We start from the raw sequence: 62,005 nt of genomic DNA, 5'->3' as shown, positions 1-62,005 counted from the left end.
ATCCGCAGCAAAGATAAGTGAGTATCTGGGTATCTTCATTTAAAGATTTTCACGCCAAAGGCGATGGAACACAGTTGAAACAATTTAAGAGGAAGTGGAGGGTATTTTTCGACAAAATTCGTCGAATTATGTTGAGGATGACATTTATCGAAGAAAAATTTCTCAGGTAATTGCCCAAAAAAATGTGTTTCTTCACAAAAATCTCTAAATCACGTGAAGGGCATTAGAAAATCGTTGGTTTTTTTACTGTTAAGGCAATTGTTTTAACGCTAGAGTACAAGACTACTGACACTTGAAAGTACGAAGCTCAATTCCGCCGTTTGCCTTAAGAGTCATACTTAACCAGTCTATGAGGTAGTCATTTTTCAAAAATTATTTTCGATCAGAGAATGTGTAGTGAAATACAGTTTGCAAAGCCCGGCTAAAAAGTGAGATTGTTTAGAATTTGCTGCTATCGTAATCATTTTACCAATTACACTTGTTCACTTTCCATTTTATGCCAAAATTCAACTGTTGCGTAAGTACCACTGAAGGCAGATGAGAAGATGTTCCACTTATTCCGTTTGGCTTTAAGCGGTTTCATTGACATCCATTAAGTTAATTGGAAGTGGGTATCCTCAAAAGTAAAGATTAAACTACATTTCGAATGAAATATAGATAAATCTTTCATTTTGTTGGCTCCGAAACAGTCCGACAAGTTCACGGCAAATCTTAGTGGAGACCAAATCCGGGTTTTTATCCACCTGCTATCCTTTGCTCGGCTTGTTTACCTACTAAGATAATTTGGTATTCTTGTTCTAATTCGTCGGCTCTGACGAAGGGCTAAAGCTCGAAACGTCAGCGTTGAAACTCTTAACGGTGGCCAAATTTACGTTATCAACTCAGTTGATAATATCATATTACGTTTTTATATTCTTCCACCGACGCAGCACCACAATTTCCTTAGAAACCTACTCCCTTTATTACTAACCAACTGTTAGTAGTAGCCAATCGGCACCATATTAGCTGCTTTATAAACATGCTTTCACTCACTTTGGATCCTTTTTCCTCCCATTTCCATTATCACAACATGCGATTATCATTTCGAGTACAAGTAGATTATCTAGAAAAAACTGTGTTAAAACCGTTTGCAGTATTGCGTAGGCCAAATGTCGCTAGATAGGAACTCGAAGTTCTAGACTGAACCTATCAAGTAAGTTTTCTCCTTTCCTCAAGAGAAGGAAATTTCGGTCCAAACAAACCTAAAGGAAATAGCTAATTCTTTAAGACAGGATGAGACATGATTCCAGAAGTTAGACGATATTTTGCAAGAAACAAGCAAATGCTCAATGGATTTCGCCGCCTGCTAACAGAGGAGGCATTTTTTATTGGAACTCTCTAGTCTTTGAATCCATCGAGGAACGAAATGGTAGATAGTATTACCATATAATCTAACCTAACAATCCCACAAACTCAACTACTTTATTAAATAACAAGTAATATTGTTAACAAGGAGCGACTCGTAAAGGCTGAGTACAGTATTTATTCTCGATAAACTTATTTAAGCCCGCTACAGTCTATATCTTAGCTACCACTAACCCAAACTCACAGTTCTCTCCGTCTCTTGATATTAACAATCATCCACTGTTGCTGTCTCTCACGGTATAGGTTTCTAAACAGTCGATCACTCCCTACAGCAACAACTACTACTTATACTACTACCACTAAGTCCTTATATACATTCACAAAGTGTTCTGGAACATTCCAGAAGCTTACAAAAGAACTTTTTTAGTAGTGTTAAGTAATACCTGCGTGGCTTGATGAAATGTTCTTGAAAGTTCTATGGTACGCATGTCAGCAAAACTACGCAGTCTGGAGATTTCTAGAAGCTTTTATTTCTAACAAAATTACTCGTAACAATAGTAAACTTTGTCCCATTCCAAATTTGCATAAGGGTATTTATCTGTTAGTATCCCTTTTGCACTTGGTGAAATTTGCTTCTTACCCAGAAAATGTCATAGATTTGTTTGGAAGAGCTGTCGAGAGTTGGAACCAAGTTTCCGCTGCCCATTTCAATTTTGGGGGTGTTTATAATATCATCAGAGGGTGGATAATGCTATCCAACAGATAAAATTGTTATCCAGCAGATACATGTAGGTGTTTACAAAAAGGTGGTGGACTATCCACTGGAAAGAGATTAGTCCAGTGGATAGTATTATCCGCCTGATCAACCGAGACCACAAAAGAAGAATGCATTGATTCTGATTGATGCAAAAGCATTGCTTTGGCTGTCTATGGGTTGGACTTCCTCTCACTTCCTTCTCTGCTATTTGCATGTCCAATATTTGGTATGCCAGTCCATCATCAAGCAACACTGGAAAGAACAGTCGAAACTGGAGGAAGCTAATATAGCTGGTCGGGAGTGACATTTACTATTTCTTTTTGTTGATTTTCTGATGAATCATCTCCCTGAGGTTTGAAAAGATTTTGTTTTGTCTTGGATTGTTCCTCATAATTAAACATAGCCAATGCTCACCTGTTAAACAAGAAGTAAAAGGGTTACAAGTCAGTGAATGGCTGGAATCAAGAAAAATACCAACTGATGCTATGGACACAAAACAACCTACAGGCACATTCACTCACTTTTCATCTGCACTGTAAATCTGCTTCTCTTTTCTCAAACGTACAGCTTCCATGTGACGATGCCTAAAAGAAGAGACAAATAATAAGTCATTCAACTTTGTCCAAGTAACTGATGATATAATTTTAAAACCCAGTTAGATAGGCAACAGAGTAACAAGCTTCCATGTTTTTTGTCTTGTTTTGTTTTGTTTTTTTCACAGTTACAATGGAATTAAACACTGTTCGTTCTGAGTTGTATTCCCTAGAAAGATCCACCAGCGTAAGTCTCCCATAAGCTTCATCTTTATACACTGTGTTGTTGAAACTACATCCGGTGTGAGGAAAGTAAGTAGGAAAGGTGTTGCCAAAACCATTGTTTGATCGTTAACTCGTACATATATATGTATGTGCTGTTTGTTATGTAAACTTTTGGTGTTTCTTGTTTCAAATTTTTCAGTAATCCGTAACACCAAGCAAGTAGTTTGACTGAACTCAAGACATAGGAAGAACTGGTTTACTGCAATATTCATTCTCAATAAATTTAAGGCCTAACAGGAACTTATCAAGTAACAGCAGAAGCTGACCAGCAAATTGACCAGTCTGAAAAGGATAATTTGAAAGAAACTATTGCAAACAAATCAGCAGCAATTTAAAGAAGACAATAAACTTTCATGTACAGAGAGAAAACACAAATAGTTAGCAGTGACATGATTAGCAAAAACCCATGCACAATGCCATTGTTCCAGAGTTCCTTTGGATAAAGTGGAGTGTGTTACTTTTAGCACCACTTCTTTGGTCCAAATTGTAACAAGATTTTTGAGATAACTTTTGCACATAAGGCTTTAAAATACTCTTACTGAATGATTTAGATATGCTGTCACACCTGCTTCCACTTATCACATAACCAGAAGATTCAAATGTAGCAATCTCATCATTTGTGTGCTTGATGTCACCACAGCAAGGGATTTGCTTGCTTTCCTTCACACATTGTGCCATTGCTTCACCCTCACCAGGTAGCAGAGCTCCTCCAAAGCTTTTGAAAAAGGACAGAAATCAGTCAACACAAATGAACAGAAGATAATTGTCATGGTAACTCAGATGCCTCATATTCATTTTGGTCTGTGTGCAATTGTGGAATGAACACATGTCAATATAGTAATGTTCTGTAGGTTTGATTGAAGACCCTCTCAGGACTGCAAAAATAGGTAGATGGTAACTGGAGGAGGGTTGGGGATCTAGTGTCCCAACTTGAACAGTAATGTTTGAGAGTCAAATTTTTGGACATTAGTTTTTAATCTTGGACACTAGTGTACAAATATGGGCAGTAACTTCTGGCTTTGGACACTAGTGTTTGATTTTAAACACTGGTGTTCCATTTGAAACTCTAGCGTTTGAGGTTTCTTAAACTGGCCCATTATGATACAAGTACTCACCAGTGGAAACAAACGCAAATTGGCTGCCTTCTGAAAACTTTTTGAACATTTGTCTCTCTGGGGTCCGCTATTCTTGCTGATTGCATAACAGCAAACAAGTTACTGAGTAAAGGGGGTAAGATGTGAAAAAAATGGTGGTGCTACATTGATGGGAGAGTATAACAAGGTAATTTAGCATTATCAACTGAGTTGGTAATGTAAATTGGCCACCGTAAAGAGTTTGAAAGCTGACTTTTCGAGTGTTAGTCCTTGTTCTGTCCGTCCCTATTAATCAGTTACTGAATAAACTGGTCCAGTCTCATATCACATCATAATCTACCAGTACTTTCAGTTTAATTACCACAAATGAAAATAAAATTGTTTTGTACAGGACAAGATTCATAAGTTCATGATATCAGTTGCACTATCTGTGATTGTGATGATATTTGTACTTACTCTGCAATGTCTTGATTTCCTGTGTCTTGCTTCAGTGAAAGAGGCCCAGTGACACCATTGCCTCCCTCTTTATCTTTGTCTATAATGAAAAGAAGACAAATTAATTGAATTTTCCTTAACCCTTTACACCCTATCATCAGTATGTATATTCTCCAAACTGTCTCCAAACTGTTCCCTATTCTTTATAAGATGCTGACAAGGAGAATTTGTTTAACAATCTTTGGTTGGTGATCATTTCCTTTTTTCTTGTGACCTCGATGTTTGATTCAGGGGTGACATTATGTAAGGTACAGTACAGCTCAGAGGTGCTTGGTCCAAAATGCATGTGAAAAGCGCATTTCAAAAAGCGCACAAAGGCGTGCAACTTTTCAAAATGCACTAAAAAAAACATGTGCAAAAAAAGCTCATTAGTATGTACAACAGTCAAAAGGTCTAGTTTTGCAATACAAACACATGTAGCTCAAGACTCTACAGTCAATAGTGAATGTACTGTATAGGGTGACACAAGTGATTTAATCCTCTCCACCCTAGCCCCAGTATGAGTATCCTCCATATTGTTCTCTATACATTTCCTCAGGTGCTGACAAGGAGATTGTGTTCAACAATCAAGAGCTTCTTTAGTTGGTGATCATTTACTCTGGTGACCTTAATGTTGGATTCAGGGGTGATATTGTAGGAGAAATTAGATGCTAGTCACTCTTAAGTGTCAGGGGTTAATATTATTTGATCCAGTTCTTAGCATGTGATGAAGGGCTTGTGCATACCATTGCAATGTATTAGGGTGAGTGAATCTTCTCTCTTCACAGTGCTAACCTTTTCTTTTTATGGCAAGTTTTTCTTGATTTCTTTTTAGTAGATTTCTTGTGTTTCTTTTTTTTCTCCTCCTCGTTGCTGTCTTCTTCACTTTCACTTTCACCTACACAGTAATATTTCCAAAATGTTAACAATTCTTCATAAACATGCACACCAGCCTACAGAAATAATTATTATTGTATGTGCAGCATCCAGCAATCAAAGAGCATGCCTTATGAGGTCCACAATGGCTTTATTCATCATTTATTAGTGAATAGACTTAACCCTTTAACTCCCAAAAGTGATTAGCATGTAACTTCTCCCTAAAATATCCAAACATTAACCTGCACACAGGCAATAAGAATACTCAAACTAATCAGGTGGAAGTTGTCATCTTCATCCAACACCAAATTTTGGTAACTAATTTACAAGGAGATGTGTTGCAGCTGGAGGAGAGAATTAACAATCAGATCTTGGGACTTAAAGGGTTAAGGGCGTCCACTAGCCAGGTTGTGGGTAAATCTGCTAATAGCTCAAATTGACAGCACTGGATGTTATGTGTTGCCCCTTAACTTAAAATCTTTCAATCTAATTCAGTAAATGTTATTTCAGCCTTTACACCCTAACATCAGTATACACATTCTCCATACTCTCTCTCTATACATTTCCTAAGGTGCTAACAAGGAGAGTTTGTCTAACAATCAAGAGGTTCTTTAGTTGTTGATCATTTTCGTTATTCTTTTTACCTCAATGTCTAATTCAGGGGTGATAATCTATGGAGAAATTGTATGCTGGTCACTCTTAGGAGCCAAAGGGTTACACTGCAATTGTGAAAGGGAATCATAGAAAAAAAAAAGCTTACAAAAATTATCTCTGGTTCTTTTTACATATTCTTTTTCATCCTGTCTGCAGCTTAAGAGCCATCTTTGAAAGCTCATCATCAGAACTATTAAAATACAAAAACTACTTCATTCTAGAAAACCCAAAAATTACATGGTTTGATAGACATTTAGTGCCCTCCTTCAATTAAAACTCTTCTTTGTAATATATTTTTTTCCAGTCAACTGTCCTATTGGCTTATTCCAATAAATCTGCCTCTAAAAAAAGGTTTTCTCTTGTTTCAGAATACAGAGAGTTTCATCTATTTATTGCAGCAAAGATTCACACAGAAACTGTTTTGTGTACAACTCTTGCAGCAATCACTTAAAATATCTTCTCTGGTTGTTGACAAGCAAATTGTTAGTAATGCTTCTGGGGTTCAGTAAATTACTGGCCATCACTTTCTGGCCAGATTAAGCTACATAACATTCTAAATGTACAAAGAATGGGGACATTGTAATTTGGACAAGCCTATTTGAAATCATGGTAGCTTAGCACTCTCAATAACAAATAACATGTAAAGCTTTGAAGTACAAGAGATAATTATTGATTAATTGTCTTAAGGTGATTCCTCAATTTTGTACTGTGCATCCCATACTGTGCATAAAAATCACATAATCAGGGGAATCAGTGCATGCGCATTCGAGAACACAGTATTGTTTTTCAATCCATGGACTGGGTAAAGAGGTATGATGGTCTTTAGTTCTTAAAAGAGCACAGTGACTTATTTTATTGCATCGTTTTGGTGTGCAATTTATCCCCTTGAAATTGGGGAAATTAAAACTTCTTTGAATGGGAGAAAAGTTAAAGCTAGAAGCATGTACAAAGCATGTAACTTGAGGATGCAAACTATGACCTTAAAAGGAACAACTTGAGAAATGACTTGCCTTACATTTGCGTGGTTTTCCCACAAAGCATCTGTCAGTTATTCCATTTGCTCAAATCTTCCCCTCCATCAAGTTATTTTTAAGTGTTACTTTAAAAACCCTTGAATCCACAAGGAACATGTTAATATGCAATTGGTACACATGTACTCCACAGACTGAGTGTTTATGAGGCATTTTGGTGATGCACTGTTGTATAAAGATATAAAAAATTTACTTCATCTTGTTATTCATCTAGTCATGAGAACAGTACAAAACTGAATACCAGACCATGGAAATCCATGTTCTGATGCTCTATCACTGAGAATCAGAAAGTTCTATCTATAGTAAACTACAGTTCTCAGTAGCTCAGTAAAACAGAAGAATAAGTGTTGTCCCTTATGAGGAATTGAATCCCTGCCTTCTGGATTCATTGCCACAGAACTACAGAGAAGTATGCAATTCTCTGTAACTGAGAGGAGCATGGAATCCAAAGGTGTGCCATAATATTTCACATCAATATTGGGACTTGGGTTTCATGCTTATGACATAAGAGAAAGATATATACTTCCTTACTTCATTACAGTGCTTAAAATTTACCATCTTCCTTAAAACATACCTTACTCAGACTGACTGATGAAACGTATTCTTGTGACATACGAGAATACAGAGATATGCAACCCACTTATCCATGAAGCTCTCCGGTGTTGGTTTCCTTTTTCTCCTGTGATGCCTATAGTCGCAGAATAATAGATTTGAATATGGTACAACTTCCTATGCGTCAGCTAACAGACCTGACAAATTTAAGATTCATTTCTCGCCATGTCGCATCTTACTTCTTCTGGTGTTTTAAAAGTATTTAATGCGTTAAATTGATTTGATTGCCAATATAACCATATATGTTGGTGGGATAGAATGAAAGAAGGAGAAGATTTTGGCAAGATTTTAAGCAAATATGAGTCAATTCAAAGCGAATTTTCCTTACGAAATTTTGATGTGTAAGCATTATTCAATCAGGGCATTGCGTTCGCTAAGTATCATATTCGGTTGAATATAAACTTCACAATCAGCTTTAGTTTAATGCAAATAGCACTCAATTAAGTATATCGCCCTTAATCTAAGTTAAATGATTACGTTTTATCAATTCAGTTTAAGTAAAGTTATTACTTACATGTTTGAATAATAGCGCTCTCTGCTTCGGGCACTCTCTCTACTTTGAGTTCGACTTCTTGATTTTGAGCGAGATCTAGAACGTGTATAGTGATTGTTTTGGTGGGTATATGGACTACGGTGTCGATTTAAGACAAAAGTCTCTCCATATCTTGACACTGTTATCTTTAAAACTTGCAAAATCCGCAAAGTGACCAGGATAGCGCTAGAAAAATGGCAACGAGGTTGTAGTTCCAGGGCCCACGCGGTCGGCGTTTTGGCGTCATGTAGTAACTCTCTCGAAACGTACTTTATCATTTCACAACACAATTTGGAAGAAATGACGGTTTATCTTCCTATGTGAAGATATTTAGCATATCACTATCAAAATCATGGGGCTAAGTTCTGTTGCGTGATACAAATCTTTTTTGCAATCTTGTGAGTCACTATCCATGATACTGTACATAACGTAGGAGGCAAGACAACATGGCGATTCATGTTGTGTAGTTGGCCAAGAGCGAACGAAGAACGTGATTTAACGCTTATACGATCTGATTTGAGGCAGCGGAGTCGTTATTAAATTTGATTTAAAACATTTTAGTCGTAAATATGTCTTAATTCATGGTCTTAACCATGGAAGATCTCTGTAATCATATCAACCGCGCAGGAAAATGTGGTTGTTTATCAACATCATCAACTTATGCTCAGTCTCTCTCTGAAATGGACTTTGAGAGAGGAATATGGCAAGCTGCGCCGGATGGTGATGTAAACAGTGTTGGGAAATTTTTGGACAAATTTCTGGTAAATCGTATCCTTAAAGCGCCGATCAATTCTAAGCTTCAATGTCCTTCCCCTCTCCTCCTCCCTATTCGGGGAAACCCACGAGCATCCAATTGTCGTCAGTGTACAGAGATGAGTAGATTCCACGCCATAATAATAATATTAAAAAATTATCATGTTATTTTCGGTCGTTGGTTATTGACAAATCCCAACCCCACTTCCATAGAGGATGTCTCATGAATGTAGCTCTCACAATGTTACCTATTTGCCAGTCCCCTGCGACTGCACCTGCCTAATCTAGTTGTGAAATAAAAGTTTAGAAATGATCCCCACAGGTGAGCTGCAATGAAAGAAATTGCAGGAAAAAGGTTGAAGAAACTGCCACCTACGTACCTTGCTCTACTTGGCTGTTTCTACCAACTCAGCAAGGAAGCAAAGTGTCAGAAGCAAAGCAAATTTTGGAGTGTTCTTCATTTCCATGAAAGAAGGTTTGAGAAACATGGGTCACTTATACTGTTTAAAACTTTCTGGTTGTTCTGGGTGTCTTTTGTAAAGGAAATCACAACAATATTTTTTGTTCACTCAAACCAAAGTCATTGTACCTTGAAAACAGATAAGAGTTTGGCAAAGAATTATTAATGTGATTTATGGGTTATTTAGCTATGTCTGTTTTCTCTCAGAGGTCTCTCAGTTGCTCCCGGAACAAGGAGCAGATGTGAATGCCCAGACAAAGTCAGGCAAAGTTTCATCACTACACAGAGCAGCATACTCTGGTCACATGTCAGTGGTGAACCTGCTTATCAAATATGGTGCTGATCCAAGACTTTGTGACCTTTGCACAAGGTGACAATGAAATTGTTGTGGTTTGATTTAATTTAAAAGTGAGTTTCAACATTTAGGTGCAATTGCTCAAGTATGCTGGGCAGTCAAAGAGGATGTGATGTAATCCTTGGCTAAAGAGAGCGAGTCAATCTCCAAAATTTCCTGAGTACTCAAACTAAAAAAAAATTGTAACATAGCAAAGAATATTCAGACTCCCATAGGAAGTTGCCTGCTGGCTCAGGTTGGAGAGCACTAGACTTCCCTGCAGAGGGTTGAGGGTTTGAGCCCCAGACCGAACCAACACTCAGGGTCTTAATAAAAACAGCTGGGGAGAAAGTGCTGCCTTTGCTCTGACAACTGAAAATGGTTGGATGTTCCAGTCTTCTTGGATAAGGACAGTAGAGTACATTTTCTATCAACTTAAGTTAGCAGGGGATGTAAAAGAATGCATGCACTTCACACAGAGAGTAGCAAACACATCTTCTCCCAGTGTTGTGGTCTGACCTTGTGTCGAAATATTCCTATATTGAGGGCACCAGCAAAAATTTCCCTCCAATGTAAACTACTCAATGCAGTCTGGCTGTATTCCCCTGCAAAGTGTTTTAAAACATATTTGAGCACTTATGATGGAGAATGCACTATAAAAATGCATCATCATCATCAGCATCATTCCTATCAGGCCTCAATTCCATAATACAGCCTCTTAATCATCAAAAGCATGCTTAACATCTTCTTACTCTACCTCCTCAAACAGCAAAGGACCCACACTCCCAGGTGCATTCCTTGGGACATGCACTCCCTCTTAATGTCTTCAAGATAGCATAGAGACATTGGCAACTAACAACATTTAAAAGGGGAGAAGGGTGAAGGAATATCTAAACGTTTTTAGGGAGAAGTGTCCCAACTTCTTATGTTTGGGAGTGTAGGTTGTACTTTGGAGTCAACTTTATAGCCACTAAAAGTAACTAAACTTGCCTTGCTCTCCATACAGGGTCTCTTAAAGATTCGTGATAAGTAGGACTCCACTTTCTATCCAATTAAACAAAATAGCTGGTTAGAGAATCAAATGCTTAATAAATAAGCTTACAGTACTATGTCTTCCTTTTTCTTAAATTTCAGGCTGTTGAGAAGTTGCAAAAAGAAGTTGTAAGATTGTTTGTTGAGTTGGATTCCAGTCTTGTAAAAGTGAAAGATAAAAATGGAAGATTACCTTCTGACCTGGCATCCTCCAAAGAACTTGCCATGTTAAATATGCTTTAGCTACAAGAAACAAACTTATACTGGTACCCAACTTGTTCTTAACTAGGTGTGGTCCATTCTCAAGATTTGGAACTGCTTTTTCATGTTGGTTTTCAATAAGTTTCTTTCCATTTTTTAGGATAATAGACTACAGGTAGTCCCTGCTTTTCAGCAAAGTCATTTGTGCAGTTAAGAAACCAAATTTCCTGATGCATGGCACAGAGCTCTGGGAGTGACATGCACAAAAGTAAAGACGTTTCTAATTCATCTCGAACAAGGATTCAATGGCGGGACTATTTCTGGTGTAATTACCTTCTATTCCTGATATCATCAAATCCAACCTGGCATTTCTGTATTCATCTTCGTCGATGTACACAGTCAATCTCACTTCACCACCTGTCAGCTGCTCTATTTCCTCAGTAACAAGAAACATCCTTTTTCACTGAAAAATTTTTTTAGGGTTTTAGTTTTAATTTAGTTTAGGGTTAGTTGGTTCGATGGATTTCGATTGACTGATCCCTTTCACTTCAAATAATGTGAAAGTGTCAATTACCCCGATTAGTAGCCAAAAAAAAACAAGCCAATCAAGCTCTTCATCTCAAAAGGACACACCTCCATGAAAACGCAGCTGAGAATGGAAAAAAGAAAGAATCTTACGGCCAGCACTGGACTTATTTGCTAAATCTAAAGTGATTGAGGTCGCTGGTGATGGTTTTTTATCTCTTCAACTGACGTTTATCTCTCCGAACTTTGCCGTTTTAACAATTTTACCGAGTCAGTAGAATTGATGGATTTCAACTAATTGATCCATTTCAGTGGAAACGTTGCGATCAGCATCTCAACAATCGATCAAACAGTTTATTATTAACAAAAGAGATGTTTTAAGTTTACAAAACTGGTTTCCACATTACTCATGTTATCTTCAGTACGTTGCAAATGCTCGTGTGACAATTTGAATTAAACTTACAAAATTTAACAATTGGTTCATACGTCAGCGTGCGTCCATCGAGATATGAAGCACGCGGGAAGTTTGGAGAGCACGAAAGATGCGTATTTGCTCGAGGCGTAGCCGAGAGCAACTCTAGCTTCTTGAGTGCTCTCCAAACCTCCCAAGTGCTTCATATCTCGATGAACGCACAGCTGACGTATGAACCAATTGTTTTATAACATTTTCAACCCGATGGAAAATTTTTTCTCTCGAGGGATTTGTTTGCTGACAATGACAATGAGCGTGCACGATAGGAATATGAAGCACGTTCGCGCAATTGAATTTGATTACACAAATTTACTAGCTATGTTATAAACGTATTTGGTATGGGCGGCCGTCACCACCAAAAATACAAGGATGTCAAATAGATCAGCAAATACAAAGATGGTGTAAGGATCAGCTGCAGGATAGCATAGCGAATAAAGGAATGGCATGGCCAAATTATAGACAAATGAATAAAGGGGTAAGTTTCTAAAGAAACTGTGGTGCTGCGTCGGTGGGAGAGTATAGCAGGTAATTTAGTGTTAACAACTGGGTTGAAAACGTAAATTAGCCACCGTAAAGGGTAAAAAAGCTGACGTTTCGAGCGTTAGCCCTTCGTCAGAGCTCGAAACGTCAGCTTTTTTACCCTTTACGGTGGCTAATTTACGTTTTCAACCCAGTTGTTAACACTAAATTACAAATTATAGACAGTCTAGTTTTCCTTCGTGAAACAGAACACCCTAAACATTTTTTTTTTTTTGTATTTTATTAATTTTTATTAATTCAAAGTTACATACATTTTTGATAAACAAACATAATTCACATAAACAGACAGACACGGTACATCATATATCTACATACACAACCCACAGTTCCTCTTAGCTCTCCTCGGCTTTAAATGCAATATCAGCAGTGAAAAAAGAGGAGAAACTTACCGAATTGGTTCTGCTTTACGGCAAAGCGAAGTGAAGACTCTTCCATACACTACGCCATGTAATGGTTTCGTGTCAGTCTTCACGATTACGTTATGCCCCCAGCAGATCGCTGTTCCATTTGCGGTTTGTATTTTTGGTGGTTTCGGCGAGATGCCTTGGCGGCCGTCACCACCAAAAATACAAGGATGTCGTATAGATCAGCAAATACAAAGATGGCTTAAGGATCAGCTGCAGGATAGCATAGCTAATAAAGGAATGGCATGGCCTTCACGTCACGCCACGACGATTCGCCACAACATCGAAATATTTCAAGTAATACTAAGCAATTTAATGTTCAGATAGAGCGTCTGATGTTTTGCAAAGCTATTCGACCTAACGCTACACTATTTGTGTCAACGCTGTACCATTCTACATTACGCTGAGCTATTTCACGCAACGCTACACAATTTGAGTGTACGCTGTACCATTCGACATTATGCTAAGCCACTTCACGCAACGCTACGCTGTTTGTATGTACGCTGTACCATTCGACATTACGCTAAGCCATTTCACGCAACGCTACACTGTTTGTATGTACGCTGTGCCATTCGACATTACGCTGAGCCATTTCACACAACGCTACACTGTATTTATGTAAGCTGTACCATTCGACATTACGCTGAGCCATTTCCCGCAGCGCTACACCATATGTGTGTACGCTGTACCATTCTACATTACGCTGAGCCATTTGACGCAACGCTACACCGTTTGTGCGTACGCTGTGCTACTCGACGTTACCCTGAGCCGTTTAACGCAACGCTACACCGTTTGAGTACTGCATTGCAAATGAGTGCTAAGCTATTCGTAATTGAGCTAGTTCATTTCACAATCTCATGTTCCAACTCAACATGGGCTACTAGACCGTTTCTCATTTGGCTAAACTATTCATGTTTAGGGTGTTCTGTTTCACGAAGGAAAACTAGACTGTCTATAATTTGGCCATGCCATTCCTTTATTCGCTATGCTATCCTGCAGCTGATCCTTACACCATCTTTGTATTTGCTGATCTATTTGACATCCTTGTATTTTTGGTGGTGACGGCCGCCCATATATTTGCATGTGACGACGCGACGGCGATAGTTCATATGTTAATCTATACAGTGTCAACGGGCAAGTAAATGTGAACAAGTACAAATTGATCAAAGAAAAAGAAAAAATCAAAAACAAAAGAAATTTAAAACAATGTTTTCAAGATTCGAAACAAATGCAAAGAATTAGACCCTGCCTTAAGTTGTAACCAAACCCGTTGAAGATTGTGTGACTACCGAATCAATTTACAAAATTTATCTTGAAGGCAGCAGCGAAATTCGGTTCAATTCTGTTGACGAGCAAAGCGCGTCTTGATTCTTGATGATCACTTGTTTTCGCTAAGGTAATCTCGTTCCAACCTACCAACAGCGATGTCTGTTGTCGAGTACCTTCGACTATTGGATCAGTGTAGCAAGGAAATCGTTTGGCAATCTGAACGTGAATGGTTAAAACGTATTTACGGCCGTTTTATTCCTGATGGCTCGGCAGACGATATCACAGACGTTAATACGTTACTTAACAAGCTGGAGGAGAAGAATCTTTTAGGGATTGATCGTCTTAAAGTACTGAAAGAACTACTGAAGGGGATAAGAAAGTGGGATCTTCTTCGAATATTGGAGCGATTCGAAATGAAGAGAAAGGAGTACAGACAGTTACTGGAGCAGATAAGTCATGCACTCGAAGAGTCCAATGAACTGCAACGACTCATTTTAATCTGCAGACGAAAAAATCTGGTCGCTCATGAAAGAGAAGAACACATCAAAAATGTCAATGCATTATTGGCAGAGTTAGAGCAACAGCACGAGTTGGGGATAGAAGACCTTGGTATCCTGAAAACCATAGCAACCGAGATGGAGAAACCAGATTTGTGCAGACTAGTGGAGGAGTTTGAGAAGAAGAGAGAACAGGAAGAAGATGCTGAGAGGGAGAGGATAAAGTGGGAGGACAACAAGCGAAGAGCAGGAGGTAAGGAACAGCTTCCAATTGAATTACTTACTCTCGAATTAGTTTTTGAGCTCTTCGACCAAATGTTGGTCCTTAAAATCGAACACGAACACGAAAGTCGATCGAATTTTAGGATCTTGAGCGTTACGTTCCTTGTTAGACTTCAGGTTAAAGTCTGTTCAACCGATTGTCCTGAGAGTGTTGAGAGCTGTAAAATAAGTAACATGCTAGACTTTATTGTAAATACGAGTAAGAAGTCACTTTCACTTGCCCAGATGGAAACCAAGTTAAGTCGCTAGTAATGCCTATGTTGCTATTTGCGAGGCGAGTGTTTTCCTGCTCGATATTCCTGACATTTTACAAAGGTTATTTGCTTTGTTTTAAGTTCACAGAGTGTGTAGACGTGCGAACATTTTTTATTTAGTTATTTTTTATTTTATCGCAATTAGCACTTTCTTGAGGAAATCGATAGGGTGCTGGTTAGACATGTTTAAGCAATATGGCGGGAGAAGAAACTTTATTTCGTTCCCAGGGCCTCCTCTTTGTTCTTTGAGAAAACGGCGAGACGCTGGCAAGAGAGGGTTGCTCCAGATAGCAGGAAATTTTGACACCTTCTGTGCCTATAAATACAAAAATTTACTGGTCAACGCGGCATGAGACTCCGACGAGTAAAAAATGCTTGAAATTTGTCCTCCACTACGTTTTACTGATACTGTACCACTTTAGAATTAAAATGTTCTGTTAATCATACTCATAGGACATATCAACATTTAACATTAACATCCACCTTCCGAAAAACCGAAGGGGATAAGGTATGAATTTCTGGCGTTTAATGAACCTGCATGGTTGATTTACCATACTTGAATTGTTATTTATTAGAATTTACTTGAAAATTGCGAGGGTTTGCGTTGAAACTTCTGAAAAATGTTACGATTTAAAGCAAAATCTCTATTGAACAACACTTGGGATATATTAATTCTTTGAATACCAGTTATTTTCTCACAGAATTGTCCCCTCGCCGCGAAGCCTCACTCGATTTCAGAAAGATCGCTTTGTTATTTCTCAGCCGTAATTCGCATTACGTTTGAGAACGAAATATCGTTAACTCCAAAGCTAATTTCGTTACTTGGAAGGTGTTAATTCTCATCGTTTTAGGAAAAAGTATTGTTTAGCGTATGTACATTTCGTTTTGAGCGCCAAAAGGTATATCTCAATCGGGATGGAACAGAAAAACAATGTTGAAAGGGTTGAAACCTCGCGGTTAAACTCGACGGGAATTTGCAGCATGAATTTGCAAGTGAAACTGCACATGTCATGATATACATAGTACAGCCGTGAGTACGTAAGGATCTTTTTGCTTGGTTGCTATGTAAGAATTAGGTAAGACTTGTGCCCGTGGAATATTATAATTGTTTATTCAATGATTGATTTATTTCTCATTCCAGCTGGAGCCGCTCTTGTTCTTTCTGGAATAGTTGGGAGAAGATTAATAGGAGGTAGGACAGTATTAATTAATCTTGTTGAGAAGCAGAGCCTCATCATGTGGAACCTTAAACCCGAGACAATAAAACCCGCTCACACAGAGCAAGACCTGTAGAATACCTTACGTTTATGGTCCATCCACTTCTCTTTATTCACGAGCCTCTTTGTCGTCTCTCTCAGTAACGTATAACTTTCGAAAATAGCAATCCACTCTAATCTAGTCTTAGCTAGGCTCTCAGTTACTGGAGATAACAAAGAAGCGGGAAAGCGAATTACGCGAGAAGTCTGTGAAGGAGTGCTCTCCTTAGCCAACTCTCCCAAAACTTTTGTTTCTTTGCCTAGCTCCGCTTTTTCGGTCGACTCCACAAGCGGCTGATGTAAACCCTGTGATTTCTACATTTTTTACAGCTGTTACACCTCACTGTACTTTCCACAATCTTGTTGGTGGTACCGTGGTCGTCACTACATGGATGGTCCTTCGCAGGAGTCGCAACATGGAAGAATTTTCCAATGCTTTGAGACAAGCTGTTCTTCCATTGGGAAATTTCTTGCGTGCAATTGGTGAAGGATCGATCCGATTTACGATTCAAGCAGAAGATATTTTCGCTCTTGACGCACTATGGCAAAGTTATCAGGATGAAACACTACAGACAAATTTACAAGAGTTTCTTGTTACTGAGGAAATAGAGCAGCTGACAGGTGGTGAAGTGAGATTGACTGTGCACATCGACGACGATGAATACAGAAATGCCAGGTTGGATTTGATGATATCAGGAATAGAAGGTAATTACACCAGAAATAGTCCCGCCATTGTGCATGACTCCTTGTTCGAGATGAATTAGAAACGTCTCTTGTTGTATCTTATAACGGTACGAATCACGGCATCTAGAAGATATGATTTGAAAATTAAAGTTGTTGCATTACGATCTATCTAATATTTTTCCTCCTATACGATTTATTGAAACACGTCACGAGACTGTAAATGAACCAGCTCATACATAACCATCCAGTTCTATACTCTCGCTGATGTTTCTTGATTTAATCTTACCTTTCGTGAGATAACAGTATTCGATTGAAATTGCATCCAGTTTTGGCACGAATGAAGAGGCAAATTTGCGCGTTGACAAAGGACAAATATACGGTTACATCTTTAGCCAAGTGGGGTTGGGGGAAGTTACCAGCTTTAAGGATAACTGTGTTTTCATTGAGTTTTTTCCGCCCTTCTCCAAAACATCATGCACTACGCGTTATCATTATTGTGTACGAGTTGATTATATCTACATGAACTAGAATTCCTTTGTTCTTTTGGAGGAGAATCGATTTTAATACTTCTAAATTATTTGATAGGCGCTCTTTGTTCGCAAACGTACTTCCTTATCGCTAACATAAATTGTTTTAAGTCCAGATATTTGGGTTTGCAAAAAGATCCATGGTGCAGAAATTAAAATCGTATACTTGTTATATTTCATCTTTTTCAGCCTGATCTGTCGCGTGGGTTTAAAGAATACCTGTGAATCGCAACATCACTTTTTGTGTTTCTTTGGTCGACCGACAGATCGAGCTGGGAAAGAGTAGTTGCTTATAATCGATCAAAATGTCCAACGGGTTGTTCTTTCTCTTTACGTAGCAACAGCCTCTCGATTTATTATCCAAATGACAACCGCAATTCCTCCGCGAAAAGAGCACTGTGATATAAAAATCGTTGACTTCAAACGAGTGGATATTTCTGTTTCTAAAACTCATTCGAAAAGTAACTTTAAGTTGTGCTCAAAAATGCAATTTTCAGACAACTTAAGAGCAAATGTGGCCAAAATCGAACTTTTTCAAAATATAAAGGCAACAGCCAAAAAATCAATTCGGCTCATATGCTCAAGTTAGGTAGGCCTTAGAGAGAAACAAACTTCCTTTGGTTGAATATCTCTTTGTTTTCGGGAAAATCGATAATAACTGAGTTCCGCAAAAATCCCGCCTATGAAGCTCAAAATTTCAGGCGAATCTCGGAGCGTCGCGGGAAGAAGAGGTATAAATATAAATCTGTGGGACGTCGGCTAGTTAAAATATTTCAGTGAAATACAGCTTTTTTATACACTTTGCTCTAATGCACATCTGCAGTAATGAGCTATGCCCTTTGCAGATCTTTCGCTTTATCCACCTTAAACAATAATTAAAAAAATACCATGATTCATTTAATCTTGATACTTTTAACTATGATCAGGATTAGATGATTGTTTGCTCCTGTTTCGCATATTTAAAACTTGACCTAAGTTCCCGAAGCCACATGTTTTACAGTCCAATGTACTATTTTTTGAAGAGTTGTCGATTTCAGCAGACCTCATTTTATCCGACGTAAAAGTTTAATTAAATCGCGCTGAATCATTTCCCAAAAAAATCCTTTGAAGATCGAAAAGAACTGCACTTTGCCTTCCAAAAGCCAGATTTTCAGCTAATTATTTTGTGTGGCACATAGGTACATAACGGGTTACTTTTAACCTATTTTTTTGTAGTCAGAAGTTGGTTGGATAAATTCAATTCCCTTGTGTAAATAAATCGTCAAGGATTGCTCAAATTGCCGACAAAATATATTTTGATGCTGTTTTTTAAGATTTGGTACTTTTTATCGGTCCAGATAGTTTTTCAATTTGTGACGCAACGCTCCGAGATTCGCCTGAAATGTTGAGCTTCAAAAGCGGCATTTTGGTGGAATTCAGTTATTATCAATTTTCTCGAAAATAAACGATATTCAACTAAAAGAAGTATGCCGTGACTTATTTCCCATTGAGACTTACTAAACTTTGAAATATGGGCGAAATTAATTTTTCAGCTATGGCCACCAAATGTTTGACCATTGGTGACATTCGTTCTAAAGTTTCACTTACCTTTTGGGTTATTTGTCACTCGGATATATATGATTTATTTCCGAGAGCTTGATGATCATCCAAGTGAGGAAGAATGCTCAATGTCTCAATTCTCTTTTGCAAATAATGTGGAACCCACCGCTTCATTCAACATTATATTGCTTTTTTTGACTATAAATTTTAGAGATGAAACTTGAAGAGGAAAGAGGATTAAAAGAACGGGCAAGTTCTGATTCAGACCTTCTGAAAGAACGAAACATGACCACAGCCAATACAAGAGATCCTTTTCCAGAGAGGGAGTTTTTACCATTTGACAGAAAACTGCGAGTAGAAGAATATTTGGAAAATCTTCAAGAGACCTTCAGCGAAATCACACTACCGAGTGATAGCGGAGCTGGGACTTTGAGTAGTGCGACTTCTGAATATGGATTTGACAAAGGTGAAAGTGATTGTTAGTCTCACTGAACGATAATTCTTAACAGAATAGGTATGAGTTGCTGAGAAATATAGCTCGATTCTCGCTGACTTCTTATCATTGAATGTCTTTCCCTCTCGGCTACGCGAGTCAACTGTAATGTAACCATAAATGTTGATGTCAGAAACCTTACTTTCGTGTTAATAGTCTTGTCGGTTACTTGGGAAAACGCCAGAATCGTTGCAGAACTGGCCTTTTTACTTTGATGATAGTTGGGTGTAAAGACTGTCTCGAGAAAATGTAGCTCAGGTATGAAAGTACATCCTCCAATACTCACTCGAACACGAAGGACAAAAGACGCATGTGGCGCATGAGGAATCGAGTCTCAGATATTTGAATTCCGGGGCTCAGATCCACCACTGAGACTCTTCGTTGAGTTTGGCCATGAAGTGGTTGGAAACTTAGATTTCTTATATTTCTTTATCGATTTCTTTGCTGAGTTCAAAACTTATCATCTTCTTATTCTGTTCATAAATCCTCAGGAGACAGACTTGAAAAGCTCGACCAGGTTGAAGGGTTAATCAAAGATGTCAGTGAGAATTGGGACAGCCTTCAGGAAGCATACAGAAATGCATACCCGTACGAAGGTTATATGATCAATTGATTATTTTCAACGAATTAATCATACTTTTAATTAGTTGATAAGATGATTGACTTTTAAAGCTGTTACTATCACGGACAATACAAGTTTTCTTTTGAAAAAAATACACACGAACAAAGGGCTATCTAGATGAGGGTTTAATACTGGTTTAATATTCTTGTGCAATAGAAATTTAGTGCCTCTTCTTTCTGTTGGATTTCGCCTGGTGGTCATGTGTGGCTGTGGTTTAAAGTTAGTTCATAAAAACTGCGAGGCTTGTACAGGTTCTAATCGATAATGGTAGTGAGTTCCAAAAGACAGGAGCAGTATGAGTGAGGCACGATCCCCAAGCGTAAAGAAGTTGACTCTTGGAACGAACAAAAGACGAATAGAAGAGCATAATTAGCAGCTGATGACAATAGATCTTTAATATAGGGTGGACTACGACTGTTTCACGAATTGGAGACCATTCTGTTTGATATGAATTTGAGACTCAGAAATATTACATCCTCAATTTTTTCCAGGACGTAAATATCGTAGCATAGGGAAAGAATTGGAAAAGATCAGAATGACTCTAGGAACCTTGAGACAGATGGAAAAAGAGTGGATGATTGCAGGTCAGTCTCATAAAAATCGAATGGTTGACTCTAAAACCGTCACCATTAGTTAATTTAGGGATGGTACTTTATTATGACAGAGTGGCTATTGGTTATACTATGTACTCATCGATTCATTGGGCGAAACTGACCGAGAGCTAAATATTTACCCTTTCAGCTTGATCAAACTTAAACAGTAAGCATTTTATCATATGACCACCAAGTGTTGAAAATTTCAAAACTTTCGTTTTTCTCTAGGAACCTTGAGAGAGATAGAAAAAGAGTGGATGATTGCAGGTCAGTCTCATAAAAGTCGAATGGTTGAATCTAGAACCGTCACCATTAGTTAATTTAGGGATGGTACTTTATTATGACAGAGTGGCTATTGGTTATACTATGTACTCATCGATTCATTGGGCGAAACTGACCGAGAACCAAATATTTACCCTTTCAGCTTGATCAAACTTAAACAGTAAGCATTTTATCATATGACCACCAAGTGTTGAAAATTTCAAAACTTTCGTTTTAACTTAAAAAGGACGTACTTGGGTTCAAAAGAAGGGCGAACTGGACGACTGATATCAAGATTTCACTGTAAATACTTTTTTCCGGTGAGTCAGAGCAAGAAACTCATAATTCACTGAGAAGCGCAACTCATTTCCTCATTTATTTTACTTCAAGTTGAAGTTCACAATTTTAAATCGCGTTTTTGGAAAATACAAAATAGCCGTGTGAGTAGCGGGCCGGACGGTTTTTCCGGACCGGCTTTGATTATGATTTTCTTTGGGATTGCGCGCATGACGCCGTCATGTGATAATTCTACGTGTTACGTAGCTAACAGCGCCCGTGTGCAAGATGAAGCGATTCCTGGCTGGCCGATTGGGCATAACAGGTCCATTTTACCCGCTTGGGATTTCCCACTTTAACCCCGCCCAAGAAAAAAATTGGGAGCTTGTGCAGCTTTCTGATTAATTTTAATCAATGTTTTTGACGTTTACCCATCAACAGTGTAAACCTATTAAATCAGCTGTTTTTTTTTCCAATTTGTCAAGTAATATCCAGCGCTCAAAAAACCCTTAGCATGTTTATTCTTACTTAGTGGCCTCCACATTCCATATACGTTATATTGTTCAGCTGAAAGGTCAAGTTAAAGGTCAAGATGAGCGGATATAAGTCTCGTTCATTGGCTGCGGTCCATAAAACGCACAAAAAAAAAAAAAAGAAAGGAAAATCGGCCAATATCCAGCCATCTTTACCTTAAAGTGGTCAATAACGCGTATGGAATATGAATGAGAATGAGTTAGAATAAACCTGTTAAAAATCATGGCATTACTAAAGCTCTTGCAAATTAGGACACTCTTTATGAATCATATTTTACAGTAGGTATCGCTGTATATTTATTTGCCTTTGGATCTGAACAAACACAGGCATGGCGCAGAATGGCCGGACATGTTTAATATTCATACTTCATTAGCAGTGCATTAGCATAACAGCAACGCGATGGAGCGCAAAATTTGAAAGCCGATAATCAACATTTTAAAGGAAATGGCGCCAGAAAAGAACGAACACCTAACTTTGATTTTCATTCTAAATGGGTCTCAGTTGGAAAAGTCAACACTTGTAGGCTGCAAAATCAAGATGGAAGTACACTTATTTAATCGAGACGCTCACGAGAAGGACACGACTTCTATAAACTATTGAAAATGTGAATGTGTTAAAATGTGAATGATTTTGTAACCATTCTACCGTACATGACAATTCAAAACTGTTTAATTTCTATTTTAAGTTTCTAGTTTCTGGTCCAACTTTTATGAACTTGTAACTTTCAAAAGTTTCTTTATAAAGGAAATACAGATACTAAGCTAAAATATCAAAAATAGCGGAAAAGGATTTACTTGGAATTTGCGCTCGCTGTATTTCGTATCACATAATGAGCAGAAAATGAGCCATTTTGCTCATTAATATACATGTATTCAGCTTCTCTAAGTTCCTGAATCTTGTTTTAGCGCCGCCTTCGCCGCTCCCTTGGGTGTTCACTAATGGCTAAAATGTACTTTTCAGTCTGCCGGATTTCGTTGTGGTCTCTGACGAACATTTACGATTGCAGCCGACTGTCAGAGTTGTAAGCTATCACCAGAGAGAGGAAATATGTTTGGGACTCGGAGTGGTGATTCAATGTGCAGATAGATATTTGACGTTGTAACCAGCTTTGCTCATGTTCTGAGTAATCTTTCAAATCCTGCACAATGGAAAGAGAAAGATGAGTGTTGGAGAATTTCACTCGTGAGACAGCTGCCAAAGCCTTTTGGAATAACTAAAATAATGATAAATTTTTGAGCATCGGTGAACGCGTTTATCGTTGTTGGGTTTTGAACATCGATTTGAATGAAACATTTCATTGCTCACATTCGAAGAGAAAATGAACGTAAATCAGCGTGTTAGGCCGCTGAGAGCACGAACAGAACGGAAAAAAATTTTGCTCGCGCCTTGTGGCAAATAATGTAAAAGAATTCACAGCAACATTTCACGCTTAAGGACTAATTGATATTTTTGTGGCTGTGTAAAAAGTCAAGCGCCGCTGCGAAAATTTGAGGTGCGGCCAAAACTATTTCAGCCACCAAATTTGTCTAGCACAGGATAAAAGGAAACAATGATAGAATAATATTTTTAAATGACAGTATTTTTGTCAAAAAACGAAAAAAAACAAAACAACAACTACAATATTTACCAGTCAACTTTGAATATGAAGGTTTTTTTTTAATCTCCATTCAGGCCAGTCAGTCTGAATTAGCCAGCGGATGAACATGATACAACCAAATTCTTATTTCGTATTTGGTATGGCTCAGACTTGCACTTTTTCAGAACTTGAAAGCTTACTGTATCGGCATAGCAGAATTAAGAATTTGTTCATGCTTAGTGTGCGTATATCGAGTTACAGATGCACGCGGGAAGTTTGGAGAGCACAAAAAATACGTAAGAGTAGCTCGAGGCGCAGCCGAGAGTAACTCTAGCTTTTTGAGTGCTCTCCAAACTTCCTAAGTGCAACCATAACTCGATATACGCACAGCTAAAAGCATGAGCAAATTCTTTTATAACAGAGCGACAATGAACAAAAATTGTTCACGTCATCTTATTTACGCACGGGCGTGCGTAAATAAAGATTTTGTTCATAGCAGGTCAGTAGGACTTACATAGGGCAAGCACGCGCGCTATGTTATAACAGCCCCTTTTAAATTTCATTCATCCCTCTTCTGGCAGTTGATTCATTTAAACTTGCATTAGGCCTCTTAGAATCAGTCGGCCTTTTATTGGAATAAATCTACTGATTTAAAACACTTAAAACAGCAAACCCTAATTTGAGCAGTTCATGAGCAACCATCATATTTCTCTCAGATAGTTTGTTTTCAGTATCGTGTTTAATTATTCTGTATTCGTAAATAATTTTTTTCTTTTTTGTTACATTGTAGAACCTATTTTGACATCGTCAAGCAGTGCTGAAGCTGTTATACAACAATTGAAAAACTCTCTACAGCTAGATCAAGGCTTTTTCAAAAATCCAACCAGAGAGGACAAAAGAGCTATCCGTGTCTTGGCAAGAAAAGCCAAAAATTTAAAACGATTCGACGTGTTTAGTTACTTAAAAGAGATCACACCACTAGGAACAACAGGTTTGTTGTTTAATATCATTTCCTTTTATCCTTCTCAATACTTATCAATTGATTTTTGAGCAATCATAACCATGATGCCTTGTGAACAAAATAGTCAGAAGGCCTTTAACATCAAACTCTTTTTAATCCGTGAAATTTAAGTAGGAAACAATTTGCATAAAAAAGGAACACTTTGTTTGCAAGACATCTTTGGATATTGCATATGTCATGTTCAGTTGCAGAATAATGTCCTTGTTACTATTTGAATCTAAATTTGAATATAAGTTATCGAGTTACAACGTTATATTACGCAATATAGATTCGTAAACTACTTGAATAAAATACAACGGAAGTATGGAAGGCAAACGTGGTATTTTGAAGTAACCCAGAATAAACCAAAACAGAAAATACCTTCCGTTAAACTAATTTCGCACTAACTTGCTTTTAAAAGTTTTGAATTAAGAATAGGGGAACCATTTATAGAAAGGAAAATTCTTTTCCTGACGTGGCCGTGACAGTTATCATCTATTCCTCTGTTCCCTTGAAAACACGCAGCCTTCTGTTTCGAAGCAGTTGTAGAGCATGAAAGACAATGGAAATGTTTACAAAAAAATGACTGCGGGAAAACTGGGCTACCGATCTTCTCGCTAACTAGCTAAGAAAAAAAGTATCAGTTGTGTTAATGATAAATGGTGTAATTATTCCGTTTCGCTCAACGAAAGCTGAAAAGAAAAATTTAGTCGCGAAAAAACAACGAAGTTCAAAGTTCTTATCAACACGGCGAAAAAACGCGAGCGAGAGGCAATACACGTGATGAAAGAATCAGCAATGATAATGGAGGAAGGGGGGGCGGTCCTCATGAATTCCATAAATCTTAGTTGCGAATCATTTGACTCGTGTGGTCGAATCTTTATTACGATTCTATGTTTGTGTTTGAAGCCATTGATTCAAAGTCAGTATTTATTCCTAAGGCGATTCTTCTTTTCTTCAGGTCCTCAGTTACCTGAGAATATGCTTATCAAGGAGATACCAGGAGATAATGCATATAATCTTTCAAAATATTTGAGAAGTAAGTAACCTTTTGTGAAATAGTCGTGAAATAAGAGCCACTACAAGGAAATACATTTATTCAATGGCCTGTGGTATGTCCCAGGCTATCGACGTCACGGTAATAACAACTTTTTTCGAATCCAGCCTGGATTAAGGTGACCCAATTTGAAACGTGGGTGCTTCCATCTGCGACCCAATGGTAACCGGCCGAGAGACACATTCCCTTTGTAGTCACTTTTATTGAACCAGTAAACTTGTGGAGTCACCCCGTATCATGTAATGGACCCCTTTGCACATTTTTTCAGTCTCATACTTTGTATTGCTTCTTTGTCTCTGTTCATCAGGAAAACAATAGTCGCAAGGCGTTTTAACAACACATAAAAAACTATATATCACCAAAAAAATTATTAAATTTGGTCTTCTCGTTTAAATAAGAAATATTGAAACAGCGGAAAAACTTCTGTTATCACTAATGAGTCTGGAATAGTGTCTCTACTTTTACAACTACTCTACCAAAGTAGGTTGAGTGCATCACATAGACCCGTACTAGAAATGAAACCATACTGCAGATATGTTATTCTTTTTTCATTACAATGGTCCATGAGGATAATCCTACTAGCAATTCATAAAGTAGGTCACTCATACAACTTGATGGTCTAGTGGGCGTTAAATTATAAACAAGTCATATTCCACGACGCACAATTAAGATGAATGTTTGTTTTCTCTATTCCAAAGTTCAGGTTATAGCGGAGAAACTGGATTTGAGACTAGAAATGATGAGAAGCCGAGAGGGCACTTCCGTAATGGATGCTCTCACCAACCGACACGACTTAAGAACAGTGGGTGAGCTGTATGACTTTTTATGTGAACGTGGGCTGTCTTACGCTGCCGATCGTCTTCTCATAAAGATTTAAATATCTCAACGCTACCAGCCCACGTGAATCTCTCGATCTCATTTTTTCTTACTCTATCCTATGAGATGATGAATCAGCTCACCCTTACCACAGGGAACAGATGATTTGCTGCTAAAGTCAGTCATACTAATTTGACATAATTAACTATTCCTATAATTCCTCCGACTGAGTCAGTTAGGTAGAGTTGGTTATTTTAAAAAGCTATGTTAGTATCGGAAGGTAATTTAATATTGCACATAATTAAAGTTGGCATTAAATTTTCTCTACATACACAGATACATCAACTTTATTTATACACGACGAATGATAAAAGCTAAACGCTTATGGGGTCATATGTTTAGTTATCTAATAAAATTAATAAGAAACTTAAAAAATAGCTTAAGGCTCTTAACAAATACTAAAACCTCATGTAAATACAGTTGTAATATCTTAAAATCCAAAAAAATATCTAAAATCCTGATTGTTAAAATCAACTGTAGAAGCTGATTCTACTTTAAAAGTGAACTCTGAAATCTTTAATTTTACTTAATCTAGAGCTGATAGTTCTACGTGGCTCAGAAGCAATATCAGAGTTTTTCGATGTGATTGCATTCCAGAGGAATGCCCCTCTATAACTAATAGATTGCTGTAAATAACCAGATGTAAATCTAGGTACAACAATATTATCTGTCCCCCTAAATGCATAACACGACACCTTCTTGTTAATGATACTAATACATAACACTTAAATAGAAATTTCCTGTACACTCTCGGGAAGAGATCTTGATTTTCTCAGCAGGTTAAGCTTGCTTGCGAAGCTCTTTTTCACTTCTGATAAGTATGGTGACCATGTCAGTTTGTTGTCGACCGTCACTCCTAGTAAGCGCGATCTTTCAACCCATGGTATCAAGTAGCCCGCCATAGAAACAGGCGGAATAGGTCCGATATAATTAGTCATGAGTATAGCCTCGCATTTTTTAGGGTGTGGTGTGAGCCTGTTTATGAGACACTGACTGGGTCCCAGATTCTACTCTCATTAGTAACTTACGTTAGTTTTCTAACCGACGCTAGAAATCATTACCTATAATTATTATTTTAAATAGTGCTTGTCTTTGAAATGGTAGTAGCAGTAAAATCTCACGTTTACATGGTGTTTCCATCGGGTTAGAACTTACATTTTTTTTTTAAGGAATTAATTAAACTAACTACGCTAGCTAGAAAAACCGAAAAAAAAACTGTAGTCAAAGTCAAACCTGCTTTTCAAGAATACCGTGTATATTAATGTTGTACTAAAAAAGTAGAGGATCTCAGTTTCAAACATGAGCTTTCTCAATTTCATTTCAAACTCACTTAAGGAGTTGGATTGTTTGATTTATTTCGGGAAGCTTTTCCATAGCATAGTCCTGCTAAAGCTTAAACTTCGTTTACAACAATTAAACGAGTTTTATCTTTAACCCGTTCATATATAAACGAGCTGTTGTATTTTCAAACCATAGAGGTGCGAGAGTTTGTTTTCCGACCAGCAATTATCAAGTGCGAGTTCATGGACGTATTTAACCAAAAGAGAGAAAGCCGATAGGCTTTATCATTACACCAACATTCCGGTGAAAGATTATTTGACGGGTCTGGTAGCTTCAATTCTCGGCAAAATTTTCAGGACATCAACGAGAAAACAGCTGAAAAAAATAAATCCAAACCGAATTCATTCATTGAGGCTGCAGTTTCAATATTGCTTTAGCGGCTGAGGAAAAGCTCAGAGAGTCGCAATTGGAATACACATACATATATGAAATATGTGTTTAATCTATTGTGAAAAAAAATATATGTATATATTTTTTTGCACAACAGATTAAACATATTCATAAAGCCTTTTTCTCCAAACAAGTTCTGATCAGAATAGTAGATGTTCGCATGGCAGATAATAGCTAAACTATATATTTGCACTTTTTATCAGTCGCCGATGAATAGTGTGTGAAGTTTTCGACGCGCATGGAGGCTTTTAGGTCAGAATTTGGCAGAATTTGAATAAATAAATCCTTACATTGGGATTTTCATCCTATCTATATGATAATCCTTATATCAATGACTGTGAAAAAATTGTAACGATTGATTTGAATTTGCAAGAAATAAAGATTAATTGTGGAACAATTGTTCTCATGCATTTGAGAGAGAAATTAGTCCCCACGAATAGCACCGCATAAGGGGAAACGAGAGTCAAATGATGATTACACCCCTCCCCCCACCATACCGTCATCTCATATGAGGGCCACACGTCAGCGAAAAAGTCTGTCATCAACTTAGGCTTTCAAAATGGTTTATCATCCCATAATAGCTCTTCATGCTCACGTAGGTGGGTATATCTTTAGAAAAACCTTCGTCGGTTTCACCGCCGATAAAATCGGGAAAAAGTTTTCTTTTTGCTTCAGTGAATTTGCTTGTGCTCCTGGTTGGAAGTCTTATCTTCAAAAGAGTAACCTCCTCAACCCTTTTATGATAAACATGGCAGTTCCAGTGTTTCAATGACCCTGGTTAAATTTTTCTTGAGCTTAACGTTTAGTTGGCTTCGCTATGGTTGGATATATCATCGGGCTGAATGTGGCGACATCAGTATTTATTCAAAACTGGTGAAGTTGTCAATATTAATTAATTTACCATCCAATGCTGCTTTGAGCTACCGCAGCTAATAACGGTGAGGCGGAAAGGCAACTAATTAACAAATAGATTCCGAGTTGCCGTTGCCGATCAATAGATCATAGATGACGTCAAAATGTGGTAAGAACAATGATGTTTTTACCACATTTTGACGTCCTCTGTGATCTATTACTGAACAGACGCACGGCAACTTGGAATCTATTTGTTTTATATAATAAAAAATTAAAATATACGGAAAAAAAGTTTTAATGATGACGTTATCTATACGTCTGTCCTCCAATAGATCATAAGTGAGAACCAATCAGAATGCGTGCATAACTGAGCTTATTATATAATTAACAAATAGAGAAGCCTTGACTGTGCTCTGTTCTGTTGTAAAGCACGCAGGAAGTGGCTAGAGCACGAAAGAAGTGTAGGGGGAAACACGAGACGTAGTCGTGTGTTTCTCCCTACTTCTTGAGTGCTCTAGCCGCTTCCTAAGTGCTTTACAACAGAACAGAGCATAGTCAAGGCTTCTCTATTTGTTTTATAATAAAGAATCCGTTAAATTCCCCAAGAAGTACTTTCAATTTTCAAAACAAATCTTATTTCAAAAGCGAACAACAGTGTCGTCAGCATGCTCTATGCTCTCATAAAGCACGCTACAATAAGCCAATCAGAATTCCTGTTAGAATGGTTCAAATAATCTGATTGGCTGTACAAGACTAAAGCTGTCAAAAATGTCAAACCATCAAAGTTCAAAAACCATCAGAGTTCATATTCTGCAATAGTTTACAAACTAAAATAGCTCGGCATGTCGAATTCAACACTTTTGCCTGAAGTTTTTTAGTTTCTAATACAGGATCTGAAAGTGAAATGTTCAGTGAAATTCGGCCCAATCGTGGCTCACAAAAATACGCAAGTTATTTCACATTACAAGTAGAAAACAAACTGTTCAAGGCGAGTGTATTATGAATGAACAACAGCCGAATTCACTAAGACAAAAAGATCGGTCGGAATGACAGCGCTGTAAAACTCGGTTGCAGTGACTGATCTGGCCTTCCACTCAACACATCGGAAAGGTAATCAGGACAAGCTCTTATTTTTTCACTCGAAGGGTAGTCGATTTAGTTCCTGAGGCTTGCTCCACCGCGATGACCGAAGATCGCCATGATTAGCTAGCCGCGATAGACCTTAAGTCGCTCTGACACCGTCATGATTAGTATGAATTTTAACAGTTATGCCAGGTTATATTTTTCATAATTCCTGTTTTTTTTCTATTTGAAATCGAAACTTTATATACTATACAAGTGTTAGCTGTGTTTGATTTTTATTACCGTACGTAAACTCGCAATCTAACTGAGCGTGAAAACCGTTAAAAAAACTCGGACTGTCTATCTTGTTTTATCTTTGAGGATTTTTGTCTCTGCTCACGTTACAGTAACGTAAATTACTGCGCCTGGCATTTTTGCAAACCTTTGCTTGCTTGTTCCGAAATTTCACTTTTATTAACGAAAGAAAAGCTAGAAAGAAGTCCCGGAAAAGGTCGGACATAGTACGATTTGGCAGATGGCGTGACAGCTTTAGCTCAGTTCTATGCTCTATACTCTCATAGAGCACGCTCTTTCAACCAATGACAGTACATGTTATATCCGAGCTTTATTATAATGATAGATAGAATTTCATAAGAAAGTTACATGAGCGTTAAGCTTCATCAGGCATGCGCGGAATTATTCTAATTTCTTGTCTCGCTATATCAGCTATTTTGGTTTTTTTTTGCCGTGACCAGTGAGAAATGTATTTGATTCTTTTAAACTCAGGGTCTGCTTATCTTTAGGGAGGCTCGAAAGGGTTTTTCGTTGTTGCAGTGTTTGTGAAACGATGGAAGGTTACAGAGATGTATATTTAATGGGGCGGGCAAACTATATGTCTCCTTGCAACTCTATTGCTGGGTTATACTTATACTGGGTACTTGTGACGTCATATCAGTTACCATGGCAACGCACAAGGTCCACAAAAACGTCCACTAAATTTTAGTTTTTGTAAATTATCTGAAAAACTAATTCGGTGACCTGACATTTTTTTTTCTTGGAAAGTTCCCTAAATTCTTTAACTTTCCAGACAGTATGGAAAAAATTTATCTGGTAGAATTAAATATATTTAAAGAAAATGCGATTTATGACTTACAAAAAATTCTACTGGATAATTTTTCCCGAAACTTAGTATATTTGAAGTGCCATCGTGAATGGTGCGTGCATGCAAAAAATCAAGATAGGTCACCGAACAAAATTTCGAGCTGGAAACAAATGTATTTCGCAGATTTCATTTCAGGTTCGCGCAATTTCAAGCAACATTTAACTTCCAGTGTGCTGATTTTGATTCATTCAGCTGACGCGTGCATCTTAGATATGGCGTGCATCTTAGATATGGCGTGCATCTAAAAACCGTTTCCAGCCTCCTTAACAAAGTTAAGGTGGGGTTTGTACCAGAATATTTCGAAACATTTATCTTTGTAAATCGACCATATTTCGTTCCCTATACTATTCCTTATAACGTGTTCAAATTTTCAACGGTTCCTTGCATAACTTACTCTGAGTCACACAACGCGTGACGCGTTCGTGAATTAATCGGTGGCTCTTTCTCGAGACGTGACCTTGGGCCGCCTGTGACAAGACAATTGCGTAAACAATACTTAACATAATAACATTATACACAAAAACACGGGATTTTGGATCATGTATTTATTAGAAAAGAATATCCATACAACCACAATGAAAACAAACATAAGATTCACCTTTCTGGTCGTGAAATTAATACCATTCGCACTGTTATCGTAGCTACGTTCCCTGGCATCAAGTGAATCCAACATGGCGTCTTTCTTCACAAGCAGTTTGCATCCATTTGAATTTTGTTCTTCAGTCTCACGGTAGTAGTGTTGTTCAATAGATTGCATAGAGTATATGCAGTTTGGTTTCAGATTTCAGATTTTGCTTTTTACAACGAGTTTACGTTTTCAACTAAGACATTGGCATACTTGACATACTAGACATACAAGGCATTCAATGCTTTCATGGCTTTCAAGCGTTCGCGATTCAGTCCGTTCCAAAATTACCGCTCAATAACATCTTTTTGTGTGGACTGGCCGCGAACAATACGACTTGTGTATGCGTCTAAAAGTATTTTGAGCGTTTGCGCCATAATGCTCTAGATGGTCGTAATCCAAACACGCTGAAATACAAAACAACTGACAAAAGAGTTTTATGGGCAAAAATCTCGTGTTCGTCATGTGACCCGGCCCTGTCCGTGCATGACAACGTCAATCATCATCAAGATAGCACGCGTGATCAGCATGTGAACACCTCATTGGATCACAGTTAGTTGTCATGGTGTTGAGGGCCCAACGACCTCTGGGTACTATTGCGCAATTTCTCCATTTTGTGGCGGAGGGAAAAAAAAAAAAAAAAAGACGACAAAAAAACAAAGGCATTTTATGACTGGGCTACCAGAGGTATCCCAGTAACAAGTAATATTGTTAACAAGGAGCGACTCGTAAAGGCTGAGTACAGTACTTACTCTCGATAAACTTATTTAAGCCCGCTACAGTCTATATCTTAGCTACCACTAACCCAAACTCACAGTTCTCTCCGTCTCTTAATATTAACAATCATCCACTGTTGCTGTCTCTCACGGTATAGGTTTCTAAACAGTTGATCACTCCCTACAGTAACAACTACTACTTATACTACTACTACTAAGTCCTTATATACATTCACAAAGTGTCCTGGAACATTCCAGAAGCTTACAAAAGAACTTTTTTAGTAGTATTAAGTAATAACTGCGTAGCTTGATGAAATGTTCTTGAAAGTTCTATGGTACGCATGTCAGCAAAACTACGCAGTCTGGAGATTTCTAGAAGCTTTTATTTCCAACAAAATTACTCGTAACAATAGTAAACTTTGTCCCATTCCAAATTTGCATCAGGGTATTTATCTGTTAGTATCCCTTTTGCACTTGGTGAAATTTGCTTCTTACCCAGAAAATGTCATAGATTTGTTTGGAAGAGCTGTCGAGAGTTGGAACCAAGTTTCCGCTGCCCATTTCAATTTTGGGGGTGTTTAGAATATCATCAGAGGGTGGATAATGCTATCCAACAGAAAAAAATTGTTATCCAGCAGATACATGTAGGTGTTTACAAAAAGGTGGTGGACTATCCACTGGAAAGAGATAAGTCCAGTGGATAGTATTATCCGCCTGATCAACCGAGACCACAAAAGAAGAATGCATTGATTCTGAATGATGCAAAAGCATTGCTTTGGCTGTCTATGGGTTGGACTTCCTCTCATTTCCTTCTCTGCTACTTGCATGTCCAATATTTGGTATGCCAGTCCATCATCAAGCAACACTAGAAAGAACAGTCGAAACTGGAGGAAGCTAATATAGCTGGTCGGGAGTGACATTTACTATTTCTTTTTGTTAATTTTCTGATGAATCATCTCCCTGAGGTTTGAAAAGATTTTGTTTTGTCTTGGATTGTTCCTCATAATTAAACATAGCCAATGCTCACCTGTTAAACAAGAAGTAAAAGGGTTACAAGGCAGTGAATGGCTGGAATCAAGAAAAATACCAACTGATGCTATGGACACAAAACAACCTACAGGCACATTCACTCACTTTTCATCTGCACTGTAAATCTGCTTCTCTTTTCTCAAACGTACAGCTTCCATGTGACGATGCCTAAAAGAAGAGACAAATAATAAGTCATTCAACTTTGTCCAAGTAACTGATGATATAATTTTAAAACCCAGTTAGATAAGCAACAGAGTAACAAGCTTCCATGCTTTTTGTCTTGTTTTGTTTTGTTTTTTTCACAGTTACAATGGAATTAAACACTGTTCGTTCTGAGTGGTATTCCCTAGAAAGATCCACCAGCGTAAGTCTCCCATAAGCTTCATCTTTATACACTGTGTTGCTGAAACTACATCCGGTGTGAGGAAAGTAAGTAGGAAAGGTGTTGCCAAAACCATTGTTTGATCGCTAACTCGTACATATATATGTATGTGCTGTTTGTTATGTAAACTTTTGGTGTTTCTTGTTTCAAATTTTTCAGTAATCCGTAACACCAAGCAAGTAGTTTGACTGAACTCAAGACATAGGAAGAACTTGTTTACTGCAATATTCATTCTCAATAAATTTAAGGCCTAACAGGAACTTATCAAGTAACAGCAGAAGCTGACCAGCAAATTGACCAGTCTGAAAACGATAATTTGAAAGAAACTATTGCAAACAAATCAGCAGCAATTTAAAGAAGACAATAAACTTTCATGTACAGAGAGAAAACACAAATAGTTAGCAGTGACATGATTAGCAAAAACCCATGCACAATGCCATTGTTCCAGAGTTCCTTTGGATAAAGTGGAGTGTGTTACTTTTAGCACCACTTCTTTGGTCCAAATTGTAACAAGATTTTTGAGATAACTTTTGCACATAAGGCTTTAAAATACTCTTACTGAATGATTTAGATATGCTGTCACACCTGCTTCCACTTATCCACAGAAGATTCAAATGTAGCAATCTCATCATTTGTGTGCTTGATGTCACCACAGCAAGGGATTTGCTTGCTTTCCTTCACACATTGTGCCATTGCTTCACCCTCACCAGGTAGCAGAGCTCTTCCAAAGCTTTTGAAAAAGGACAGAAATCAATCAAGACAAATGAACAGAAGATAATTGTCATGGTAACTCAGATGCCTCATATTCATTTTGGTCTGTGTGCAATTGTGGAATGAACACATGTCAATATAGTAATGTTCTGTAGGTTTGATTGAAGACCCTCTCAGGACTGCAAAAATAGGTAGATGGTAACTGGAGGAGGGTTGGGGATCTAGTGTCCCAACTTGAACAGTAATGTTTGAGAGTCAAATTTTTGGACATTAGTTTTTAATCTTGGACACTAGTGTACAAATATGGGCAGTAACTTCTGGCTTTGGACACTAGTGTTTGATTTTAAACACTGGTGTTCCATTTGAAACTCTAGCGTTTGAGGTTTCTTAAACTGGCCCATTATGATACAAGTACTCACCAGTGGAAACAAACGCAAATTGGCTGCCTTCTGAAAAATTTTTGAACATTTGTCTCTCTGGGGTCCGCTATTCTTGCTGATTGCATAACAGCAAACAAGTCACTGAGTAAAGGGGGTAAGATGTGAAAAAAATGGTGGTGCTACATTGGTGGGAGAGTATAACAAGGTAATTTAGCATTATCAACTGAGTTGGTAATGTAAATTGGCCACCGTAAAGAGTTTGAAAGCTGACTTTTCGAGTGTTAGTCCTTGTTCTGTCCGTCCCTATTAATCAGTTACTGAATAAACTGGTCCAGTCTCATATCACATCATAATCTACCAGTACTTTCAGTTTAATTACCACAAATGAAAATAAAATTGTTTTGTACAGGAGAAGATTCATAAGTTCATGATATCAGTTGCACTATCTGTGATTGTGATGATATTTGTACTTACTCTGTAATGTCTTGATTTCCTGTGTCTTGCTTCAGTGAAAGAGGCCCAGTGACACCATTGCCTCCCTCTTTATCTTTGTCTTTAATGAAAAGAAGACAAATTAATTGAATTTTCCTTAACCCTTTACACCCTATCATCAGTATGTATATTCTCCAAACTGTCTCCAAACTGTTCCCTATTCTTTATAAGATGCTGACAAGGAGAATTTGTTTAACAATTTTTGGTTGGTGATCACTTCCTTTTTTCTTGTGACCTCGATGTTTGATTCAGGGGTGACATTGTAAGGTACAGTACAGCTCAGAGGTGCTTGGTCCAAAATGCATGTGAAAAGCGCATTTCAAAAAGCGCACAAAGGCGTGCAACTTTTCAAAATGCACTAAAAAAAACATGTGCAAAAAAAGCTCATTGGTATGTACAACAGTCAAAAGGTCTAGTTTTGCAATACAAACACATGTAGCTCAAGACTCTACAGTCAATAGTGAATGTACTGTATAGGGTGACACAAGTGATTTAATCCTCTCCACCCTAGCCCCAGTATGAGTATCCTCCATATTGTTCTCTATACATTTCCTCAGGTGCTGACAAGGAGATTGTGTTCAACAATCAAGAGCTTCTTTAGTTGGTGATCATTTACTCTGGTGACCTTAATGTTGGATTCAGGGGTGATATTGTAGGAGAAATTAGATGCTAGTCACTCTTAAGTGTCAGGGGTTAATATTATTTGATCCAGTTCTTAACATGTGATGAAGGGCTTGTGCATACCATTGCAATGTATTAGGGTGAGTGAATCTTCTCTCTTCACAGTGCTAACCTTTTCTTTTTATGGCAAGTTTTTCTTGATTTCTTTTTAGTAGATTTCTTGTGTTTCTTTTTTTTCTCCTCCTCGTTGCTGTTCTTCACTTTCACTTTCACCTACACAGTAATATTTCCAAAATGTTAACAATTCTTCATAAACATGCACACCAGCCTACAGCAATCAATGTATGTACAGCATCCAGCAATCAAAGAGCATGCCTTATGAGGTCCACGATGGCTTTATTCATCATTTATTAGTGAATAGACTTAAACCCTTTAACTCCCAAAAGTGATTAGCATGTAACTTCTCCCTAAAATATCCAAACATCAACCTGCACACAGGCAATAAGAATACTCAAACTAATCAGGTGGAAGTTGTCATCTTCATCCAACACCAAATTTTGGTAACTAATTTACAAGGAGATGTGTTGCAGCTGGAGGAGAGAATTAACAATCAGATCTTGGGACTTAAAGGGTTAAGGGCTTCCACTAGCCAGGTTGTGGGTAAATCTGCTAATAGCTCAAATTGACCGCACTGGATGTTATGTGTTGCCCCTTCACTGAAAATCTTTCAATCTAATTCAGTAAATGTTATTTCACCCTTTACACCCTAACATCAGTATACACATTCTCCATACTCTCTCTCTATACATTTCCTAAGGTGCTAACAAGGAGAGTTTGTCTGACAATCAAGAGGTTCTTTAGTTGTTGATCATTTTCGTTATTCTTTTTACCTCAATGTCTAATTCAGGGGTGATAATCTATGGAGAAATTGTATGCTGGTCACTATTAGGAGCCAAAGGGTTACACTGCAATTGTGAAAGGAAATCATAGAAAAAAATTATCTCTGGTTCTTTTTACATGCTCTTTTTTATCCTGTCTGCAGCTTAAGAGCCATCTTTGTAAGCTCATCATCAGAACTATTAAAATACAAAAACTACTTCATTTTAGAAAACCTAAATTACATAGTTTGATAGACATTTAGTGCCCTCCTTCAATTAAAACTCTCCTTTGTAATATATTTTTTCTAGTCAACTGTCCTATCGGCTTATTCCAATAAATGTGCCTCTAAAAAAAGGTTTTCTCTTGTTCAGAATACAGAGAGTTTCATCTATTTATTGCAGCAAAGATTCTCACAGAAACTGTTTTGTGTACAACTCTTGCAGCAATCACTTAAAATACCTTCTCTGGTTGTTGACAAGCAAATCGTTAGTAATGCTTCTGGGGTTCAGTAAATTACTGGCCATCACTTTCTGGCCAGATTAACCTACATAACATTCTAAATGTACAAAGAATGGGGACATTGTAATTTGGACAAGCCTATTTGAAATCATGGTAGCTTAGCACTCTCAATAACAAATAACATGTAAAGCTTTGAAGTACAAGATATAATTATTGATCAATTGTCTTAAGGTGATTCCTCAATTTTGTACTCAGTGCATCCCATACTGTGCATAAAAATCACATAATCAGGGGAATCAGTGCATGCACATTCGAGAACACAGTGTTGTTTTTCAATCCATGGACTGGGTAAAGAGGTATGATGGTCTTTAGTTCTTAAAAGAGCACAGTGACTTATTTTATTGCATTGTTTTGGTGTGCAATTTATCCCCTTGAAATTGGGGAAATTAAAACTTCTTTGAATGGGAGAAAAGTTAAAGCTAGAAGCTTGTACAAGGCATGTAACTTGAGGATGCAAACTATGACCTTAAAAGGAACAACTTGAGAAATGACTTGCCTTACATTTGCGTGGTTTTCCCACAAAGCATCTGTCAGTTATTCCATTTGCTCAAATCTTCCCCTCCATCAAGTTATTTTTAAGTGTTACTTTAAAAACCCTTGAATCCACAGGGAACATGTTAATATGCAATTGGTACACATGTACTCCACAGACTGAGTGTTTGTGAGGCATTTTGGTGATGCACTGTTGTATAAAGATATAAAAAATTTACTTCATCTTGTTATTCATCTAGTCATGAGAACAGTACAAAACTGAATACCAGACCATGGAAATCCATGTTCTGATGCTCTATCACTGAGAATCAGAAAGTTCTATCTATAGTAAACTACAGTTCTCAGTAGCTCAGTAAAACAGAAGAATAAGTGTTGTCCCTTATGAGGAATTGAATCCCTGCCTTCTGGATTCATTGCCACAGAACTACAGAGAAGTATGCAATTCTCTGTAACTGAGAGGAGCATGGAATCCAAAGGTGTGCCATAATATTTCACATCAATATTGGGACTTGGGTTTCATGCTTATGACATAAGAGAAAGATATATACTTCCTTACTTCATTACAGTGCTTAAAATTTACCATCTTCCTTAAAACATACCTTACTCAGACTGACTGATGAAACGTATTCTTGTGACATACGAGAATACAGAGATATGCAACCCACTTATCCATGAAGCTCTCCGGTGTTGGTTTCCTTTTTCTCCTGTGATGCCTATAGTCGCAGAATAATAGATTTGAATATGGTACAACTTCCTATGCGTCAGCTAACAGACCTGACAAATTTAAGATTCATTTCTCGCCATGTCGCATCTTACTTCTTCTGGTGTTTTAAAAGTATTTAATGCGTTAAATTGATTTGATTGCCAATATAACCATATATGTTGGTGGGATAGAATGAAAGAAGGAGAAGATTTTGGCAAGATTTTAAGCAAATATGAGTCAATTCAAAGCGAATTTTCCTTACGAAATTTTGATGTGTAAGCATTATTCAATCAGGGCATTGCGTTCGCTAAGTATCATATTCGGTTGAATATAAACTTCACAATCAGCTTTAGTTTAATGCAAATAGCACTCAATTAAGTATATCGCCCTTAATCTAAGTTAAATGATTACGTTTTATCAATTCAGTTTAAGTAAAGTTATTACTTACATGTTTGAATAATAGCGCTCTCTGCTTCGGGTTCTCTCTCTACTTTGAGTTCGACTTCTTGATTTTGAGCGAGATCTAGAACGTGTATAGTGATTGTTTTGGTGGGTATATGGACTACGGTGTCGATTTAAGACAAAAGTCTCTCCATATCTTGACACTGTTATCTTTAAAACTTGCAAAATCCGCAAAGTGACCAGGATAGCGCTAGAAAAATGGCAACGAGGTTGTAGTTCGAGGGCCCACGCGGTCGGCGTTTTGGCGTCATGTAGTAATTCTCTCGAAACGTACTTTATCATTTCACAACACAATTTGGAAGAAATGACGGTTTATCTTCCTATGTGAAGATTTTTAGCATATCACTATCAAAATCATGGGGCTAAGTTCTGTTGCGTGATACAAATCTTTTTTGCAATCTTGTGAGTCACTATCCATGATACTGTACATAACTTAGGAGGCAAGACAACATGGCGATTTATGTTGTGTAGTTGGCCAAGAGCGAACGAAGAACGTGATTTAACGCTTATACGATCTGATTTGAGGCAGCGGAGTCGTTATTAAATTTGATTTAAAACATTTCAGTCGTAAATATGTCTTAATTTATGGTCTTAACCATGGAAGATCTCTGTAATCATATCAACCGCGCAGGAAAATGTGGTTGTTTATCAACATCATCAACTTATGCTCAGTCTCTCTCTGAAATGGACTTTGAGAGAGGAATATGGCAAGCTGCGCCGGATGGTGATGTAAACAGTGTAAGGAAATTTTTGGACAAATTTCTGGTAAATCGTATCCTTAAAGCGCCGATCAATTCTAAGCTTCAATGTCCTTCCCCTCCCCTCCTCCCTATTCGGGGAAACCCACGAGCATCCAATTGTCGTCAGTGTACAGAGATGAGTAGATTCCACGCCATAATAATAATATTAAAAAATTATCATGTTATTTTCGGTCGTTGGTTATTGACAAATCCCAACCCCACCTCCATAGAGGATGTCTCATGAATGTAGCTCTCACAATGTTACCTATTTGCCAGTCCCCTGCGACTGCACCTGCCTAATCTAGTTGTGAAATAAAAGTTTAGAAATGATCCCCACAGGTGAGCTGCAATGAAAGAAATTGCAGGAAAAAGGTTGAAGAAACTGCCACCTACGTACCTTGCTCTACTTGGCTGTTTCTGCCAACTCAGCAAGGAAGCAAAGTGTCAGAAGCAAAGCAAATTTTGGAGTGTTCTTCATTTCCATGAAAGAAGGTTTGAGAAACATGGGTCACTTATACTGTTTAAAACTTTCTGGTTGTTCTGGGTGTCTTTTGTAAAGGAAATCACAACAATATTTTTTGTTCACTCAAACCAAAGTCATTGTACCTTGAAAACAGATAAGAGTTTGGCAAAGAATTATTAATGTGATTTATGGGTTATTTAGCTATGTCTGTTTTCTCTCAGAGGTCTCTCAGTTGCTCCCGGAACAAGGAGCAGATGTGAATGCCCAGACAAAGTCAGGCAAAGTTTCATCACTACACAGAGCAGCATACTCTGGTCACATGTCAGTGGTGAACCTGCTTATCAAATATGGTGCTGATCCAAGACTTTGTGACCTTTGCACAAGGTGACAATGAAATTGTTGTGGTTTGATTTAATTTAAAAGTGAGTTTCAACATTTAGGTGCAATTGCTCAAGTATGCTGGGCAGTCAAAGAGGATGTGATGTAATCCTTGGCTAAAGAGAGCGAGTCAATCTCCAAAATTTCCTGAGTACTCAAACTAAAAAAAAATTGTAACATAGCAAAGAATATTCAGACTCCCATAGGAAGTTGCCTGCTGGCTCAGGTTGGAGAGCACTAGACTTCCCTGCAGAGGGTTGAGGGTTTGAGCCCCAGACCGAACCAACACTCAGGGTCTTAATAAAAACAGCTGGGGAGAAAGTGCTGCCTTTGCTCTGACAACTGAAAATGGTTGGATGTTCCAGTCTTCTTGGATAAGGACAGTAGAGTACATTTTCTATCAACTTAAGTTAGCAGGGGATGTAAAAGAATGCATGCACTTCACACAGAGAGTAGCAAACACATCTTCTCCCAGTGTTGTGGTCTGACCTTGTGTCGAAATATTCCTATATTGAGGGCACCAGCAAAAATTTCCCTCCAATGTAAACTACTCAATGCAGTCTGGCTGTATTCCCCTGCAAAGTGTTTTAAAACATATTTGAGCACTTATGATGGAGAATGCACTATAAAAATGCATCATCATCATCAGCATCATTCCTATCAGGCCTCAATTCCATAATACAGCCTCTTTATTATCAAAAGCATGCTTAACATCTTCTTACTCTACCTCCTCAAACAGCAAAGGACCTACACTCCCAGGTGCATTCCTTGGGACATGCACTCCCTCTTAATGTCTTCAAGATAGCATAGAGTCATTGGTAACTAACAACATTTAAAAGGGGAGAAGGGTAAAGGAATATCTAAAACGTTTTTAGGGAGAAGTGTCCCAACTTCTTATGTTTGGGAGTGTAGGTTGTACTTTGGAGTCAACTTTATAGCAACTAAAAGTAACTAAACTTGCCTTGCTCTCCATACATAGTGTCTTAAAGATTCGTGATAAGTAGGACTCCACTTTCTATCCAATTAAACAAAATAGCTGGTTAGAAAATCAAATGCTTAATGTATGAGCTTACAGTACTATGTCTTCCTTTTTCTTAAATTTCAGGCTGCTGAAAAGTTGCAAAAAGAAGTTGTAAGATTGTTTGTTGAGTTGGATTCCAGTCTTGTAAAAGTGAAAGATAAAAATGGAAGATCACCTTCTGACCTGGCATCCTCCAAAGAACTTGCCATGTTAAATATACTTAGCTACAAGAAACAAACTTATACTGGTACCCAACTTGTTCTTAATTAGGTGTAGTCCATTCTCAAGATATGGAACTGCTTTTTCATGTTGGTTTTCAATAAGTTTCCTTCCATTTTTTAGGATGATAGACTACAGGTAGTCCCTGCTTTTCAGCAAAGTCATTTGTGCAGTTAAAAAACCAAATTTCCTGATGCACAGCACAGAGCTCTAGGAGTGACATGCACAAAAGTAGAACTTTTATTTGTTTGCCTTTCTCCCAGAGTTCCACTCTGCATGCTAAAATCATTTTTTTTCCTCGTTTTTCTTGGCTTCTGCAATGGACTTTGCCTAAAAGGAGAGATTGCTCATTGTCTATTGTAATGAGTGTATGCACTTTTTACAAAGAATGTTTTGTAAGGGCTTTATACCTGTATATGCTTTCATGATACTGTGACCACCAGACAGGATGTGATTGCCTTGTTACGGTCAAGTCGCCGATGGTTAACTCGCCAATGTATAAAATCGAGTAGCAACGTCGGCGAGTTGGTCTTCAATCCAGCACAACTTATTAGAAGTTAAACATATAGAAAAGTAAAAGATCTTTAGTAAAAAAACATTTTTTTTCTTCCAACAAAGTTTATAAGGATCTCATGGCGAATAAAGTAAGGTAAACATCAACAATAACTTTAAAAGCTTCAAACGCGAACGAGTTATTGAGTGACAACAACACTGTAAAGACTCGTCATATCAATAGGTCAGATTTTTTTAAAAAAACTTGGCTTTCTAGACAAGATCTTTAGTAAAAAATTTTTATTTCCAAATTTTATAGGGTCTCAAGGCGAATAAAGCAAGGTGAACATCGCCAATGATCAAATAAGCTTTAGACTCGAACGAGTTATTGTGTGACAACAATACTGTAAAGACTCATCATATCAATTGGTCAGATTTTTTTAAAAAGAACTTGGGTTTCTAGACAAGATCTCTACTTGATTTTATACATCGGCGAGTTGGCGTTGGCGAGTTGAACCGTCGGCGTCTTGACTGGATACCGTCCAGCAACAAGAAGAGCAATTAAAGATAAATTTGTGCCAATGAGGGTTTGAACCTGTCCTGAGTAGAGTAAATGTTAATCAGTTTTATAGAATCATATTTTTAATAACGCAAAATATTTCAAAACATTCTAATTGCAAAAGACAGGTAGAAATCATGTTAAGCAGGATGTTGGTACCAAAATAAAGGGTGTGGTTCTTCATAGAATGGGATCAGGGTTTGGAATCTTGTAATTAAAAATCAATCAGTTCATAATCTGAGAATTTTATTAATTAATCTTTATACGTCCCAATTGACATCTCTTCTAGACATAGATTGGGTGAGAAATATTCTTTATTGGGCGAAAGCTCTTAACAAACTCTTCCATTCATCTTTATCTTTTACTCATTTCATTTTTATGGCTGAAGACAGAATTTTATAACTTTAGCTCTTGGTGACAGAATTCTAATGACACTGCTGGAGAGATTTGCGCCGTGAAATTATACTTAAACGGCCTACTTCGACAGAATTGTGTTGAAAGCTGAGGAAGATGTATCACTGCAAAGTCTCAAAATTTTACGGATGTTCGTTTAGTAACCCTTTGATGTCTTAACTCTTTGCGTCCTCACATTAAGATGTACTTTCTCCATACTGCTCCTTGTATTTTTTTAAGACACTGGCAAGGAAAATTTTTGTGGCAATTTTGAACTTCTTTAGTTTTGATAATTTTCTTTATTCTTATGACCTTCATGATTGATTCAGCAGTGTTGCTACAAAGAGAAATCAGATTTTAGTCACTCTGAGGAGTTGTAGGGTTAAGAAAACCTCACAGTTGTTAAATCATCAAAAGTGATCTTTGAAGTTCAAAGTTGTTGGCATAAATGAGAATGAATTATTTAGAGTGACCGAAAACTGTCACAGACATCTGCTGTTTCTAAATTAGAACTTTGTGTGCGCTGCTTAACTAGCCTGCAAAGCAGGCGTAATTTTGGGAAGTCAGTGCTCAGTATTTTCTCGGTGAAATTATAGCGCAAGCTGCCATTGTTTGACTTTTATAGCAGCAGAAGACTAGGGAGAGAGAGAAACCTGTACTAGGGAATTGAGTAACGGTCAAAAGGAAGGAGAGGGGAGGGGGTGGGGAAATAGAAATTACTTCTTTTCACCTTTCCCTGCTCCTACTCCTATCCTTAACTTCTACTCTAACTCCAAATCAAACACGGCCGGTTGCGTAAATCTCGCCCTAAATAGAAGCCTGCATTGCAGTTTATTGTTTAAAGGATCGTAAAACACTTTATGGTTGTCACTGTAATCTGCATGGTCCAGTTGAGATTCCGGTAGAAGATAATGTCGGCTACCGGAGAACTTCCTACGATCAAATATGGTGCTGAACGGAAAATTAAAATATTCTTTTTGCCTATACTTCCTTGTTTTTACATATTTTAGTTTTTGTTTCCCATTTTTCTAACGATTCTTCGTAATACAAAACATTTTCATCAGTTTTATGAACAGTTGCTTCACCAATGGAGGCTTGTTTGCTGAACTCAACAGTGAATAGGGAACTTCCCCCCCAGTTGTTCAAGTCTCTATTAATCCTTTAACCCCTAAGAGTGACTGGCACCTAATTTCTCCTTACAATGTCACCCCTGAATCAAACATTAAGGTCATGAGAATAAAGAAAATGATCACTTACTAAAGAAGCCAATGATTGTTAGAAAATTATCCTCGTCAGATCCTCAGGAAATGTTTAGAGCACAGCAGGGAAAGAAGAAAATGCCACACCAATGTTAGGGAGTGAAAGGTCAATAATGATAAAATCATAAAATGACCCGCAAGAAACGTGCAAGGTTTATAAAACAGCAAAAATTTTTAGAGAAACTGTTTTGATTTATGAAATCTAAAGCAGTCCTAACTCGCCAACAATGTGATTTCGCTTTTGCTGACGAAACATCCTTTTTCACTGACCTCGTGACAGTTGGTTCGATGGATTTCGATTGACTGATCCCTTTCACTTCAAATAATGTGAAAGGGTCAATTGCCCCGATTAGTAGCCAAAGAAAACAAGCCAATCAAGCTCTTCATCTCAAAAGGACACACCTCCATGAAAACGCAGCTGAGAATGGAAAAAAGAAAGAATCTTATGGCCAGCACTGGACTTATTTGCTAAATCTAAAGTGATTGAGGTCGCTGGTGATGGTTTTTTTTATCTCTTCAACGTTTATCTCTCCGAACTCTGCCGTTTTAACAATTTTACCGAGTCAGTAGAATTGATGGATTTCAACTAATTAATCCGTTTCAGTGGAAACGTAGCGATCAGCATCTCAACAATCGATCAAACAGTTTATTATTAACAAAAGAGATGTTTTAAGTTTACAAAACTGGTTTCCACATTACTCATGTTATCTTCAGTACGTTGTAAATGCTCGTGTGACAATTTGAATTAAACTTACAAAATTTAACAATTGGTTCATACGTCAGCGTGCGTCCACCGAGATATGAAGCACGCGGGAAGTTTGGAGAGCACGAAAGATGCGTAAGAGTTGCTCGAGACGTAGCCTCTAGCTTCTTGAGTGCTCTCCAAACCTCCCAAGTGCTTCATATCTCGATGAACGCACAGCTGACGTATGAACCAATTGTTTTGTAACATTTTCAACCCGATGGAAAATTTTTTCTCTCGAGGGATTTGTTTGCTGACAATGACAATGAGCGTGCACGATAGGAATATGAAGCACGCTCGCGCAATTGAATTTGATTACACAAATTTACTAGCTATGTTATAAACGTATTTGTATGTGACGACGCGACGGCGATAGTTCATATGTTAATCTATACAGTGTCAACGGGCAAGTAAATGTGAACAAGTACAAATTGATCAAAGAAAAAGAAAAAATAAAAAACAAAAGAAATTTAAAACAATTGTATTCAGGATTCGAAACAAATGCAAAGAATTAGACCCTGTCTTAAGTTGTAATCAAACCCGTTGAAGATTGTGTGACTACCGAATCAATTTACAAAATTTATCTTGAAGGCAGCAGCGACACTCGGATCAATTCTGTTGACGAGCAAAGCGCGTCTTGATTCTTGATGATCGCTTGTTTTCGCCAAGGTAATCTGGTTTCAACCTACCAACAGCGATGTCTGTTGTCGAGTACCTTCGACTATTGGATCAGTGTAGCAAGGAAATCGTTTGGCAATCTGAACGTGAATGGTTAAAACTTATTTACGGCCGTTTTATTCCTGATGGCTCGGTAGACGATATCACAGACGTTATTTCGTTACTTAACAAGCTGGAGGAGAAGAATCTTTTAGGGATTGATCGTCTTAAAGTACTGAAAGAACTACTGAAGGGGATAAGAAAGTGGGATCTTCTTCGAATATTGGAGCGATTCGAAATGAAGAGAAAGGAGTACAGACAGTTACTGGAGCAGATAAGTCATGCACTCGAAGAGTCCAATGAACTGCAACGACTCATTTTAATCTGCAGACGAAAAAATCTGGTCGCTCATGAAAGAGAAGAACACATCAAAAATGTCAATACATTATTGGCAGAGTTAGAGCAACAGCACGAGTTGGGGATAGAAGACCTTGGTATCCTGAAAACCATAGCAACCGAGATGGAGAAACCAGATTTGTGCAGACTAGTGGAGGAGTTTGAGAAGAAGAGAGAACAGGAAGAAGATGCTGAGAGGGAGAGGATAAAGTGGGAGGACAACAAGCGAAGAGCAGGAGGTAAGGAACAGCTTCCAATTGAATTACTTACTCTCGAATTAGTTTTTGAGCTCTTCGACCAAATGTTGGTCCTTGAAATCGATCACGAACACGAAAGTCGATCGAATTTTAGGATCTTGAGCGTTACGTTCCTTGTTAGACTTCAGGTTAAAGTCTGTTCAACCGATTGTCCTGAGAGTGTTGAGAGCTGTAAAATAAGTAACATGCTAGACTTTATTGCAAATACGAGTAAGAAGTCACTTTCACTTGCCCAGATGGAAACCAAGTTAAGTCGCTAGTAATGCCTATGTTGCTATTTGCGAGGCGAGTGTTTTCCTGCTCGATATTCCTGACATTTTACAAAGGTTATTTGCTTTGTTTTAAGTTCACAGAGTGTGTAGACGTGCGAACATTTTTTATTTAGTTATTTTTTATTTTATCGCAATTAGCACTTTCTTGAGGAAATCGATAGGGTGCTGGTTAGACATGTTTAAGCAATATGGCGGGAGAAGAAACTTTATTTCGTTCCCAGGGCCTCCTCTTTGTTCTTTGAGAAAACGGCGAGACGCTGGCAAGAGAGGGTTGCTCCAGATAGCAGGAAATTTTGACACCTTCTGTGCCTATAAATACAAAAATTTACTGGTCAACGCAGCATGAGACTCCGACGAGTAAAAAATGCTTGAAATTTGTCCTTCACTACGTTTTACTGATACTGTACCACTTTAGAATTAAAATGTTCTGTTAATCATACTCATAGGACATATCAACATTTAACATTAACATCCACCTTCCGAAAAACCGAAGGGGATAAGGTATGAATTTCTGGCGTTTAATGAACCTGCATGGTTGATTTACCATACTTGAATTGTTATTTATTAGAATTTACAAGAAAATTGCGAGGGTTTGCGTTGAAACCTCTGAAAAATGTTACGATTTAAAGCAAAATCTCTGTTGAACAACACTTGGGATATATTAATTCTTTGAATACCAGTTATTTTCTCACAGAATTGTCCCCTCGCCGCGAAGCCTCACTTGATTTCAGAAAGATCGCTTTGTTATTTCTAAGCCGTAATTCGCATTACGTTTGGGAACGAAATATCGTTAACTCCAAAGCTAATTTCGTTGCTTGGAAGGTGTTAATTCTCATCGTTTTTGGAAAAAGTATTGTTTAGCGTATGTATATTTCGTTTTGAGCGCCAAAAGGTATATCTCAATCGGGATGGAACAGAAAAACAATGTTGAAAGGGTTGAAACCTCGCGGTTAAACTCGACGGGAATTTGTCGCATGAATTTACAAGTGAAACTGCTACGTCATGATGTACATAGTACAGCCGTGAGTACGTAAGGATCTTTTTGCTTGCTTGGTTGCTATGTAAGAATTAGGTAAGACTTGTGCCCGTGGAATATTATAATTGTTATTCAGTGATTGATTTATTTCTCATTCCAGCTGGAGCCGCTCTTGTTCTTTCTGGAATAGTTGGGAGAAGATTAATAGGAGGTAGGACAGTATTAATTAATCTTGTTGAGAAGCAGAGCCTCATCATGTGGAACCTTAAACCCGAGACAATAAAACCCGCTCACACAGAGCAAGACCTGTAGAATACCTTACGCTTATGGTCCATCCACTTCTCTTTATTCACGAGCCTCTTTGTCGTCTCTCTCAGTAACGTATAACTTTCGAAAATAGCAATCCACTCTAATCTAGTCTTAGCTAGGCTCTCAGTTACTGGAGATAAAAAAGAAGCGGGAAAGCAAATTACGCGAGAAGTCTGTGAAGGAGTGCTCTCCTTAGCCAACTCTCCCAAAACTTTTGTTTCTTTGCCTAGCTCCGCTTTTTCGGTCGACTCCACAAGCGGCTGATGTAAACCCTGTGATTTCTACATTTTTTACAGCTGTTACACCTCACTGTACTTTCCACAATCTTGTTGGTGGTACCGTGGTCGTCACTACATGGATGGTCCTTCGCAGGAGTCGCAACATGGAAGAATTTTCCAATGCTTTGAGAGAAGCTGTTCTTCCATTGGGAAATTTCTTGCGTGCAATTGGTGAAGGATCGATCCGATTTACGATTCAAGCAGAAAATATTTTCGCTCTTGACGCACTATGGCAAAGTTATCAGGATGAAACACTACAGACAAATTTACAAGAGTTTCTTGTTACTGAGGAAATAGAGCAGCTGACAGGTGGTGAAGTGAGATTGACTGTGCACATCGACGAAGATGAATACAGAAATGCCAGGTTGGATTTTATGATATCAGGAATAGAAGGTAATTACACCAGAAATAGTCCCGCCATTGTGCATGACTCCTTGTTCGAGATGAATTAGAAACGTCTCTTGTTGTATCTTATAACGGTGCGAATCACGGCATCTAGAAGATGTGATTTGAAAATTAAAGTTGTTGCATTACGATCGATCTAATATTTTTCCTCCTATACGATTTATTGAAACACGTCACGAGACTGTAAATGAACCAGCTCATACATAACTATCCAGTTCTATACTCTAGCTGATGTTTCTTGATTTAATCTTACCTTTCGTGAGATAACAGTATTCGATTGAAATTGCATTCAATTTTGGCGCGAATGAAGAGGCAAATTTGCGTGTTGACAAAGGACAAATATACGGTTACATCTTTAGCCAAGTGGGGTTGGGGGAAGTTACCAGGTGAGCTTTAAGGATAACTGTGTTTTCATTGAGTTTTTTCCGCCCTTCTCCAAAACATCATGCACTACGCGTTATCATTATTGTGTACGGGTTGATTATATCTACATGAACTAGAATTCCTTTGTTCTTTTGGAGGAGAATCGATTTTAATACTTCTAGATTCTTTGATAGGCGCTCTTTGTTCGCAAACGTACTTCCTTATCGCTAACATAAATTGTTTTAAGTCCAGATATTTGGGTTTGAAAAAAGATCCATGGTGCAGAAATTAAAATCGTATACTTGTTATATTTCATCTTTTTCAGCCTGATCTGTCGCGTGGGTTTAAAATATACCTGTGAATCGCAACATCACTTTTTGTGTTTCTTTGGTCGACCGACAGATCGAACTGGGAAAGAGTAGTTGCTTATAATCGATCAAAATGTCCAACGGGTTGTTCTTTCTCTTCACTTAGCAACAGCCTCTCGATTTATTATCCAAATGACTGAACCGCAATTCCTCCGCGAAAAGAGCACTGTGATATAAAAATCGTTGACTTCAAACGAGTGGATATTTCTGTTTCTAAAACTCATTCGAAAAGTAACTTTGAGTTGTGCTCAAAAATGCAATTTTCAGACAACTTAAGAGCAAATGTGGCCAAAATCGAACTTTTTCAAAATATAAAGGCAACAGCCAAAAAATCAATTCGGCTCATATGCTCAAGTTAGGTAGGCCTTAGAGAGAAACGAACTTCCTTTGGCTGAATATCTCTTTGTTTTCGGGAAAATCGATAATAACTGAGTTCCGCAAAAATCCCGCCTATGAAGCTCAAAATTTTAGGCGAATCTCAGAGCGTCGCGGGAAGAAGAGGTATAAATATAAATCTGTGGGACGTCGGCTAGTTAAAAAATTTCAGTGAAAGTTGTGGTTTTGACCTTTATACAGCTTTTTTATACACTTTGCTCTAATGCACATCTGCAGTAATGGGCTATGCCCTTTGCAGATCTTTCGCTTTATCCACCTTAAACAATAATTAAAAAAATACCAAGATTCATTTAATCTTGAGACTTTTAATTATGATTGGGGTTTAGATGATTGTTTGCTCCTGTTTCGCATATTTAAAACTTGACCTAAGTTCCCGAAGCCACATGTTTTACAGTCCAATGTACTATTTTTTGAAGAGTTGTCGATTTCAGTAGACCTCATTTTATCCAACTTAAAAATTTGAGTAAATCGCGCTTAATCATTTCCCAAAAAAATCCTTTTAAGGTCGAAAAGAACTACACTTTGCCTTCCAAAAGCCAGATTTTCAGCTAATTATTTTGTGTGGCACATAGGTACATAACGGGTTACCTTTAACCTATTTTTGTGTGGGATTTCCCACACTTAGTCAAGGCCCGCGAAATTTATTTCTTTATTTCTTTATTTATTTGTCCACGAGAGAGAAGTGCTTGTCACGTGGTTTCTATTTGCGTTCAGTGAGCCGTGAAGACTGGATTCCAGTCAGCGTTTTTTCATAGTGTATTGTACGGCGGCCATTTCTCTTCTCAGTCGTTGGGTTTTGGAGAACTTATTCGGAATTTCATATTTGTTTCTTGGGGATTTTCGTTTCCAAGGTAAGGATAAGTCATTTCATATTTTCACGGGTTCTTTGCGTGCTTTAACTTTTCAATTTTGTTGTGGGAGCTTCACGATTAAGCTCTCACGAAAGGCGATTACGTTTGTACACCTGGTTTGTGTTCTTTCTTTCATAATCCGAGGCGTTTGTTTCGTTATTTCTTCAGGTGTCTATAACAGAAGATTTTTTCACGTAAGCCAACACGCTGAAACGCGGCTTGTGTTCAGTGCAGGTTGCACAGGAGCTTTCACGTTTTCACAAGCCAACATTTATCGGCTTGGACCTTCGGTGCGGGTTGTGCCAGATTGAAAGGAGTCATTGTACTCTCGCAAGCCAACATTTGTCGGCTTGAATGTATTTGTGCGGGTTGCGCTTCAAAGAGTCTCAGGGTGTCTCAAAGTGTCTCACGAGTGTCTCAAAATGTCTCACGAGTGTCTCAAAGTGTCACAAACTGAAAGAAACTATTGTTTGCGTTGAACTGTTAAGAGTGTTATCTATTTTAATAAACTGAGTTTCTAGTTAGTTGGATTGTTGTTGTTGCTCGCTCAAGCACACAAGTAAATATGGGGATCTCCATTGACCAATTCCGTTCAAGGATTGGATCTCATGAAGATTTACATCCTGATTTAAGTGAAAACTATGACCTCTCTGATGATCTCAACATTCCATCAACATCGCTGAATAATGAACCACTGATATTGAATGAATTACCTGATTTCGATTTTCGTCAAATGGTCCAGACACCCGATAAAGAGCAAAAAGAATTTTTTATCACATTTTACATCAGATTAAAACCTCAGAAACCCCCTTCTACTGCTTCCTCAGTGGAGGAGCTGGTGTTGGCAAATCGCATTTAACAAAAGATTTGTATCAGGCAGTGCTTTATGGCATAAACACTTTAAAATGTTTGAACTTAATGAAATCATGGGTGAAAGAAACAGCAAATTGTTTGTGGAATTACTTAATAGGTTGTGTAAAGGTAAACACACAGTAGCTGACATTGCAAAACTTAAAGAGAGCTATACAAGAAGACATCAACAACCCAATAGATGCACCTCACTTATTTATACAGAATGCTAAAGTAGATGAATTTAATCAAAGGGCCCATAATGCAGCCACAGGAAACAAATCCACAATAAATGCTCCAGATAGTGTTATTGGAGCTATCTCTCCAGAGCTAAGAAACAAAATACTAAGACAAATACCCAATGATCCAAGAAAAACAAAACAATTAGCCTCAACCCTTTGTCTTGCTGAGGGTGAAAGAACACACCTTGTCATGAATGTACGAACCGAAGATGGCATGACAAATGGTGCTGGAAATGTTGTTAAACTAGTTCAGTTACATCAACAAACCAAACCATCTGGTATTGTATGGGTACAATTTGACCACTCAGATGTAGGTCAGAAAACAAGGAATGAAAAAAGACATTTGTATGTACAAGGAATTGAACACACATGGACCCCAGTAAACCCTGTGACTACACAGTTTGTGGTAGGTAGAAACAGAACAGCACAAGTTGTTAGAAAACAATTACCACTGCGTTCCGCAGCAGCAAAAACAATTCAAAGGTCACAAGGTGATACTGACAGTAGAATTGTTGTGGATTTTAGTACCAGAAATACTATTCCACACATACATTATGTGGGACTCAGTAGAGTGACTGCTATAGAAGGCCTATATATTTCCAATTTGTGTGAAAGCAAGATTGCTGTTAATCCAGATGGAGAGATTAAGAACAACTGCAAAACTTAAGCTTTGCATCTCCCCTCTCCATGACATAACATTTTCCCTTCTTAAACTGTGTTATCTTAATGTAAGGTCTCTTCACAAACACATAGAAGATATACGTAAAGACTTAAATTATTTATCTAAGTGCTGATATCAATATTTTCACAGAAACAAGATTTAATTCTCAAGATAATAATGACATGTATGGCATTGCTGGTTATGTTCTCTTCCGTAATGATAACCTTAATTCCAGCAATGGATCAAGGTCTTATGGTGGTACAGCTGTGTACAGTAAAATCCCATACTTACCTGGATACCCCTATTGTCACAATATACATGGTGTTGAAATAACAGTAATTAAGTTAGCAAGTCTTTAGGATTGAGTAATCATAGGGATATATCACTCCCCAAACGTGCCTGTAAGACAACTTTATGAAGCAATAACTGAGGTACTAAATAACATTTCACCAGACAACAATAACATTACTGGAGACTTTAATATAAATTGGCTTGTTGAAACAGACAGAAGACCTTTGTATAATTTACTAGTGAGGGATAACCATTACAAACAGTTCATATCAACTTATACAACTGACAACAACACAGTAATTGATCATATATATACAAATATATCTAACATTGATATACAAGCAGATATTTTAGAAACATATTTCACAGATCATAAAGCTGTTTGGGCCTCATTTCACGGTGTCCTCTAACAAATTACTTTATCATGATGTACATTGTTTTTAAGTTAAGAGAGCAACAAAAGAAAGCAGTAAATATTTATGAAAAGAGTTGTTTCCCTTTTTTCAGAGGAATTTGTAATAAGAAACTCGCAAAACTATTAATAAGGAAATGCTGCTTATTCATTTGGTACCAGAACAGGCCTTTTAAAATTAAGTTTGAAGTCATCTTTCTAAGAGTTGTCCAGTTTAACAACCATTTACAAAAGACAAAAATTAAACTACATAACACACAGTCTTGAAATTTCAAGGCAGCTCCTTTAACATCTTGGCTAATTTCTAACTGCAACCTTTATTGACAACCCTGCATTAAACAATTATTCCACAGTTAAGTCTGCAACCCCTCCTGAAATACTCCAGGATACCAAAAAAAAAAAAACAACAAGCAAACAAACATATTAGTGAAGTGAGCAAACAACCACATGCGTGACTTTCACGTAATCTAAAATTCGTGATTGCAGCATTCCCACGTGCGTAAAGTGCTTGTAACTTATGGGAAACACACGCATGTTACACCAAAAAAACCCGCGTGTAGCAGAAGAGGCCGATTACTCGCAATTTCTCGTAGTTTTGAATTTCCCTTTTGTTTTTCAGAACACCCATGTACCTGTACTTTTTTACACCGATGCGATAGAAATTAATTGGAAAAGCATTCCTTGAAATAGGAAGTCGTCCTGTATTTTCAGCGAAAAAGATCGTCAAGTGATCAAAACAACACCGGCCAGATTATAGTCACGTGCTCGGCAACGACTTCTTGAAAGCGATCATCTTTCATTCTTACCATCAAAACAGTCACGTTTGCATAGAAGAATAACAAAACGAAACGATTACAACGGAAAGACCCAAATTGGCGTAGAAAGAAATAATGCTGCAAATTACCATTTTTTTTATGTCATGGGTACATGTTTCCGTGGGTATTTCTGTGTCAACAGCTTGCTGTCACTCACAAAGTCTTCGTGATTCTCGCTGGTCCTCGTTATGTTTGTTATGATATGCAAAAAACCTTCCGGACATCAACGTTTGCTTTTTCTTTCTTATGTAACTCTCAACTGTTATGTAACTTTCTGGACTGGTTATGTAATCACTTCGGACTACTCACGTGTCAGTTCTCGGGTTACACGACAAAAACATTTTTTTATAATAAGAGAGTCGCTATCGCGTTGTTGTTGCTTCGTTAGCTCTAAAGGTAACCTGCCTCTCAAGTAATTAAAGTTTGTGTTCAAAGAAGCTTACTGGACTCAGACTCACTATCTTGCGCTCTCGCGTCTTAAAGGACAAAACTATGTTTAGCGCATGGACGATTCGAAGACCCTTCAAATTTGGTTTTTAAGTTGATCATAGCACTAATCTGAAACATTTGAAGTCCATTTCAATTTAGTAAATGTCGAAACAGGCGTCTAAAGACAATAAATATCGCAACGATCAGTGCAATCATAATAGCGCCAGGACTTTGGACTTACTTCTTCGGAAGGATAGATCTCGAGTTCGAAGCCGACTAATTACGAGTAATTACGAAGAGTCCACGCTACTTTGCATATCGCAGAGCGCCCACAAGAACTCGTTTCTACGCTATCGTGTATCCACGAGTTAAACAGTAGTTGCAGAAATTTTTTCAATTTTTTTTCAATGACTGTTACGAAAATATTTACTGCTCCAAGTATTTCCAGTATTGCCGTATAAACAAATAAATAGCCTAAGCCACCAAGAGGTAATTTAATTATTGAAGACGATTACCAAACGTTCAAAAACACGCCAAAAAGCTTCCAGGGAGGGAGGGAAAGGCATATTGCTTGATAAAAGTATAAGTTAATACCCCAGATCTCTCCTGTGAATCTGTATTTGTTCAAATAATTCCCGCACAAAAATTACTATTCAGGCTGTTGATTCCAGGCCTAATATCACCCCTGTAGTACAGTTGACTCACGGTGAGCGACAGGTTTCCTTCCGCTCAAAAACCCCTTGCAAACACTTTGTCAATGAAATCCCACACAAGTACGCATTGCGGACCTATTTTTTATGTAGTCAGAAGTTGGTTGGATGAGTTCAATTCCCTTGTGTAAATAAATCGTCAAGGATTGCTCAAATTGCCGACAAAATGTATTTTGATGCTGTTTTTTAAGATTTGGTACTTTTTATCGGTCCAGATAGTTTTTCAATTTGTGACGCAACGATCCGAGATTCGCCTGAAATTTTGAGCTTCAAAAGCGGCATTTTGGTGGAATTCAGTTATCATCAATTTTCTCGAAAATAAACGATATTCAGCCAAGAGAAGTATGCTGTGACTTTTTTCCCATTGAGACTTACTAAACTTTGAAATATGGGCGAAATTAATTTTTCAGCTGTTGCCACCAAATGTTTGACCATTGGTGACATTCGTTCTAAAGTTTCACTTACCTTTTGGGTTATTTGTCACTCGGATATATATGATTTATTTCCGAGAGCTTGATGATCATCCAAGTGAGGAAGAATGCTCAATGTCTCAATTCTCTTTTGCAAATAATGTGGAACCCATCGCTTCATTCAACATTATATTGCTTTTTTTTACTATAAATTTTAGAGATGAAACTTGAAGAGGAAAGAGGATTAAAGAGGGCAAGTTCTGATTCAGACCTTCTGAAAGAACGAAACATGACCACAGCCAATACAAGAGATCCTTTTCCAGAGAGGGAGTTTTTACCATTTGACAGAAAACTGCGTGTAGAAGAATATTTGGAAAATCTTCAAGAGACCTTCAGCGAAATCACACTACCGAGTGATAGCGGAGCTGGGACTTTGAGTAGTGCCACTTCTGAATATGGATTTGACAAAGGTGAAAGTGATTGTTAGTCTCCACTGAATGATAATTCTTTTATAGAAGGGTTTATTAAAAGTATTCAAAAATAGCACCCCAGTGGTGAAATACATGTGAATTTACAAGTATACTTTAAATATTTAAAAAATACGAAAATCTTACATTTGACTTTAAAATTAAGAGTCTAAGGGGACTGGGAATTACAAGAGTCAGTAGTTATATACCAATGAAAAACGCTTAGGTTTGCTTGACTACAAGAACTGGGCGTTAGACGCCATTGTTGGAAAGAAAGATTTTTTAAATCTTTCGGTCCGGCATTTAAAGAGTGATACATGGTTTTTGTTGCGCAACTCATAAACGTGGCAATCGGCGCGCTTTGGTGGAATAAGGTGGTACAGCCGTGACCCAGGCACACAGATACCGTCCCAAACTTTCTTGCAGAGTTCGTCTCTTCTCACATTTAAGCGAGTGGAGTTTGCAGCCACAATGGCGTCTTTGTAGCTCAGCGCCGGAAATAATATACGCAGAGCTCTTTTCTGAACTCTTTCGATCATGTCCTTGAGGTAAATTGGTAGGCTAGTAGACCAAGTGACGCAGGCGTATTCGAGGACCGATCGTACCAAGGCATAAAATATGTTAATAAGGTCTTCGGGTGGAATTCCGGACCGCTTGAGCCCTCTTAAGATGTAAAGACGTTTTGAGGCTTTGGAGACAATCTCACGCACGTGCTCATTCCACCCAAGAGTGTCGCTGATAGTGACTCCAAGGACCTTGTGTGAGGAGACCCGTTCTAAGGGACGTCCATTGACGCACAAAGGGCCAAGATCTGGCCGTGTTCTAAGCGAACAAATCACAAGTTCCTTGCACTTCTTTGGGTTGAGGTTCATATTATTGCGCGACGACCACTGTGCAATGGCGTCAAGATCTTTCTGAAGGGACGATGTACCGCCTGATGGGATGACCTCGGATATTGTTAGGTCATCTACATATTTCCAGTGGCTCGATAGTAATGGAGTTTCAATCGCGAGATCGTTAATCATCAGGAGGAACAGGATGGGGCCAAGCTTAGAGCCTGATGCAATAGAGGTGTTGAATATTCGCGTGATCGGCTCAGCGAGCTCAGCAGCATATTCTTTCCAAATACGAGTCGGAATCCCATCAGGCCCAGGGGCCTTAAAGGCGCTGATGGCAAGTAGCTTTTTGTAGACCCTTTGTGTCTCGATTACGGGCGGTTGAGGGGATGGTAAGTAGCAGGGCAGTGCACTTGTATCAAGTGGCTTAATGTCAGATATTACAGATACAAAAAACTCATTAAGGCGTGTTGCGAGAGTCGCGCCAGAGATAATTCTGCCTTCCTCGTCAGTATAACTGAGTTCGTTAGGGCTGCTAGCCTTCCCTGCAAGCTTATTCACCATACTCCACCATTTCCTCGGGTCAGTGCTCTTGAGGTTATTAACTTTGTTTTTATAGAACTCGCATTTCCGGCGGGTGATAACCTCTCTGACCTTATTTCTAAGGCGACGCCATTTCTCCTCCGGGCCATTTAGATAGGCGCGTTGGCGCTCTAATATGAGAGCCTTAATCTCAGGTGACATCCAAGGCTTGTCCATTGGATGAATCTTCACGTATTTGGACGGAAAGTAGATATCGCTGGCTGATGAAAGATCCTTAGTAAATGAGTCAGTGAGAGAGTCAACTGATGGTGAGTCACCGTCTACTTCTAAATCACTGAACCAACGGTGTGAACACGCCCACCTCCCAAAAGCGTTTATTGCCGACTGAGGAAAGCGACGCATCGGGATCCTTTTCTTTTCAACGCACAGCGGGTTTAGTTGGTTCATTGAAAGCGGATTCCAGTGAACAGAGCTATGGTCCGAAGACCCTAATTGTGCGCTGACAATTGGTTCGCTATAGTATTCACTAAAATCCGTTAAAATAAGGTCTAGTCTGGTCTAGTATGCTATTGCCCCGAGTGGGGGTAATAGAATAGGTATGAGTTGCCGAGAAATATAGCTTGATTCTCGCTGAGTTCTTATCATTGAATGTCTTTCCCTCTCGGCTACGCGAGTCAATTGTAATGTAACCATAAATGTTGATGTCAGAAACCTTACTTTCGTGTTAATAGTCTTGTCGGTTACTCGGGAAAACGCCAGAATCGTTACAGAACCGGCCTTTTTACTTTGATGATAGTTGGGTGTAAAGACTGTCTCGAGAAAATGTAGCTCAGGTATGAAAGTACATCCTCCAACACTCACTCGAACACGAAGGACAAAAGACGCATGTGGCGCATGAGGAATCGAGTCTCACATATTTGAATTCCGGGGCTCAGATCAACCACTGAGACTCTGCGTTGAGTTTGGCCATGAAGTGGTTGGAAACTTAGATTTCTTATATTTCTTTGTCGATTTCTTTGCTGAGTTCAAAACTTATCATCTTCTTTTTCTGTTCATAAATCCTCAGGAGACAGACTTGAAAAGCTCGACCAGGTTGAAGGGTTAATCAAAGATGTCATTGAGAATTGGGACAGCATTCAGGAAGCATACAGAGATGCATACAGAGATGCATACCCGTTCGAAGGTTATATTATCAATTGATTATTTTCAACGAATTAATCATACTTTTAATTAGTTGATAAGATGATTGACTTTTAAAGCTGTTACTATCACGGACAATACAAATTTTCTTTTGAAAAAAATACACACAAACAAAGGGCTATCTAGATGAGGGTTTAATACTGGCTTAATGTTCTTGTGCAATGGAAATTTAGCGCCTCTTCTTTCTGTTGGATTTCGCCTGGTGGTCATGTGTGGCTGTGGGTTAAAGTTAGTTCATAAAAACTGTGAGGCTTGTACAGGTTCTAATCGATAATGGTTGTGAGTTCCAAAAGACAGGAGCAGTATGAGTGAGGCACGATCGATAGAAGAGCATAATTAGCAGCTGATGACAATAGTTCTTTAATATAGGGTGGACTACGACTGTTTCACGAATTGGAGACCATTCTGTTTGATATGAATTTGAGACTCAGCAATATTACATCCTCAATTTTTTCCAGGACGTAAATATCGTAGCATAGGGAAAGAATTGGAAAATATCAGAATGACTCTAGGAACCTGGAGAAAGATGGAAAAAGAGTGGATGATTGCAGGTCAGTCTCATAAAAATCGAGTGGTTGACTCTAGAACCGTCACCATTAGTTAATTTAGGGATGGTACTTTATTACGACAGAGTGGCTATGGGTTATACTATGTACTCATCGATTCATTGGGCGAAACTGACCGAGAGCCAAATGTTTACCCTTTCAGCTTGATCAAACTTAAACAGTAAGCATTTTATCATATGACCACCAAGTGTTGAAAATTTCAAAACTTTCGTTTCAACTTAAAAAAGACGTACTTGGGTTCAAAAGAAGGGCGAACTGGACGACTGATATCAAGATTTCACTGTAAATACTTTTTTCCGGTGAGTCAGAGCAAGAAACTCATATTTCACTGAGAAGCGCAACTCATTTCCTCATTTATTTTACTTCAAGTTGAAGTTCACAATTTTAAATCGAAAATACAAAATAGCCGTGTGAGTAGCGGGCCGGACGGTTTTTCCGGACCGGCTTTGATTATGGTTTTCTTTGGGATTGTGCGCATGACGCCGTCATGCGATAATTCTACGTGTTACGTAGCTGACAGCGCCCGTGGGCAAGATGAAGCGATTCCTGGCTGGCCGATTGGACATAACAGGTCCATTTTACCCGCTTGGGATTTCCCACTTTAACCCCGCCCAAGAAAAAAATTGGGAGCTTGTGCAGCTTTCTGATTAATTTTAATCAATGTTTTTGACGTTTACCCATCAACAGTGTAAACCTATTAAATAAGCTGTTTTTTTTCCAATTTGTCAAGTAATATCCAGCGCTCAAAAAACCCTTAGCATGTTTATTCTTACTCAGTGGCCCCCGCATTCCATATACGTTATATTGTTCAGCTGAAACGTCAAGTTAAAGGTCAAGATGAGTGGATATAAGTCTCGTTCATTGGCTGCGGTCCATAAAACGCACAAAAAAAAAAAAAAAAGAAAGGAAAATCGGCCAATATCCAGTCATTTTTACCTTAAGTGGTCAATAACGCGTATGGAATATGAATGAGAATGAGTTAGAATAAACCTGCTAAAAATCATGGCATTACTAAAGCTCTTGCAAATTAGGACACTCTTTATGAATCATATTTTACAGTAGGTATCACTGTATATTTATTTGCCTTTGGATTTGAACAAACACAGGCATGGCGCAGAATGGCCGGACATGTTTAATATTCATACTTCATCAGCAGTGCATTAGCATAACAGCAACGCGATGGAGCGCAAAATTTGAAAGCCGGTAATCAACATTTTAAAGGAAATGGCGCCAGAAAAGAACGAACACCTAACTTTGATTTTCATTCTAAATGGGTCTCAGTTGGAAAAGTCAACACTTGTAGGCTGCAAAATCAAGATGGAAGTACACTTATTTAATCGAGACGCTCAGGAGAAGGACACGACTTCTATAAACTATTGAAAATGTGAATGTGTTAAAATGTGAATGATTTTGTAACCATTCTACCGTACATGACAATTCAAAACTGTTTAATTTCTATTTTAAGTTTCTACTTTCTGGTCCAACTTTTATGAACCTGTAACTTTCAAAAGTTTCTTTATAAAGGAAATACAGATACTAAGCTTAAATATCAAAAATAGCGGAAAAGGATTTACTTGGAATTTGCGCTCGCTGTATTTCGTATCACATAATGAGCAGAAAATGAGCCATTTTGCTCATTAATATACATGTATTCAGCTTCTCTAAGTTCCTGAATCTTGTTTTAGCGCCGCCTTCGCCGCTCCCTTGGGTGTTCACTAATGGCTAAAATGTACTTTTCAGTCTGCCGGATTTCGTTGTGGTCTCTGACGAACATTTACGATTGCAGCCGACTGTCAGAGTTGTAAGCTATCACCAGAGAGAGGAAATATGTTTGGGACTCGGAGTGGTGATTCAATGTGCAGATAGATATTTGACGTTGTAACCAGCTTTGTTCATGTTCTGAGTAATCTTTCAAATCCTGCACAGTGGAAAGAGAAAGATGAGTGTTGGAGAATTTCACTCGTGAGACAGCTGCCAAAGCCTTTTGGAATAACTGAAATAATGATAAATTTTTGAGCATCGGTGAACGCGTTTATCGTTGTTGGGTTTTGAACATCGATTTGAATGAAACATTTCATTGCTCATCATTCGAAGAGAAAATGAACGTAAATCAGCGTGTTAGGCCGCTGAGAGCACGAAGAGAACGGAAAAAAATTTTGCTCGCGCCTTGTGGCAAATAATGTAAAAGAATTCACATCAACATTTCACGCTTAAGGACTAATTGATATTTTTGTGGCTGTGTAAAAAGTCAAGCGCCGCTGCGAAAATTTGAGGTGCGGCCAAAACTATTTCAGCCACCAAATTTGTCTAGCACAGGATAAAAGGAAACAATGATAGAATAATATTTTTAAATGACAGTATTTTTGTCAAAAAACGAAAAAAAACAAAACAACAACTACAATATTTACCAGTCAACTTTGAATATGAAGGTTTTTTTTTTATCTCCATTCAGG

At 38.0% G+C, this 62,005-nt stretch overlaps 5 protein-coding genes and 1 long non-coding RNA gene across 7 annotated transcripts in view; 4 read left to right on the top strand and 2 right to left on the bottom strand.

Moving 5' to 3' along the window:
* Nucleotides 1-1,852: 1,852 nt before the first annotated feature.
* Nucleotides 1,853-7,062, bottom strand: LOC131768761 (NKAP family protein CG6066-like; the record flags this gene model as incomplete). The annotated part of the gene is given in 7 exon segments (XM_066168875.1): nucleotides 1,853-2,478; nucleotides 2,480-2,515; nucleotides 2,623-2,685; nucleotides 3,485-3,634; nucleotides 4,470-4,548; nucleotides 5,283-5,385; nucleotides 7,033-7,062. Coding segments are annotated over 7 exon segments (528 nt in total), but the record flags the coding sequence as incomplete, so codon positions are not given.
* Nucleotides 7,063-8,640: 1,578 nt separating this feature from the next.
* On the top strand, nucleotides 8,641-11,867 carry LOC131795253 (uncharacterized). The gene is made up of 4 exons (XR_010717976.1): nucleotides 8,641-8,953; nucleotides 9,268-9,420; nucleotides 9,613-9,775; nucleotides 10,874-11,867. It is a non-coding gene; the product is annotated as an uncharacterized lncRNA (long non-coding RNA).
* Nucleotides 11,868-14,035: 2,168 nt separating this feature from the next.
* LOC131795251 (uncharacterized) lies at nucleotides 14,036-28,626 on the top strand. Of its 2 annotated transcripts, XM_066167978.1 has the most exons (10): nucleotides 14,036-14,932; nucleotides 16,357-16,407; nucleotides 16,802-17,176; nucleotides 19,433-19,687; nucleotides 20,206-20,310; nucleotides 20,828-20,920; nucleotides 21,158-21,196; nucleotides 24,367-24,567; nucleotides 25,538-25,615; nucleotides 26,332-28,626. In XM_066167978.1, the coding sequence occupies exons 1-10, from the start codon at nucleotides 14,338-14,340 to the stop codon at nucleotides 26,508-26,510; spliced, it is 1,971 nt and encodes a 656-aa protein (XP_066024075.1). In that variant the 5' UTR covers nucleotides 14,036-14,337; the 3' UTR covers nucleotides 26,511-28,626. The 2 variants fall into 2 exon arrangements, with proteins under 2 accessions (XP_066024075.1, XP_066024076.1); XM_066167979.1 differs by lacking the exon at nucleotides 21,158-21,196.
* Nucleotides 28,627-32,668: 4,042 nt separating this feature from the next.
* On the bottom strand, nucleotides 32,669-37,675 carry LOC136281838 (NKAP family protein CG6066-like). Its single transcript, XM_066168874.1, has 6 exons — nucleotides 37,611-37,675; nucleotides 36,445-36,527; nucleotides 35,634-35,712; nucleotides 34,654-34,798; nucleotides 33,792-33,854; nucleotides 32,669-33,684 (listed from the first exon to the last, which is right to left on the bottom strand). Exons 1-5 carry the CDS (start codon nucleotides 37,673-37,675, stop codon nucleotides 33,795-33,797), a joined length of 432 nt encoding a protein of 143 aa, XP_066024971.1. The 3' UTR covers nucleotides 32,669-33,684; nucleotides 33,792-33,794.
* Nucleotides 37,676-39,924: 2,249 nt separating this feature from the next.
* On the top strand, nucleotides 39,925-42,199 carry LOC136281837 (ankyrin repeat domain-containing protein 39-like). The gene is made up of 3 exons (XM_066168873.1): nucleotides 39,925-40,051; nucleotides 40,752-40,858; nucleotides 42,014-42,199. The coding sequence occupies exons 1-3, from the start codon at nucleotides 39,925-39,927 to the stop codon at nucleotides 42,197-42,199; spliced, it is 420 nt and encodes a 139-aa protein (XP_066024970.1).
* Nucleotides 42,200-46,290: 4,091 nt separating this feature from the next.
* Nucleotides 46,291-62,005, top strand: part of LOC131793263 (uncharacterized) — an 18,545-nt gene continuing 2,830 nt past the window's right edge. Inside the window, exons 1-6 of the mRNA XM_066168872.1 lie at nucleotides 46,291-46,885; nucleotides 48,312-48,362; nucleotides 48,757-49,131; nucleotides 56,159-56,410; nucleotides 58,853-58,969; nucleotides 59,445-59,537. Of these exons, the coding sequence (XP_066024969.1) occupies nucleotides 46,291-46,885; nucleotides 48,312-48,362; nucleotides 48,757-49,131; nucleotides 56,159-56,410; nucleotides 58,853-58,969; nucleotides 59,445-59,537 (1,483 nt within the window). The remainder of the gene's footprint in view (nucleotides 46,886-48,311; nucleotides 48,363-48,756; nucleotides 49,132-56,158; nucleotides 56,411-58,852; nucleotides 58,970-59,444; nucleotides 59,538-62,005) is intronic.

The sequence above is a fragment of the Pocillopora verrucosa genome, chromosome 6, assembly GCF_036669915.1.
Source record: "Pocillopora verrucosa isolate sample1 chromosome 6, ASM3666991v2, whole genome shotgun sequence".
Taxonomy (NCBI): Eukaryota; Metazoa; Cnidaria; class Anthozoa; order Scleractinia; family Pocilloporidae; genus Pocillopora; species Pocillopora verrucosa.
The sequence above is the reverse complement of the archived record's forward strand: the minus strand, read 5'-3'. Positions and strand labels throughout refer to the sequence as shown.

Bases quoted from the DNA above. Each gene is read 5' to 3' on its own strand.
- LOC131795251 (XM_066167978.1), top strand. From the start codon at position 14,338: ATGTCTGTTGTCGAGTACCTTCGACTATTGGATCAGTGTAGCAAGGAA. The intron at 17,177-19,432 runs GTAATTACACCA...TATAAATTTTAG, and splicing joins GATGATATCAGGAATAGAAG to AGATGAAACTTGAAGAGGAA. The intron at 21,197-24,366 runs GTCAGTCTCATA...GTTACATTGTAG, and splicing joins AAAAGAGTGGATGATTGCAG to AACCTATTTTGACATCGTCA.
- LOC136281838 (XM_066168874.1), bottom strand. From the start codon at position 37,675: ATGGCCAGTAATTTACTGAACCCCAGAAGCATTACTAACGATTTGCTT. The intron at 35,713-36,444 runs GTTAGCACTGTG...TTTTCATTAAAG, and splicing joins ACTTGCCATAAAAAGAAAAG to ACAAAGATAAAGAGGGAGGC. The intron at 33,855-34,653 runs GTGTGACAGCAT...CTCTTCTTTTAG, and splicing joins CTGTGGATAAGTGGAAGCAG to GCATCGTCACATGGAAGCTG.
- LOC136281837 (XM_066168873.1), top strand. From the start codon at position 39,925: ATGGAAGATCTCTGTAATCATATCAACCGCGCAGGAAAATGTGGTTGT. The intron at 40,052-40,751 runs GTGATGTAAACA...GTTTTCTCTCAG, and splicing joins ATGGCAAGCTGCGCCGGATG to AGGTCTCTCAGTTGCTCCCG. The intron at 40,859-42,013 runs GTGAACCTGCTT...CTTAAATTTCAG, and splicing joins ACTCTGGTCACATGTCAGTG to GCTGCTGAAAAGTTGCAAAA.